Source organism: Ranitomeya imitator, chromosome 2 (assembly GCF_032444005.1).
Source record: "Ranitomeya imitator isolate aRanImi1 chromosome 2, aRanImi1.pri, whole genome shotgun sequence".
NCBI lineage: Eukaryota > Metazoa > Chordata > Amphibia > Anura > Dendrobatidae > Ranitomeya > Ranitomeya imitator.
This window is the reverse complement of record NC_091283.1, coordinates 815,555,868-815,627,956: the sequence shown is the minus strand read 5'-3', so window position 1 is coordinate 815,627,956 and position 72,089 is coordinate 815,555,868.

The window sequence follows — 72,089 nt, the reverse complement described above, 5'->3', positions numbered from 1 at the left end:
ATTCTTTATTTATTAGCTAAATACATGCACAGTAAGCTCCACATGCACTTCACTAATTATATTTCTCACTGACATCTTTCTTACTATGCACAGGTGAATATTATTATTATTATTTATTTATATAGCACCATTGATTCCATGGTGCTGCATATGAGAAGGGGTTCATACAAATTACAGATATCACTTACAGTAAGCAAACTAACAATTACAGACTGAAACAGAGGGGTGAGGATCCTGCCCTTCCGGGCTTACATTCTACAGGATGGTGGGGATGGAGACAATAGGTTGCGGGTTGCAGGAGCTCCGGTGTTGGTCAGGCGGTAGCTTCGGTAGTGGTGAGGAGGCAGCAAGGTCTGTGCAGGCTGTAGGTTTTCCTGAAGAGGTGGGTTTTCAGGTTCCGTCTGAAGGATCTGAATGTGGTTGATGTGTTGGGGCAAAGAATTCCAGAGGATGGGGGATATTCTGGAGAAGTCTTGGAGGCAGTTCAATGAGGAGCGGATAAGTGTGGAGGAGAGAAGGAGGTCTTGGGAGGACCGGAGATTATGTGAGGGAAGATATCAGGAGATTAGTTCAGAAATATATGGAGGACACAGGTTATGGATGGCTTTGTAGGTCAGTATTAGTAATTTGAACTGAATACGCTGAGGAAATGGGAGCCAGTGAAGAGATTTGCAGAGGGGGGAAACGGAGGAGTAGCGATAAGAGAGATTAATTAGTCGGGCAGCAGAGTTAAGAACGGACTGGAGAAGTGCAAGGGTGTTAGCAGGGAGGCCACAGAAAAGGATGTTGCAGTAGTCAAGGCAGGAGATGATGAGGGTATGCACAAGCATTGTAGTAGATTGACGGTTGAGGAAAGGATGGATTCTGGAGATATTTTTGAGCTGGAGGTGACAGGAGGTGGAAAGAGCTTGGATGTGCGGTTTGAAGGACAGGGCAGAGTCAAGGGTTACTCCGAGGCAGCGGACCCCCGGTACGGGGGGAATCGTGATGTCGTTAATTGCAATAGATAGGTAAGGAAGATCTATGAGATGGAGGAAAGATGATGAGTTCAGATTTGTCCACATTGAGTTTGAGGAAGTGAGAGGAGAAGAAGGAGGATATGGCTGATAGACACTCCGGGATTCTGGACAGCAGAGAGGTGACGTCTGGGCCAGAAAGGTAGATCTGAGTGTCATCAGAATAAAAGTGGTACTGGAATCCATGGGACTTTGAGTTGTCCCAAGCCAAGTGTATAGATTGAGAAGAGTAGGGATCCTAGAACAGAGCCTTAGGGGACTCCAACAGAGAGAGGATGGGATGAGGAGGTAGTGTGGGAGTGGGAGACGCTGAATGCGGTTGGAAAGATATGAGGAGATCCAGGACAGGGTGAGGTCTTTGATGCCAAAGGAGGAGAGGATCTGTAGTAGGAGGCAATGGTCAACTGTGTCAAAAGCAGAGGACAGGTCTGGAAGGAGGAGTACAAAATATTGTCTGTTAGCTTTGGCTGTAAGTAGGTCATTAATGATTTTGGTCAGGGCTGTCTCAGTTGAGTGATGGGGGCGGAAACCAGATTGTAGATTGTCAAATAGCAAGTTAGGTGAGAGGTGGGAGGAAAGTTCAGCGTGGACGTGCTGCTCCAGGATTTTGGAAGCAAATGGAAGCAGCGATATTAGGCGATAGCTGGACACAGCTGTTGGGTTGAGGGTTGGCTTTTTAAGGATAGGCATGATTGTGGCATGTTTTAAAGCAGAAGGGAAGGTTCCAGAACTTAGTGATAGGTTGAAGAGGTGGCTTAGGGAAGGGATAAGTGTGGTGGTGAGGTTGGGGAGGGGGTGGGATGGGATGGGGTCAAGCTCACATGTGGTGTGGTGTGATTTGGAGAGAAGACAATTAAATGGGGGGTTTAATTGTCTCCTCTCCAAATAACACCGCACCACATGTGCGCTTGACCCCATCCCATCCCACCCCATCCCCAACCTCACCACCACACTTATCCCATCCCTAACCCACCTCTTCAGTGATCTTGGAGAGGGAGGTTATAGGGTTTGGGCATTGGTCTGGTATACAAAGGGGTTGTGGTGGTTGAACAATGAAGACTTGCCTTGTTTGGTCGATCTTATTTTTAAAGTGTGTGGCAAAGTCCTCAGCAGAGATGAGGGAGGTTGGAGGGGGCTTTGGGGGGCGGAGGAGGGAGTTAAAGATTTTGAATAACTGGGTTGTAGGATAGGGAAGATATGAGGGTTGTGAAGTAGGCCTGTTTAGCAGAGGTGAGAGCAGATTTAAAAGCGAGTGTTGCCTGTTTGAATGCAGTGACGTCGTCTTGTGAATGTGTTTTCTTCCAATGCTGCTCTGCAACCCTGGACAGTTGCTGGAGCTTTGTAGAAAGGAGTGGCACTGTCTGTGTCGTGGAGTGAGGATATGGATGCCAGTGGTAGGATAGAGTCCGAGAGCGTATGGCAGTCTAGGTGTGCAAGGTTTCTGCGGGGGTGCGCATGTTTCTGGACATGGGTGACTGGTGAGGAGGACAGGGATGAGAAGGTGAGCAGATGGTGGTCGGATAGAGGGAGAGGGGAGGTGTTGAAGTTAGATAGAGAGCAGAGATGGGTGAAGACCAGGTCTAGTGTATGTCCGTCTGTGTGGGTGGCTGCGGAGGACCACTGAGTAAGTCCAAAAGATGAAGTAAGGGACATAAGTTTGGAGGCTGTTGACTGAGGGGTATCAGTGGGGATGTTGAAGTCACCCATGATTATGGTGGGAATGTCAATAGAGAGAAAGTGAAGAAGCCAGGTGGTCCTCTCTGTGACAGAGTGGGAACCGTGATACCCAGCAGCTGTGACCGGCGGTGACTTCAGTAAGATTACCATGAGTCAGATCCGATGTTTCCCACGCTGCCACACAGCTGACAGCATGGGAACCGAAGAATGTTTTGGGCCCCTATTCATTTGAATGGATTCAAGGTTCGGGATCAAGTTTAAATACTGTTCTGGAGCTGAATCAAACTTTTTTTTAAAGTTCGGCCAAACCTGACGGACCCGAACATCAACAGGTCCATCCATCCCTAGTGGTAAGGACTGCATGAGGGGTGGGGGGGCAAAGAGGTGAGCAGTAAGGTGGATATAAGGATTTTCTTAAATTTTTTTGATAGCCGCTTTCTGTTTGTAAAAATGGCGGCCAGTGAACAGCATTTTACTACATTCATCTTGAAGTGAGTTAGAAAAATATCCACATTTTGGCCGATGCAGTTTTTTTAAACATTCTAGTAGAATGCAATTCTACTCAAGTATATTTGCTCATCTCTAGCACAAAGCATTGAAAGGTAAGGTATGGAGTCAAACATTGCCTGCAATTAATGCCTTAGTCAACCTACTGTAGTTGCACTGGGCAAATCACCTACCTGGGTATGACGAAATGTTGACGAAATGTTGAAATGTTATCCCTGCTGCTTACAATTATGTCCTGATTTTCCTTAATTCATGAGAAGATATGATGTTGTGATACTCTGCGTAGAGATGTTTATGGTTTATGTTGTCACACAGTGATTGTAATGTGATTTGCGGCTTCGTGTGGATTTAACGATCAGGTCACAATATTGCATTCATTTTAAATTGTTAAAAACTGGAGTCCCTCTGGAGAATGAAATTCAAGTTTAGGTAAAAGTTTACCAAATATAGCAGGGAAGCTACTGTCATTAAACACAACTCCTGATCACTATCTAATATTTATGGCTTTATTTCCCTAAATGTGTCTCAGAGTATCCATCTTACTAAGTTCTAAACAGTTAGTAACCAGTTCTAAAGAGTTAAAGGGACACTGTCACCTGAATTTGGAGGGAACAATCTTCAGCCATGGAGGCGGGGTTTTTGGGTGTTTGATTCACCCTTTCCTTACTTGCTGGCTGCATGCTGGCTGCAATATTGGATTGAATTCATTCTCTGTCCTCCATAGTACACGCCTGCGCAATGCAAGATTGCCTTGCGCAGGCGTGTACTACGGAGGACAGAGAATGAACTTCAAGCCAATATTGCAGCCAGCATGCAGCCAGCGGGTAAGGAAAGGGTGAATCAAAAACCCCAAAACCCCGCCTCCATGGCTGAAGATTGTTCCCTCCAAATTCAGGTGACAGTGTCCCTTTAAATATCGAATTGAGTTCTACTACATGTGTTCTTTTAGGTGACCTTCAACAATTACACCATTAGTACATATTCTGAAGACAAATTTTTCTCCACTTGTCACTTGTCAATGTGATTTTCAGATTTAATAGAAAACTTTATATATCCGATCTTTTTTAAGTTCCCTGAATCAGAGGCCTCGATAGCCTTCTTTCGGCTGTTCTTTTAGATTTATATGTCTCTACAGTATTGCTAGCAGATGACTTCAGTCTCGGGACATTTACCTTGTATCTGTCACTTCCTCTCTTCTCTAATTGGTATCTAGCCTTTTCCCAATGCTGTTTAGCACTTCTGAAATGTTGGATTTCTTCAAACGCGTGCCAGGTTTGGCACAGACCTTATTAAACATTTTTTAGCTTTTCCTTAAATGTTTAGTAGACTTTATAAAATCTGACAGTGGAATGTGTAATTTATAAAGTGTGGACTGCACAAAGTAAACATCAAGATTAAGAATTAAAAGTAATCTCTGTGAAATAATTGCAGAAGTTTCTAACGGTGGAATTGGTTATTATCACATTATGCACAAAGTAGGTAATAATTCTAAGTGTAAGTGGAATCTATTATAGAGATGTAAAGTCAGTTTGCTGTCTTAGATCTCTATCAATACCTCCTAACCATAGCATAAGTGTTTATTCGCACTTTTTCATTTATTTTTGCATTTATTAACAAGTACAGTAAAATACCCACCCAAGGTAACCTTAGTACACATCCTCCAGGTGTTCGAGCAGGTGGAAACTCCAATAACTTTAAAATGCCCCTCAAAGTTTCCCATGAGGTTAACGGGCCTTGCAGCTGCTGGGAGACTCAGTGGCTGTGAACTCTGGTAAACTAAGGTTACCTGACTTCACAGCCACTGGGTCTCACAGTAGCTCAAGTTCCAGACTGATAAATGCCAGCATGCTAGACTTCACAGTCGTTCATGCTATGAACTCAGATGACCTTGCTGTACTTGTTATGTTGTGTATTTTTTGTGTGTATATTACATACTGTATGATTCCTTTCAAGATATGGGCAAATTTAAAATAATATGTGAATTTTGCAAAAATCAGCACTCTGGAGAATACAAATTGTTTGCAATACACTTTGCGCAAATTTAGAAAAACAGTGTCCAGCTGTGGTTGCTATCTTGCTGTACAGTAGAGGGAAAGGAAAAGGTTAAAAAAATTTAATAAAACACCTTACCACTTACCTCTCTGAATGCCTCAAATGCTCCCTGCTCACTGTCTGCTCCTCCGCACCTCCATCAAGTTACATCTGTGGCCCGATTTTCAATCTAGGCTGGGGCTACCTGCTGCAAGGAGACCTGGAGTTCACTGCACATACTCTGGTGCCCACTCGCAGCTGAAAGGCCTGGCCTAAAGTGAACACCAGTGTAGACATATGATGCAGCGGGAAAGTAAAGGACTTGACAGTGGTCAGGGACCAAAGCGACAGTGGTGAAGAGAATATGCTTTTTATTTTTAATTTTAACCTTCCTCCAGCCAATAACCAGTCCATCCTTCCCTGAGGCTACCTACCAGCTGTACAGTCCTCCAGTCCTCTGTCGCACCACACCTGTGGCTCAACGTTCACCCTAGGCCATGGCTTCAGGGGATGAGCAGGCCCCAGAGTGCACTACAGATGTTCTGGGGCATAATCATAGCTGGAAGCCCCAACGAAGAGTGAACACTGGCCGGAGATGCGACCTAATGGAGGTGTGGAGGACCAAACAGCAGGCACCTAACAGCCGGAGTGGTAGGCGAATCCAAATGTTACCTGATCTGCTGATCTCAAATTTTTCCTATCAATCATAAGGTGTTCTGTAGGTTATCTGGTTCTTCCCTTTCTTCTAGTGCTTATGTTCTTTTCTTGGATTGGTAAATCAGCAGGCTGAGATGTTAAGGAAAGGGATATTTCCATCACTCTTGACAATTTCTTGGCAGAACGAGCAGTTGATGTGATGGCAGCTTTGATTTATCTCTTGTCTATCATATGGCAAGGCTATTGATGTGTTTTCTGGGCTGCTTTGCCCACTCAAAAGCCATTTTCTCTTGACTTTTTCTCTCATTTAAAGAATTTATACACATTCATTTTCAGGAAGCCATGAAAATCACCAGCATGTTTGTATCACAGCAGTAGGGAAAGCCAGCAATAATTACTTCCAGCGCTCAGAGACATATTCTGCAAAATAAATCTGCAGAAACAAGAAAAATAACTCAGGCATAAAACACACAGAATTAGAAAACTATACTGGTTAAATTCTACTTGACCGTCTTCTGCGGCTCTACACTTGAGAGATGTATCACCATGAAGTGTAATTAGACTGCTACAACCAATACTATCCACTGTTACTATGTATCTATCTATCTATCTATCTATCTATCTATCTATCTATCTATCTATCTATCTATCTATCTATCTATCTATCCCATATCTATCAGGGCATCTATTTATCACCTCTCACTCTATTGTATATCTTAAACTTCCTTAAACGGAACCTGTCAGCAGGATTGTGCACAGTAACCTACTGACACTATCAGGTTGATGCCGTTATACTGAGTAAAATGATACCCTGGGTGATGAAATCTGTCTTGTGGTTGTTGTTTAAGCTTTATTTGTAATTTTCACTTAATGAGATTCTCGTGCTCCGGGGCGGCCTGTTGGGGGGTCTTTATGTGGTGCTTTGCTATTCATAGTGTGCTATGCTGCAGCATGATCGCATCTATAATGTACATGAAATTGTTTTATTTAGTCATATACATTTATTCTGAAAAAAAAAACTTTCTCAAAATGACGCCGGCTGCGCCTGCGCAATTACATCTATCGGCGATCCGATAGATGGTACTGCACAGGCGGCGCCGGCACCATCTTGGTGGTGACAATTTTTTTTCCTCTAGCAAAATGGTGTCAGCCGCACCTGTGTAGTGGGAATTATCGGATCGCCAATAGATAGTAATGCGCAGGTGCCACCGGCGCCATTTTGAGATTTTTTTTTTCAGAATCAATGTATATGACTAAATAAAACAATTTAATGCATATTATACATGTGATCATGCTGCAGCACTGGCACCTGTGCCTGCCTGCTGAATGTGACTTTTTTTTCAATACATGTAATAATTAGTATGTAAAATAAGGTCATAAGCAATCAGTATGAATAGTTAAGCAGAGCACCACATAAAGACCCCCCCACAGTCCCTTCCCAAAGCACGAGAATCTCATTAACTGAAAACTGAAAATAAAGATTAAGCAACAACCACAAGACGGATTTCATCAACCAAGCTATCATTTTAATCAGTATAATGTCGCCAACCTGACACTGTGTGTAGGTTACTGTGCAAAATCCTGCTCACAGGTTCCCTTTAAAATATGAAATTGACCAGCATCTCAAAACAGAATTGTGAACAGGTGCAAACTACTATGGCTGAATATTCTAAAAACAAAATGTGGCACCCCTAGGGGTATTTGCCACAAAAATAGTTACTGACACTAAATACAAATATTAAGATAGCAAAACTGCACTACCACCTCCGGTCAGAAGGGGGAGCTCCAGAGACTCCCCTTGATCCATTCTGGTCTGAGAGAAGAAATGGCAGTTGGGCTAAGGAGCTGAAAGTGAGAGGTCATACAGCTGAATTTCTAACAGCCCTATGACGGTTTCCAGGCCCAAATCACCGGCCTGAGGAGAAAAGGGACAGAGAAAAAGGATATTGTGAGAACCGGGTAGCATTAATCACTACCCAGAACAGGCGCAAAGACGGATACCGGATCCGTGGCTGTATTCATTATATATAATACAGCAACCGGAAAAACATGAGGTGATATCAGCTTCACTAGGGCCGGACGCAGCAACAGACACAGAGTTCAGCGGTACTCCTGGAGGGGGTAAGCCGATAAAAGGACTCGGGTTGCCCATCGAACCAGGACCCGGAGGGGACAGATTGGGCCGGCAGCCAGTTCACATACAGCAGCAGGGCCACACAGAAATTGCGTACAATAAGAGGCGAAGACCCCGGCAGGGTCAAAGTAACTCAGAGTTCCCATACAGACTCCGGTGACAGGATTGGTTGTAAATCCCTTTATGTTGAAGTAAACTGGTTAAACGTTTCAGTGCCTCAGACTTTCATTTGGACAATAGCTATCTATCCAGGATCAGGATCATCACCGCTGAGAGAACCTGCTGCTGATCAAGTAAGTGCCTGTTCCCTCATGATACCCCTTACACTGTGCATTGCCTGAGGCCACAGCACCGGGTCAAGCCACCCGTGACATCCCGCTTAAGAGACAGACCCCATTGGTCCGGTGCTGGGTACCCCGGTATCCTGGGCGTCACAATTGGCGTCACGAACAGGATTCAGCCAGCCCGTATACCGGGTATTGTGTGCCGTGATTGGAGCCCAAAACTGTGAAAACTTGGATGAAAAATCTTGAAAATTGACTTTATTAAAGAAAATTCCATTTCCCATTAAAAACTATTGAAAGTGACTTTTCCCCATTGGTTATAATGGAGTAAAGATGGCCGCCATCACCTCATAACCGTTAGGCACGAGACTGTTAATTGAGCTACGCCATTACCTGAGCCCCAGTCTGACTGAAAAGCTTCAGAATCCGCCATTACAGAGCGCGCGGCGGGCGGGAGCAGCAGGGGGCGTGTCATTGTGGGCGGCACCAAGCTGAGCGCTCTGACGTCAGAGCAAGGGGAAAACCAATCCTGCTGCACAGCGGAACGAATCTACACTATCCCGACGGAAGCGGAGGACCGGAAGGGTCCGGATTAACTAAGGGGGCACAGTATGTCGCAGCACGGAGACGCCGCAGCACCCGGCGACGCTAATGCAGCTGAAAGACAGAGTGTCGATAGAGAGTCCGGTAGCGCAGCGGTGCAAGGAGTGGCGCCCATCATGCCTGTGCTGATGCCATATACCCCGGGTGGCCCGTGGCTTCCAATGTATGAAGGTGAGCCTAATACCCTTGACGATTTCAGAGAAAAGATGCTGGCCCATTTTAACATGTTCCCCGTGGGTGAAGTTCAGCGTGTTAGTCTCCTGATGATGCAGTTAAGTGGCCATGCTAAGCGAGAAGTCACAGCATGGGCAGCTGATCTAAAAGGCACTGTTGAACGCATATTTGCTGGATTAAAAGCCACATTTGAAACCACTGCCAGCAGCAAAGCTAAAGTACGATTCTTTAATTGCAAACAAAAAGTTAATGAGGGCGTGAGAGACTTTGCCTTAAACCTGCAGGAAGCCCTTAAATCACTTACACTGGCTGAACCCATTTTTAACACCGGAGCGGATAAACTGCTAAGAGATCAATTTATTGAGGGACTCTACACCCCTTCTCACCGGGGGCATGTGAGCATGCTTGTTTTTAAGAACCCTGAATTGACATTTGCCCAATTAAAGGAGAGCGCTATACGTCTCCAGCTGGCAGAGGCACCTCGGGATCAGGAGCCTGTGCAACCCATGGCAGAGGTTCCTCATCAACAGGGAGTGCCAGTGACATCAGCTATGTCCGGGGCCATTGCTAAGCCCCTGGGGCGCAGTACTAATGAGGCTCTTCAACAAAAGCTTGACTCTTTAACTGATGTTGTTGCTTCAATGGCTAAAATCATGCAGGAGATGAGAGGACCCAAGATGGAGTTGGCAAACCGTAGAGAAGATGTTCCATGGATGAGACCCCGGAGATACCCGACATGGAGAGGACGACCCCGCGACCGCTACCAACCGGATGGACAGCCCATTTGCCGCCGTTGCCAGCAGCCAGGCCACTTTGCACGAGATTGTGATTTAAACGGGAATCCCCTGGGAATGCGGGCCGCTTCGCAGGAATGAACTTTCAAGGCCCAACACCCTGGCACGACAGGTACATCGGAGGACGACCCATTATCCCTATCGTGCTGGACGGAATTCCCCTCAACGCTTTGCTGGACACAGGTTCCCAGATTTCATCTATACCGTATATCCTTTATAAGAGGTACTGGGCTGATGCAGATATTGATAAAGGGCCCTCTGATGTTGAACTAGATATATGGGCCAGTAATGGTAAGTTGGTACCGAAACTAGGATTCAGGGAGATGACCATAAAGATTGGTAAAGTAGAATTGAAGAAACAGGGTATAATTGTTGTTGATGTTGACCGGCGGAACGGTGAACCAACTGTATTGATAGGAATGAATGTGTTAGAGAACTGCTTTGCCGAAGTTATTTCTGTCTTACAGCAAATTGCTGAAACTGCCCAATCCTACCAGCAGAGAGTTCTCCGGAGGGAAATAAAAGTATTGATGTTAAGGCAACAGGTAGAAGTTGCAGGTGGAGAAATCGGCAGTGTGAGGGTAAGTGATCCGACATCTATTGTAATCCCACTAAAAACAGAAATGCTGGTATGGTGTAGAGCAGCCATTGATACTAAGGGACGAGATTATCAAGCCTTAATAGAACCAGTGTACACCGACGGCAGGCCCACTATACTCACAGCACGAGGGGTAGTCGAGGTACACCGGGGACGAATGCCGGTACGACGTTTGAACTGTGGAGAGGAAGAGGTCACTTTGCCAAGGTATGCTACAGTGGCAAAGCTATATACTGTTGACAACAATGCCATCACAACCATTGAGCCCTTAGAACCAACCTGTCAGGTGGAAGTCAACGGCTCAGATGGAGAATTGGAGGATTGGTGCCAACAGCTACACGTGGGCATAAATTCAACACCTACCCATCAAAAACAAGGGGTGTATAGGCTAGTGACGGAATATGAACAAGTCTTCAGTAAACACCCATTGGACTTCGGACGGATAGGAGGGGTAGAACACACAATCCCCACCGGTGACCATCCCCCAATAAAAGAAAGATATAGACCCATACCGCCCGCTCACTATCAATGTGCAAAAGATATGCTGAGGGAGATGAAACAGGCCGGGGTAATAAGAGACGGCTGTAGCCCCTGGGCGGCCCCTCTAGTGATTGTCAAAAAAAAGGACGGAACCATGAGAATGTGCGTAGACTACCGGAAGATTAATAACTTCACCCATAAAGACGCCTACCCCTTGCCTAGGATAGAAGAGTCCTTAACTGCTTTGAAATCTGCTAATTATTTTTCCACCTTAGACTTAACAAGCGGGTATTGGCAAGTCCCTGTGGCTGAGAGAGATAAGGAAAAGACGGCATTCACCACACCAATGGGTCTATGTGAATTTAATCGCATGCCGTTCGGACTCTGCAATGCATCCGGTACCTTCCAGCGGCTGATGGAATGCTGCCTCGGACACAAGAACTTCGAGACCGTCCTCCTGTACCTAGATGATGTGATCGTCTACTCAAAGACTTACGAACAACACTTAATAGACCTGGCAGAAGTGTTCGAAGCCTTATCCAGGTATGGCATGAAAGTCAAGCCATCCAAATGTCACCTTCTCAAGCCAAAGGTACAGTACCTGGGACACATCGTGAGTTCGGAGGGAGTAGCACCAGATCCCGAGAAAATAAGCGCCATAAGGGATTGGCCAAGACCTACCAGCGCAAAAGAAGTGAGACAATTCCTGGGATTGGTGGGTTACTATCGCAGATTTATAAAAGGATTTACCAAGTTGGCAGCACCCTTGCAAGACACCTTGGTAGGGCAGACGAAGAAACCTTCAAACCGAAACCCTCCTTTTCAGTGGAATGACGAAAGGGAAGACTCCTTTGAACAACTAAAGAAGGCACTAACCGGAGAAGAGGTTCTGGCATACCCAGATTACCATCAACCTTTCATCCTCTACACCGATGCCAGTAATGTGGGACTAGGAGCGGTGCTGTCACAAAAGCAAGAAGGTCGGGAGAAAGTCATCGCCTTTGCAAGTAGAAAGTTCCGGCCTACTGAAAGAAATCCAGAAAATTATAGCTCCTTCAAATTGGAACTACTGGCAGTAGTTTGGGCTGTGACTGAACGTTTCAAACACTATCTGGCCGCTGCAGAATTTATTGTCTATACTGACAACAATCCGTTGACCCACCTGGACACAGCCAAATTAGGTGCGTTAGAACAGCGATGGATAGCCCGGTTATCTAATTACAACTTCAAGATCAAGTATCGAGCAGGTCGCAAGAATGGAAATGCCGATGCCCTATCCCGGATGCCACACTTGAGAGATGTAGAAGAAGAAACGGGGGAGCTTGAAGAAATTGAACTACCAGCCTTCCATCATCCCAAGGCAAAACATCATCAGTCAAGTACCTATCAGAAACAACAAGAGGTGAATTTTAATCCGTTAGCACACCATAGATGGGCTGACACCCAAGACAGCAATCCGGCTGTGAAGTTGGTGAAGGAACTGCTGACTGAGCAAAGTGCATATCCCGATGAGGATGCCCCAGAAGAGACGCATCAACTCTGGAAAGAGAGAGGCAAAATGTTCCTGTATCAAGGGAAGCTCTGTAGAAGGTACACCAATCCGAAAACACATGAATTGGCTTGGCAGATTATCGTGCCTAAACAAGATATGAAGATGGTCCTCGAAGCTTACCATAATGGTGCTGGTCACTTCGGTTGGAAAAAGTTAGAAGTACTTCTAAGAGAAAGATTTTATTGGGTCGGGTTGAGAAAATCAATCGAACAGTGGTGCAGAAATTGTGGCCCGTGCAACCTCAGAAGAAACGATCAAAAGAACCAAAGAGCACCACTGCAGCCCATAATCACCAAACAACCACTTGAACTTGTAGCCATGGACCACGTGAAGTTGACAACAAGCCGGTCCGGCTATGTCTATGCCTTGACCATCGTGGACCATTATTCACGCTTCTTGGTAGTAGTACCCGTAAAAGATCTGACAGCAAAAACAGCAGCCAAAGCGTTCCAAACGTACTTTTGTAGACCCCACGGATATCCGGAACAGGTTCTCACCGACCAAGGTACAGCCTTTGAATCAGAGATCTTCAGAGAATTCTGTAATATGTATGGTTGCAAAAAGATCCGGACGACGGCCTATCATCCACAAACAAACGGCTTATGCGAGAAGATGAACCATATTGTAATAGACCTACTAAAGACTTTACCTGAGACAGAAAGGAATCAATGGCCAGAGAAATTGCCTGACTTGGTGGATCTGTATAATCATGTCCCGGTGAGCTCCACCAACTGCACCCCAGCTTACCTTATGCGTGCAAGACCCGGCCAATTACCAATTGATCTAGAAATGGGAATTCTGAAACCAGACGCAGAAGTTCAAGACTCCAATTGGGATATCATACGGCAAAAGCAGTATCGCCAAGTGCAAGAGAGTGTGGAAAGAAGCCTTCAGCAAACTAGAGAAAGACAAGAGCGAACTTTCAACCAGAATGCTCTAGCGACCCCATTAAGACCGGGTGACCAAGTGCTCAAGAGAAATCGTCGAACCAATAAACTAGACAATCAGTGGGAAGCCGTACCCTACACAGTTTTACCAACAAGAATGGATAATCCTAAAATGTGTCTCAAAGCAAAAACGGAGGCTTAACATCTGTACTAGTGTCAAGAGACAATCTTAAATTATGTCCGGAAGCATTGAAAGAGCCAGAAGTTGTCCAGCCAGAACCAGAAGTTATTCAACCCATGCAGGTCCAACCAGTAAAGGAAAAAGAAGAGGAAATGTATCACACCTGTATAGGAGACTTTCCCAAAACCCTACTAACATACCATGGTGCAGTAGTGGTTCCCATGGTGGCCTTTTACCCAACACCGAACCCAATACCAGAAGTCCCAAGACAGGAAGAGGCTGACCCCGTACTACAGGAGGTTCCAGGCCAGGAAGAACAGATTCCTGATCAGAGTAATCCCATTCATGGTGGACTTGCCAACTCCATAGTCATGGAATTATCTTTAGCAGAGCGGGCAGATACTACATCCGCAGTAGACAGTAGTACACCACATGAAGAGACACCGCTATTACGTAGATCACAGCGTAGTACCCAGGGTCAATTACCGGCCAGGTATGCAGATTACCAACTATAAAGCTCATAATGTGAATTGTATATATGTTATGCCGTATATAGTTAAACAGAAAATGTAGTATAGTCATTGTTATCAGTCTGCAACGTTTAAGCCCAGTACCTACAGAGACTTGTCTGTATGAACTTCTTGCATATTCTTGAACTTTTTATCAGCCCGGAGGCACTAAATCAAAGCTCCGGAAAGACTGCTTTTTGAACTTTGCTTTTTGCTCTTTTTGAACTTTCTTTAGACTTTATATTGATATCACAATGGAAAAATGGAACTAAATTCCTGGACACAAAGTGCAGTGCCTTTCCTAGTACCTTCAAGGATAGAACTTGTATTAATAGACGCTATTTGAAGTGACTTTTTACAGAACTCTATTTTTGTTTCCTAGAGTGGTTTTTGTAACTTTTCATTTTTAAGACTCTGTACATATTAATTGTTATTTCAAAATGTTATCTTCCCACAGTCCCGGAGTACTGTTCTTAACTAAGGGGGAATGTGGCACCCCTAGGGGTATTTGCCACAAAAATAGTTACTGACACTAAATACAAATATTAAGATAGCAAAACTGCACTACCACCTCCGGTCAGAAGGGGGAGCTCCAGAGACTCCCCTTGATCCATTCTGGTCTGAGAGAAGAAATGGCAGTTGGGCTAAGGAGCTGAAAGTGAGAGGTCATACAGCTGAATTTCTAACAGCCCTATGACGGTTTCCAGGCCCAAATCACCGGCCTGAGGAGGAAAGGGACAGAGAAAAAGGATATTGTGAGAACCGGGTAGCATTAATCACTACCCAGAACAGGCGCAAAGACGGATACCGGATCCGTGGCTGTATTCATTATATATAATACAGCAACCGGAAAAACATGAGGTGATATCAGCTTCACTAGGGCCGGACGCAGCAACGCAGAGTTCAGCGGTACTCCTGGAGGGGGTAAGCCGATAAAAGGACTCGGGTTGCCCGTCGAACCAGGACCCGGAGGGGACAGATTGGGCCGGCAGTCAGTTCACATACAGCAGCAGGGCCACACAGAAATTGCGTACATTAAGAGGCGAAGACCACGGCAGGGTCAAAGTAACTCAGAGTTCCCATACAGACTCCGGTGACAGGATTGGTTGTAAATCCCTTTATGTTGAAGTAAACTGGTTAAACGTTTCAGTGCCTCAGACTTTCATTTGGACAATAGCTATCTATCCAGGATCAGGATCATCACCGCTGAGAGAACCTGCTGCTGATCAAGTAAGTGCCTGTTCCCTCATGATACCCCTTACCCTGTGCATTGCCTGAGGCCACAGCACCGGGTCAAGCCACCCGTGACATCACGCTTAAGAGACAGACCCCATTGGTCCGGTGCTGGGTACCCCGGTCTCCTGGGCGTCACAAAAGCATACAGCAGTTGAGATGGGCGATCCCGAACGGTAGGAGACAAGACAGCCAGATGACACTGAGCAGGATGTGAGAACGTCGCTGGTTGTGATCGGTGCTAGCCTTAATGGCATCACTGCAGGTCACACGCAATCACGTTCTCACACTCAACCCAGTGTCAGCTGGCTACCCAACTGAACGGTAACATTATTGATGTCACCACTCAGCAATGCAACCAAATATATCAGAGTCGCTTCTCATTGTGGGACATAAGCATTATGGATTTTTGGCAGACAGTTGGGTACAACTTTGTTTTTTTTATCTTTATTTCTACTTTAATAAATATAAAAAAGAGTGGATTTGTTGGGTAGTGTTTTGTTCAATTAAAGGACTTTTTTTCTTTGTGTCTTTATTACTTTAAACTGTTGGGTTAGTAATGGGGGTGTATGATAGATGTCTCTACTAAACCCTGGGCTTGATGTCAGCGGACATAAACAGTCAACATTAACCCCAAAACATTTACCTGACTTACTAACACACCACTGCACGTTGGAAGAGCTGAGGCTAAAGGCCAGAATTGGGACATATAATGGATGTGCCATTGCTGGGCCAGGTGAGAGCTGATGTTATTAGTCTGGGAGAGGGTCAATATCCTTTGCCCCTTTCTAGCCTATAAATATCAGCCTTCAGCTGTCTTTTTTAGTTTTTGCTGGTTATTAAATGTCATTGATTTTGGTTGTCCCCCCATTTTAATAACCAGTAAAGGCTATCAGACAGTTGTGGACTGATATTAATAGGCTGGGAAACTCTGTGGAGATTGGTCTCTTCCCTGAATAATAACATCAGCCCCCAGCTGTCTGCTTTCCCATAGCTGGTTAGTAAAAGTAAGGGGAAAGCCAAGCCAATTTTTTCTTTTATTTATTAAGTAAATACATGTACAGTAAGCTACACAGACTGTATTAATTATCTCAGGGACATGTTCCTTACTATGCACAGGTTCCGGCTGGTGAATACTCTCATCAGCAAATGCCTGCTCTCACTGCTATCAGCAAGACCTGGTGTACACTGATTAGAGTAGTAGTCATCAGCCAACGCCTGACCGGTGGTAACCTTTTCCCCACCGGTCACATCTGCTGGCTCACATGATGTCATGTGCATGACAACGTGGGAACAGCAGTGTTGTGACCAGTGGTAATGTCAGTAAGGTTAGTGCTGATCAGAATCGGTGTTTCCTGCACTATCATACAGATGACAGCATTAGAACAGCCGGATGTTTGAGCCCTCCATTCATTGGAATCGGGTGTGGGCTTGGGATCGAGTTGGGGTACGGTTCTGGTACCAAAACCAAACTTTTTCATAAAGTTCACCCAATCGCGACACAAATATTCACAGATCTGCCCACCCCTATACAACAGCACTCTGTAAGCACTAAGATGTATGCAAACATTGAATATATAGCATTTGGATTTCATTACTGCTATATAAAACATACTTTTAAAAATACGGTACATAGCGCATAAATTGGCCAATTCATGAGTACCCACCAGCAGCGAGTTGGTGTATCTTTCTTTGATGGGACCTTACGCCTAAAGTGTATAAAATGTCTCTCTCTCAATTACTGGTGTATTCTTTTCTTTTCTTTATATTTTTATTTTATAAGGAACCATTATAAAACATTATGGCTGACTTACATGTTGCAGTCTTTATATGAAAGCGTAAAACATGAATCCGATGAAGCTAATATGTCTAGAAACAGAAGAGTCGTCAGCATCAAAGATTACAAGCTATAGATGAAAGTTACAAGCCAACTAGAAATCTATCAGCATGGTGGTCATTACATCAAATATCGAGATACACAAGGGAATACAATGTTTTCTGCCACAAGATGATCAACAGATTTCCATCTCCTCATCAACCTCTGATATTTTTTATTTTTCTAGTGAATCTGATTGAATTTTTGCTGAAAACTTTTGATCATGTTAGTTTTACATTAGCTCATTTGGCTTTTCAGTTATATACAGTTAGGGCCAGAAATATTTGGACAGTGACACAATTTTCGCGAGTTGGGCTCTGCATGCCTCCACATTGGATTTGAAATGAAACCTCTACAACAGAATTCAAGTGCAGATTGTAACGTTTAATTTGAAGGGTTGAACAAAAATATCTGATAGAAAATGTAGGAATTGTACACATTTCTTTACAAACACTCCACATTTTAGGAGGTCAAAAGTAATTGGACAAATAAACATAACCCAAACAAAATATTTTTATTTTCAATATTTTGTTGCAAATCCTTTGGAGGCAATCACTGCCTTAAGTCTGGAACCCATGGACATCACCAAACGCTGGGTTTCCTCCTTCTTAATGCTTTGCCAGGCCTTTACAGCCGCAGCCTTCAGGTCTTGCTTGTTTGTGGGTCTTTCCGTCTTAAGTCTGGATTTGAGCAAGTGAAATGCATGCTCAATTGGGTTTAGATCTGGAGATTGACTTGGCCATTGCAGAATGTTCCACTTTTTGGCACTCATGAACTCCTGGGTAGCTTTGGCTGTATGCTTGGGGTCATTGTCCATCTGTACTATGAAGCGCCGTCCAATCAACTTTGCAGCATTTGGCTGAATCTGGGCTGAAAGTATATCCCGGTGCACTTCAGAATTCATCCGGCTACTCTTGTCTGCTCTTATGTCATCAATAAACACAAGTGACCCAGTGCCATTGAAAGCCATGCATGCCCATGCCATCACGTTGCCTCCACCATGTTTTACAGAGGATGTGGTGTGCCTTGGATCATGTGCCGTTCCCTTTCTTCTCCAAACTTTTTTCTTCCCATCATTCTGGTACAGGTTGATCTTTGTCTCATCTGTCCATAGAATACTTTTCCAGAACTGAGCTGGCTTCTTGAGGTGTTTTTCTGCAAATTTAACTCTGGCCTGTCTATTTTTGGTATTGATGAATGGTTTGCATGTAGATGTGAACCCTTTGTATTTACTGTCATGGAGTCTTCTCTTTACTGTTGACTTAGAGACAGATACACCTACTTCACTGAGAGTGTTCTGGACTTCAGTTGATGTTGTGAACGGGTTCTTCTTCACCAAATTAAGTATGCGGCGATCATCCACCACTGTTGTCATCCGTGGACGCCCAGGCCTTTTTGAGTTCCCAAGCTCACCAGTCAATTCCTTTTTTCTCAGAATGTACCCAACTGTTGATTTTGCTACTCCAAGCATGTCTGCTATCTCTCTGATGGATTTTTTCTTTTTTTTCAGCCTCAGGATGTTCTGCTTCACCTCAATTGAGAGTTCCTTTGACCGCATGTTGTCTGCTCACAGCAACAGCTTCCAAATGCAAAACCACACACCTGGAATCCACCCCTGACCTTTTAACTACTTCATTGATTACAGGTTAACGAGGGAGACGCCTTCAGAGTTAATTGCAGCCCTTAGAGTCCATTGTCCAATTACTTTTGGTCCCTTGAAAAAGAGGACACTATGCATTACAGAGCTATGATTCCTAAACCCTTTCTCCGATTTGGATGTGGAAACTATCATATTGCAGCTGGGAGTGTGCACTTTCAGCCCATATTATATATATAATTGTATTTCTGAACATGTTTTTGTAAACAGCTAAAATAACAAAACTTGTGTCACTGTCCAAATATTTCTGGCCCTAACTGTATGCAGTAACTTATCCATTTTATGGTGAAATAGCAATCTTGTACCCTCACACTGGCCACTTGAGCTATATTACACTCACAGGGCCCCAATTTGTCATTTGCAGTTTTTTTAGTTGTTTTTTTAAGTCGCTTTCCTTTTTTGTCTTCTGGTATTTGTTTCAATTTTGGGGTCCAAAATTCATCAAAATGGCTCACACATTGTTAAAGACTGGCGGAACGCACCAAGTACAAGATGAAATGGAACTAGGTGCGTTCGCAGTCCAAGGTCCACCGTGCAGGTAAAAACCCTGCTGCTAGTAAAGACGGACTATATGGCGGTACTATAAGAATACACACATGGGTTAGCTTCACCCTGTGTGAAGGAAGCGACAATGTTGCGTCACAGGACCGGGGTACCGCACATAGAGCGCAAGCAAGGAGTCACTAATCTCAAACCCGAGACTGAGGATTTGAGTTCAGAAGACCCCATGCGCTCGACACCGCAACTGGGGTGTCAGAGGAACATAAATAATAATATAAAGGCACAAGAGTGCGTGCGGTGCCGCACTGACGGACGCCACTAACCACCCAGGCTTGGGTTAGGAAAGCGCAGAGCAAGCGCACGGCGCCGTACTGGCGGACACAGCAACTGGTAGCTGTAATGTGTGTTACGTGCTGTTGGATAAGTCGGGCGCTAGATAGCAAACATACACCTTCCGCGAACAGTCATCCAATAGGGAGGGTTATTTAAAGAGCGACTTTCACTCACAACACACACACATATATACAAGACAATACTAGCGCATGGCCGTGCGGTCATGCGCAGTTTATATAGTTGCAGCACAGGAAGCTGCTACAGAAGTTTTGCCCTTTCAGGACCTGCCAAGAGGACCAATGGGATGTGCTGCAGCACCTGAGCATGTGACCCTCGATCTCCAACGGGAGATCCTGTCCTGGGCATGCTCAGTGTGTGCAAATAAGGACTTAGTCCCAGGGAAGCCCGCTCACCACAGATCAGTGCAGGGTACAACAGGAGAGCCGGAAAAGGCAGTAGTAACCCTTTGCACAGAATCAGTCCCAGCGAGACGCTGGGAGCGACGCCTCCGCTGAGCAGAGCCCACTGCGGCCGAAGCAGAATGGGAGACCGCAGCAGACACGGATCGAGATTCCTCCTGTGCAGCAGAGGAAACTCGACTCCTAACACACGTATTATGAATTAAAAAATTGTCTTGAACTGTTTTGCAAGTTTTGTCACCCAATTTCACACTTTGGTACCAGAAATGATAAAAGTACTCTGAAATTTTGGCGTACTATACAATAAATCAAGGGTGTGCTGCAGTGAAATTGTACCAAATTACAGTACTAAATCAGGCTAAAACATCTGGAACTGCTAAACTCTGCCCACAAAGTGGGAAAAAAAGCAGGCAAGTACATATAAAACAGACATAAAAAAGGCATAAATAGAATAATGAAATAGGTGCAAACAAAAAAAGGCTCAAAACTAGACAAAATCAGGAACAGAGCCAATAATGAATAAGGGCCATAATTCATAATCTTCCTGGAAGAGTTTTCAGCAAGTCTCCATATTATCAGAGACAGGATAACAATGACACCTTCATACACAGCTGATAATACAAGATACATCAATAATTGATGTCACAGCTCACCTCTCCCCTCTCTTCATAATGACCTTTGCACACACTCATTAAATGTTTCAATACAAAAGGTGGGGTCAAGGTTTGGGTACTGTGTGTAATGTACATGCTTCCTAAAACTACCAGAAGTCTAAAAACAAAACCCAGTTGCCAGTGTTAAAGTGAAGATGTCAGCAGAATTTTGCAAAGTAAACTACAGACAGTGTCAGGTTGGCGCAGTTAAACTGATTACAATGATACCTGGGTTGATGAAATCTGTCTTGTGGTTGTTGTTTAATCTTTGTTTGCAGTTTTCAGTTAATGAGATTCTCGTGCTGTGGGTGGCCTGTGGGCAGGGCTATGGGCGGGGCTTTATTTGGTGCTCTGTTCTCATCTTAATCCTTGTTGGTTTCAATGACAGGTCACTGAAGCTTCAGCCACCTGCCTCCTATTTGAAATACTGCGCTAGCATAGTTTATATTGTGATCTTTGCAAAAAAAAATTAACTCCAGCAAAATGGCGGCAGTGCATGCGTAGTGGCATCTATCAGCAAGCAATGGTTTCAATCTGTTCAAGCGCCGCCCATCAGTGGGCAGAGCTTTTGCAGATTAAGAGCATCGCTGGCCAATAGATGCCATTGCGTATGCGCCTCCGGCATCATTTTGTTGGAGAAAAAAAAATTGGGCTCCGGCAAAATGAGAGTGGCACATGTGCGGTAGCATCTATCGGCAAGCAATAGATGCTACTGTGCAGGCGCCACTGCCAGCGCCATTTTGTGGGAGTTAAGCTGATTAAAATGGTAGGTCCTTTTCATATGACAGCTTTGACTCAAACACATCCAGGCTTTATCTTATAATTTAAAAAAAGTGAAAAATCTTTTAAAAAAAAGCATTATATTAAAAAGTTACAGAACTTTGCATTTTACAATGAACGGATCCTGTTTATGCAAATGTATAAAATTCCATTACGTATCATTTTGCTTCATTTCGTCTTGTCACTGACTTATGATTTGTGTAAGGACCACTGTCTTTACAGATAGGAACTTTCTAAGCACTGTGGGCACCGACCACAATCCAGTCTCCCCCCATCTGTAATATCCATCTGCCGTGGAACGTTTCCTTACATTACTGCATTAACCTCTGCGGTCATCTTGTTGCATGTTCCGGTGAAGGTAAGGGACTGCCGCTCTGTAAAAAGATGTTGACTCATTCATTAAACTACAGCTCATGTTTTACCACGTGAATAATTCATCCTGAACATCGCTTCTGATTTAATGCCCTCATTTCCCCATACTCAAAGCAATTTGCAATAAACTGATTTTACCAAAGCATTTACATAAAGTCTCCAAAATCATTAACCTATACGGTCTTCTTAAAGTGTCATATCGTTAAGCATATAATAAAATAACATAAGGTGTGTAATATTGTAACTACATGATGATATATTACATGATTTAGCATAGGTGACCATGTTAACATGTTTTTTCCTTTCCTCTTTTTTTTGTCTCAGCCCCATTCATATAAAAGTAGCAGAGTAGCAATACCAAGCACATCCTGGAATAAAACATTTTTTTCTTACCCTTGTTTGTGCATATAATAGAGTGTAAGGACCCTCCAAACGTCCATTTTTTATGTCCGTATGCAGTCTAGTTTTTAAGGACCACAAACACGGACACAAGCACAATGGTGGTACGCACATGTTGGGTCTTTTCTAGGGTTGAGCGACTTTAACTTTTTTAGGGTCGAGTCGGGTTTCGCGAAACCTGACTATCTCTAAAGTCGAGTCGAGTGAAATCGGCCGATTATGGCGAAAAGTCGGGGATCGACCGAAACACGAAACCCAATGCAAAGTCAATGGGATGATTTTTTTTTTCTCTCTCTCTCTCTCTCCCCCCCCCTCCGTCCCTGAACAGAAAAGCTGGTGTTACACATTTCAAATCGCTACAGCGCACAAGCGACAAGATGACAATAGGCGTCCACGCCCCTACGACATATGTCATCACTCTGCCCACGCTCCTTCATTGGCTGAAAAAATGGCGCCAAGCGCGTCATACGAAATGCGACTTTGGCGCGAAAGTCGCCTACCGCATGGCCGACCCCACACAGGGATCGGGTCGGGTTTCATGAAACCCGACTTTGCCAAAAGTCGGCGACTTTTGAAAATGAACGATCCGTTTCGCTCAACCCTAGTCTTTTCCACAGACCATGTGTCCATGTGAAAAACCCGCAGACATGTCCTTTTTTTTCCGGCGGCACGGAGAAAATGCTTGCCGCACACGTGAGCATTGACGACACACGGATGATATCCACGTGACACATCTCGTAATGAAATGCCCAGGCGGCCCGGAAAAAAGCAGTAAACTAAACTATTCCCAGGTGCCGTGTGCTGACTACAACTGTCATCATCCTCAACAGTGATATTTCATTATTTCTTTTTTAATAAATTTGCAAAAGTTTCTACATTTCTGTTTTTTTTAGTCAAGATGTGGTGCAGAGTGTACATTTATGAGACAAAAAAATGAACTTTTTAGAATTTACCAAATGGCTGCAATGAAACAAAGAGTGAAAAATGTAAAGGGGTCTGAATACTTTCCGTACCCACTGTAGAAAATAATACATAACACCTTCATGATTAATTACACCTAATGGAAATCTCAGGTCTATTAGTTTTCTACTCATTAGTACTCTTTGTTTTTTTTTAATCGCTTCAGGATCAATTGCCGTAAATTTGCAACAAGCGGCGCGGATCCAAAAACTCACGGCATTTTATATATTGACAAAAATGCGAAGAGAATTCATCCTCACAGGTCTCTGGTAGTAAATACTTCTATTTTCCATGAAATAGCAACTCTGAAACATCTTTTCTTAGAACATTTGTTTTGTTGGGTCTTACATATTCTTCCTGGAAAGGTATAAATACATTGACAACTGAGTATTATAATTTACCATTAGGTTTTTATATACTGTTCTAGTAAGAGAAAAAAGAAAAAATATTCACGAATAATTTCTCTGCGTTGTGCAATAGAGTTACTACAATTTATGCAAGAAACTGACATACATTATAGCATGTCTTCTACAGATTTATCCCAGCGCAGTTCTCAGATGGTGGCACACAGGCAGCACAAACTTGACAGCTCTTACTCCAGTAGGTCTCTGTTTATAAGGACCACTAGTCTTAATACATTTCTTTTAACCCTTACACCAAGGTGGTTCATTATACGTCTTAATAGTGCTTGGTTTTGAATGTCCAAAATATCCTAAACCGGACGAATTTGCCAATGAAGCGGTCAACTTGGGAAAATAAAAAAAATATATATATTACATAATATAAGCAGAAAGATAATTCTACCTTTCAGTAGACTAACTCTTTTTATGTAATTTATTAGGGCATAGGGATGTCTTAAAAGTGTTGAGGAAATATCTCTTTGGGGAAGACGCAAGGGGTCGCTGCCAAGTTTGACCAAATTAAGGTGGCAACAGGTCAGAGACAAAGCATACACAGGACTATGTCTGTGTAGAAAACCTGTCTGCTGGACCCTATGACAAGCTTGCTTTTTATGACCAATTTAGAAAAAAGGAATTGAATAAAGGTAACACCATAAAAGAGAAAAAGGTTAACATGACCTCATTTAGAGAGTTGTTTTTTTTTTGTGAAGATTATCAGCAGGCCTACATTTTGAGAAGAGCTTGTGAGCAGATCACTGCGAGGTCCTCATTTAGGAAATGGCTTAATCAGAAGATCACAAGAGAGTCTTCATTTAGACAAGGATTTGTCCAGAAGATCATCAGTAGATATTAACTTTGAAAAGAGCCTCTGTAGAAGATCACCAAAGGGTCTTCATTTAGAAAAGAGCTGGCCTAGAGGATCATCAGGAGGTCTTCATTTTGAGAAGGACTTGTTCAGAAGCTTACCAGTAGGTCATCAGTTGGAGAAAGGCTTGCCCTGAAAATCAACAGAGGGTTACCATTTAGAAAATGGCTTCTGCAGGAGTTCACCTCGCTTAGGAAATGGCTTACCCAAAAGATCATGAATGGGACATCATTTAGAAAAGGTTTAGACCATAAGATCATCATCAGGTCTTCCTTTTGAGAAAAGCATTTGCATCAGATCACTAAGGGATCCTCATTTAGAGATTTTTTTTTTCTGAAGATCACAAGAGGGCCTTCATTTAGACAAGGATTTGCCCAGAAATTCACTAGTAGTTCCTCAGTTGCAGAAAAAGCTTTCACTGAAAATCAACAGTGGCTTCCCATTTAGAAACGGACTTATGCAGAATATCACCTCACTTAGGAAAGGATTTAATCAGAAAAATCACCAGCAGATCTTGATTTAGAGAAGGGTTTTTTTTCAGAATATCATCAGTAGGAGATTCTCATTTAGAAAATGGCTTATCCATAAGATAGTCTTCATTTATAAAACAATTTGCCTAGAGGATCCTCAGGAGATCTTCATTTTGAGAAAAGTTTGCCCACAAGTTCAACAGTAAGTCCATATTTAGAGAATGCATGCCATGAAAATCAACAAGGGGTTCCCATTTAGAAAAGGGCTTACATAGAAAATCTCTTCATTTAAGAAAAGTCCTTGCCCAGAAGATTAGATGCCTTCACTTAGAAAAAGGTTTACATAGAAGGGTCAAAAAATAACCCCATTATGTTGTATTTAAATATTGCTTTATGGCTCTATCTTGACAAGAAATTTGACTTACCTTTCATAAACCTGTGATATTCAGCACAAATCCACTCCATGTGCAACATGTTTCCTGCTGATGGCAACTTTATTCAACTATAAGAAACATTTTGAACAATTTTGGCAGGAGACACAGTCACAGCCAAAGGAGAATCACTTGGGGCACTAGGAAAGTTAAAAGCTTGGCATGCATCTTAAAGGCACAAAAAAACTACAGACAAAAATCCAGGCATGAAAAAATAATGTTCTCGTTGGGGTTCCTATTGACATAAAAAGAATCACACATCAAGATTTTCTTGGCAGCAAATCCTTACAAATGAGAAAAAATTGACAGTCGACAGTAAGGGTCAATTACAAATTTGGAAAATTCATAAAGAATACATCTATTCTTCTCTTGTGATGAAATCTTCCTGCAGCGCTATGGAAAAAAGTGCCCTTCCAAGTACCTTCTATTATCACATAATTTTACACATTATAGTTTATGGTTTATGATCTTTAGTATTCTTTACACAAAAATTAAATGAGTTACACAATTAGGTGAATATCTGAGCAATAGAAAACAAATAGTAACCCAAAATAAAATAATAGAATAATAGTTTTTTTTAACTAATCTTTCAAACAATTCTCCCTAAATATATATTATAAAAGACAAAAAATGATACTATAGGGTGAAAGGGGAAAAAAAGAAAGTGTATGAGTAGAGATGAGCAGAAAATTAAAACTTGCCAAATCGCTCAGATTTTGCATAGAATTAGATTGAATGTGAATGTTTCCTATTAGGCTCTGGGGTTTGTCCAGATCCCAAATCACGATAAATTTAACATGTAAAAAACAACCCAAAAAAATCCAAAACATAATACTGTAGAGGGCTGGCATCCTCGCTATCTCCAAAGCTTGCTGCACTCCGTCCGGACCTCAGGGCCTCTTCTTTCCTGTGCAGATTTTTTCACCCTAGAGCAAGACTTCCGTCTATGAACAGGCCTCAGAGATTGTACCGAATCGTAACATCTTGGGGCATATCATGATGTTGTGATATCCAAGTCCTAGTCGTGTCAGGAAGTTCTTTTCTAGAGTGAAAACACTAGTGTGTGACTGGGAAGCGAGTTTTTGTTTTTTCACTTTTTGCCAGTCTGTTCAGTACCTCAAAATGGTCACCTTGTACAGAGTGAACTACAAAAAGAAAATTTTATGCAAAGTTTGAGTAGAATTTAATTCCCCTAACTTTAAATTGAATTTAATAAGTAACGTAGAAAATTCCCAGTCTGTGGCCGGCGCCCCCGTAAAGAGGAAACCGTGAAAATTAAAAGTAAAAGTCTACTTTAATAACGAATTGCTGGACATTACAGGACACAGGACAAAGCATTTCAACTCCCACACCTTGGAGTCTTCCTCAGGTCGTTGAAACAAAATAATAAGATAAGATATTATATTGTTTCAATGACCTGAAGAAGACTCCAAGGTGTGGGAGTCAAAGCAATTCTTTAGAGTTTTACATTTAATTTTCACAGTTTCCTCTATACAGAAGCGCCGGCCACAGACTGGGAGTTTTCTTCATTACTTATTGTTTTCACCACGGAGGTCTGAAGTCTGTAACCCTTCGTGTGCCTAGCCGGCTGAGCGGCAATCCGTTCTTCCTGCATTCCTGTTGGATCACCTTTCAATGCTTCAATTCACCTTTTACAAGGTGAGTGCAATCGCAAAAGTGTGCAATTTAATCCTATTATCCACTGCACTTAGATCGTGCGCAGCGCTGTTCCCATTTTTCCCTATCCTTAGGGCTGTTTGGATTTAAAATGAATTTAAAATTCACTGCTCTCTACTTATGAATTTTGGTAGGCGGTGAGGCTTAAAGCGAACTGGTCAGCAGGATTTTGCTAAGTAAACTACAGCCATTCTCAGGTTGAGGCTGTAATTAAAATGATACCTGGGGTGAAGAAATGTTTTTTTCTTTTGCAAAAAAATGTTGGCAAAGGACACAATGTGAATAGTGATGAGCGAACGTGCTCATATAAGGTGTTGTCTGAGCATGCTCAGGTGCTAACTGGGTGACTTCGGCGTGCGCAAATAATGTATTCGAGTCCCCACTGCTGGATGTCTCACTGCTAAACTGCAATCACTAAATGTGTTGCGGCTGTTGAACAGCAGCCACGAGACATGCAGCTGTGGGGACTCGAACATATTTTTCGAGCACTCCACAGTCAATCGGTTAGCACCCGAGCATGCTCATATAACACCTTATGCGAGCGCATTCGCTCATTACTAAATAAGAACACAGTCTTAGGCTACTTTCACACTAGCATCGGACTCGGCCTGTCGCAGTGCGTCAGGCCGAGGTTCCGACGCTAGCAGTGAAAAGGAGGCACAACGGGGGCAGCGGATGCATTTTTCCTGCGCATCCGCTGCTCCATTGTAAGGTGCGGGGAGGTGGGGGCGGAGTTCCGGCCGCGCATGCGCGGTCGGAAAAAGCGGTCCGTCGGTTGCAACGTGTGTCAATGCGTCGCTAATGCTAATCTATGGGGCAAAAACGCATCCTGCAAACAACTTTGCAGGATGAGTTTTTTCCCCTAAACGACGCATGGCGACTTATTCCAAAAAAACCAGCGTGAAAGTAGCCTCAAAAGCTATGAGTCCAAAAATTGGTTGCAAAAACTGTAGCAATTTGTTAAAGTCACAGAAAAAATAACGCTTTTGACCAATGTGAAAGTACCCTTAAAACACTAATCTTTTTTTAAAAAAAAATGTTGTGTCCACATTCATATCTCGAAGTATACAGAAAATGAGATGTCTCTCCAGCACATCAAGCTTCTGTAAATTTGCTTTTTCCTTGGAATCTTTCAACAGTAACAAACAAATTGACAAAATGGTTTTAATTAAAGTGCTCAGAGATCTTCACCAAACGGAATGAAGTGATTACACTCTTCAGCTCAGTAAGTATAGCATGCAATATTTTCATCAAAAAGTAATTGATCTAAATTAGTATTTTTTCAGGCAAATTTGTTTTTCTTTCTTGCTGGCACTGTGTAAGAGACGGAAGTCTTCCGACACGTCAGGCACAAGATGCAATCAAGACTAAACAGCTAAAGGGAAATTTAGCAAGTTTGCACGATGTAACTTTCAGAACGCGCAGTTTACAGAAGACGTGCGGAGAGCTAGAAATAACAAATCCGGAGCCGACTGTGAGTTTCTGGAGAATCCTTGTAATATAATTACTATCTGGTTGGTTGGGGGTCTCTGTAGACCTCATTTAGCATCCTGTATTGCCGAGTATATATACCTCTGCTTAATGTACAGCACCCGTTGTCGGCATGATTAAATAGCTGTTGTTTTCTATTTGTTTTACCTGTTGTGTCCTTGATTTCTTAACTACATAATTTCTATATAACTAGATGATGTTATTAAATATGAATGGTTGCATCGTGGTTTTAAACAGTATGTAATAAAAAGGTTTTATCTGCTTTTTAAAACAAATGTTTCACAATATAAACTGCTTACATTATTAAATAGATTTATTAGACCCAGTGAGGCTGGTGTACTGACTCTGAAATCTATTTTAGAATAGCTGTGTAATCCTATTTGAACGCAGTTTCCCTCCGCCTGACTGGCAGCTCCTCAGTATCTCTCCTCCTTGCTGATTAATGTTCGACGACCTAAACTGATTGACAGCTTCTCAGTGTTCCTCCACCCTACTGCTGCTGTAAGATCTCACACTGCTCAGTACCAGCTGTAGCTGTCATTCAAGATACAGAAAGAGATTGAATATGTTAAGATGAGTGAACCCGAACTGTAAAGTTCGGGGTTCGCACTGGACACGTAGTGTCAGGTGCTCATCTCCGAACACAGACTTCTCTAGTAGTGTTGAGCCACCCCCCTAGTGTTCGGTTCGTCGAATTGGGGCGTGTTTGACGAATGTTTGTCGAACGTTCGAGGAACACCGTCGAACCCCATTGAAACTAATGGCAGGCAAACACAAAAACATACAAACACATGGAAAACACATAGAAAACACCTTAAAAGGGGTCCAAAAGCTGACAAACTGCTCAGATGACACAACAAACACATGGAAAAGTCACAACTACATATAGTCATGCGAAAAGAAAAGAGGTGAAGGAGTAAAGGAGGAGGAGACACAGATATAGGCATGTCATGCCCTTCTAAAATCAAGAAAGGCTGGAGTAAAAATCTAAATTCAGCCTACCAACACCCAGACGTCGTGACAAAAAATGTAAAAAAGAAATATCTTTAGGTAGAATGGCGGCGGGTCCATTCAGAACACATTCCTTAGAAGACATAGTGGTATCCCCTTTGGGAGTCGTGCCAAAAAAGGAACCTAATACATTCAGACTAATCCACCATTTGTCATATCCAAGGAGCAGGTCAGTAAATGACAACATCGACGCGGAACCGAGTACAGTACTATATTCTGTACCTCCTTTGACGAGGCAATCAGGCGGGCCAAGAAGTTGGGAAGGGGCACCCTAATGGCCAAAACAGACATTGAGGGGGCGTTCCGGTTACTACCTGTGCCTCCGAATACTGTCCTCCCATTGGGCTGCTTCTGTGAAGGAGCATACTACATAGATCGCTGTTTGCCCATGGGGTGCTCCATATCCTACTCATTATTTGAGGCGTTTAGTTGCTTCCTTGAATGGGTCGTCATGGACGTTTCTAAGGGGGCACATATTATCCATTACCTCCATGACTTCTTATGCCTGGGCCCAAAAGATTCGCCACAGTGAGAATACACGCGGTCGTCCACCTGTGAGAAAGAGAGAGCTGGAGGGAGAGTAGACACCCCAGAGCCGAGGGGTTAGATTGAGAAAGGAAGAAGGTGGTGTAGCTTGCTTCATGGGTGGGGTACTCTGCTGAGTAGTAGACACTGCTACTAGGCCCAAAGTATTGTCTGGGCTAGATGCAGTTAAACATTAGTAATTAGATAAACAGGCGGTGTAGCTTGCTTCATGGGTGAGGTACTCTGCTGAGTAGCTTAAACTGCTACTAGGCCCAAAGTATTGCCTGGGCTAGATGCAGGTAAAAATTAGTACTTAGATAAACAGGCGGTGTAGCTTGCTTCATGGGTGGGGTACTCTGCTGAGTAGCAGACAATGCTACTAGGCCCAAAGTATTGCCTGGGCTAGATGCAGTTAAAAATTAGTAATTAGATAAACAGGTGGTGTAGCTTGCTTCACAGGTGGGCTACTCCGCTGACGTGCAGACACTGTTACTAAGCCCAAAACGATTTACTGGGTTAGATGCAGTAAAAATTTAGATACACAGGCGGTGTAGCTAGCTTCACAGGCGAGCTACTCAGATGACTACCAGAAAATACTACTAGCCCAAAAGGATTGGCTGAGCTAGATTACACCAAATGCTGTGACAAACTCTTGCACAGCACTGGCACAGACCTGCCTCGCAAAAAGTGCTATGAACTGCTGTAACCTACCCAGAAAAGGGCTGATATTACAACTAGTCCCGACTCCCTAAACCTATCTCTCTCTAACTGCAAATTCGCTCGCAATTCACACTCTTAGTCTGTATAGCGCCCACAGCAGCAGCAGTGCCGTCTAACACTAAGCTGCAGCAGTTAGGAAATGGTGGTGACGGGGAAAATGGCTGGTTCTTATAGGGCCAGGACATGTGACATACACAGCCAATGACACATGCCCTTGCTTGTGTGCATCACATGCACTTTGCTGTGTGTGTGTGCACTGCTGATAGGCTGAGAGACTGCACCACCCCACTGTAAGGCTATGTGCACACGTTGCGGATTAAGCTTAGGAATTTCTGGTGCGGATTCTGCCTCTCCTGGTAGAAAACGCACCTGTGGATTTGTCGCATTTTTAGTGCGGTTTCGCAGCGTTTTTTGTGCATTTTTGCTGTGGTTTTCTTGCGGATTTGCTGCATTTTTTACCCCTGCGGTTTTCTATAATCGAATGGGTACAAAATCGCTGCAGATTCTCAAAAAAGAAGGGACATGCTACTTCTTTTAAACTGCAGCGTTTCCGCAATGCGTGCACAGCATTTTATTTTTCTCATTGATTTACATTGTACTGTAAATCAATTGCGGATCTGCAGTATTTCTGCACTGCAAAAAACGCAGATAGCCTAAATGCGGGAAAGAAAAAAAAAATGGAGATCGGCATTATTTCAGCACAGATCAGAACAGTTATCGAACAGAAACTCGAACAGCCGAATTTGAAGCAAATTGTTCGAGTTCGTCGAACGACTCGAACACCGCCCAAAACAGCTCGAATTTGAAATTGGCGAACAGTCCGACTTGAACACCACTCATCTCTATTCTCTAGGAAGTCCGTTTTAGTGTTTGGAGTTCCAAGAGAAGAGAGAGAATCTGTGAAGGTACTCTGCTTCCTTTGGCAGCCCTCTAGCATTTATTGAGACCATTTTACAGCACCAAAGTTCGGGTTCCCATTATCTTCTATGGGATTGGGGTTTGGGTTCCAGTTTGGGTAGAGTTCTGGTACCCAAACGTTTGAAAAGTTTGGTTGAACCTCACAAACTTGAACATCCACTCAACCCTACTCATGAGCTCTCCCACTCTTTAGTGGGACTCATCAACATTATTATTATTCAACCATTCTGATATGGATTTGTACAGTAATTACAACTGGCTCATCAGGTCTAAGTGGTCTATTTAAAATGTACAGTATGCAGTTTGTATTGTGAAATCTGATGGCACATCCAATTTAATGGAATAGTCTGCCCAACTTGATTTAATTGACATCTCTATCAAGATTTCCATTTTTCTTTTTGTTGCAAGAGATCTTTAAAAATGCAATTAGTTTTAGAGGGAACTTGTTTCTGAGTTTGAGTGGATCTTGTAATTAGGCTTAGTGCATGCTGATTTTATGGCCACTGTCGAGCACATATGCTTAGCATTTGCCTAACAGTGGGCACAGTGTGGAGGTAAGTGTAGGCACCAGATCACCATAAAAGCCTATTGGAAAAAAAATAAAACATTTACTGCATGGGTTATACATACTTAATCCATCCTGCTGTTTCTGAGATTCCTGCGTGTGCCAAGTCCTCGCTACCCACATATCTTCCTGCTAGCTGTATCGATTCCCGAGGTCTTTGTACCCACCTAGACCTGGGGGGCTTAGGGGATCCACCTCACCTGGTGAGCCCAACAGGGTTTTAGAGATCTGATTCACACTCATGTGAGATGTGCTATCATGCCATCTCAAGCAAAAGGGTTTTTGATGCTTAGAAAACTTTTTTCTAAACCATTTTTTATACAAAGTATAAATTGTAATACCAAATTAGTCATTTATATAATTTCATGCTTTCCAATGGACATTCTTTTCCGGCCATACATACATGTGACTAAGTTTGCCAAATATTGGCCATAGCACTGACACATTGGAAACATGTCAATTCTTGCCATAAGGGAAAGCATGATTTTGCAATACTCTGCCAGGAGATGTGTATTATGTATGTGACTACTCAGTGGTTGGGATTAGTGATGAGCGAACGTGCTCGCCACTACTCGTTACCCGCCCGAGTATCACTATGCTCGGTGTACTTGGCGAGCACCGAGCATTTCCGGGATTATTTTGCAGTAACTGGTGTCTCCACCCAGCATTTTTGGCGGACTTTAGAGACCCAATCACGCTGCAGGGATTGTCTGCCAGGCCATGAAATGCCGCAGCCATCTTAGTTGTGGTCGTGCAGTGATTGACTTGGCCGCACAGCATCATCCCGAGTATAAGAGACCTGGCACCGCCCTGCTCGCCACATTTTGCTCCAGATTCAGCGAGAGTAGGGAGAGCTGCTACTGAGATAGGGTCAGAATCGTGGTTTTTATAGTTAGTGTAGGTCTGTAACTCTTAAATCCACAACTCCTGCGAAACCAACAGTCCTTTTTAGGGCTAATTGGTGGGTCCCGATATTGCAACGCTAGGTAGGCAGGGCACAGCATATCCACATCAGTGCAAGGCCTGCAGGAACTGTATGTGCATCCATTGCTCCCAATGCATCCCTCCCAAAGCTCCATAATTGTCTGCTGCTGCTACAGCTTCTTTACTATATACCTAGTTGCATTTTTTTTCCAAAAAAATTTACCGCCCCCTCAAAACCCCCCAAAAATATACAGTGTGTTCTGTCAGACTGAGGCCTGTGTAAAAATCATAGTTTGTCAGGCATACATAGCATAGTTGTGTGGGTTAACCTTATGCCACTTTTTTTTTTTGGTGTTTTAAATTCACCAAAAAAGGCCTCATATATCTGCGTGCTCCAAGTTTGGGCATTGTAGGCCAGAGGACCACTTTTTTTGCTGTTTGATACTTTAATTATATACAGCACTATTTAGCATACAAAAATATGAAAAGGTCACATATTTGCCAGTGTGGTATTTCCGTGACAGCCCTCATATATTTGCGTGCTCCAAGTTTGGACATTGTAGGCCGGTGTACCACTTTTTTTGTTGTCTGTTACTCTAATTATATACAGCACTATTTAGCATAAAAAAATATAAAAAGGCCACATATTTGCCAGTGTGTTATTTCTGTGACAGCCCTCATATATCTGCGTGTTCCAAGTTTGGACATTGTAGGCTGGCGGTCCACTTTTTTTGCTGTCTGTTACTGTAATTATATACAGCACTATTTAGCATAAAAAATGTAAAAATGCCACCTATTTACCAGTGTGGTATTTCCGTGACAGCCCTCATATATCTGCGTGCTCCAAGTTTGGACATTAGAAACCGGTGTAACACTTTCTTTGTTGTCTGTTACTCTAATTATATACAGCACTATTTAGCATAAAAAAATATAAAAAGACCACATATTTGCCAGTGTGGTATTTCCGTGACAGCGCGTGTTCAATATTGGGCATTGTAAGCCGGTTTTCAACAGTTTTTGCTGTCTGTGACTCTACTGTACTTATATGCAGCACTATTTTTCATAAAAAAATAAAAAAGAAAGGCCGCATTTGGAACAGTGTGGTATTTCTTGAAAATACTTCTCAAGTTGTTATGGCTGCTTCATGACTGTCTTAAATGCTTCAACTACTACTACCACCATCATCATCTTCTGCCTAGAGGCAGTCACTGCACACATAGTAAGTCTGAGGAGCAGAGTGTGAACGCTTGGGTGGTGTTGTACTCTGTCTCTGTATTATGAGGGGGTTTTCTCCCGCCAATAAAAGCAGTACTGCCATAAAGCAAGGAGCCATGTGCCCAATGACCACCAGAGAGCGAGGCACTGTGCGCTCCATGAACGTGAGTACAGGTCACGTGCGCAGTTGAGAGAGACATTTCATGCTCCGTGTTCAGCTTAGCTAAACAATAATTAAAGGGCACAGAGGACGTTGGTACAGTCAGCAAGGTACTCCCTCTGCATTTCCCCAAATTTTGCACTCCTTGTGAGAGTCCATCATACCTCAGGGCCAGGGAGATGGGAGGGTCTGAGAAAACTTTGCCAGTGTTCCACTGCCTCTGCTGGATTGGAGTTGTGTCTCTCTCACCTGTACTCCTTACTTGGCCAACGAATTGTGACTTCTTCTGCCAACGTTTTCAGATGGGAATTTTTTAAATGATTCAGCAAGAAGGGTCCTATGGTCCTCCAACATTGTAGTACACCTGTCTGCCTCTGGAATAAGAGATATAAAGTTCTCCTTGTAGCGTGGGTCTAGAAGTGCAGTATTGCCTGTCACCCAAAATTTTGAGAACGCGAGGGTGACGGGAAAGGCAGTGTAACATAAACTCAGCCATGCGTCCAAGACTGCAAACAGTTGATACTTCCGTGTCTGTTATGAATAGGTAATTCAGAACCACAATGGACCTTGAAGTTCAGAGCACACAAAGTGACCTGACAATAAGCAAAAAACATAGGACGGGCTCTGAGACGTGGGAACTCTGCTGACCGCAAACCCTAATCCTATCACACCACACTAGAGGTAGCCGTGGATTGCGCCTAACGCTCCCTATGCAACTCGGCACAGCCTGAGAAACTAGCTAGGCCTGAAGATAGAAAAATAAGCCTACCTTGCCTCAGAGAAATTCCCCAAAGGAAAAGGCAGCCCCCACATATAATGACTGTGAGTTAAGATGAAAGTACAAACACAGAGATTAAATAGATTTAGCAAAGCGAGGCCCGACTTACTGAATAGACCGAGGATAGGAAAGATAGCTTTGCGGTCAACACAAAAACCTACAAACAACCACGTAGAGGGGCAAAAAGACCCTCCGCACCGACTAACGGTACGGAGGTGCTCCCTCTGCGTCTCAGAGCTTCCAGCAAGCAAGAAAAACCATTAAAGCAAGCTGGACAGAAAATATAGCAACAAAAGTAACACAAGCAGAACTTAGCTTATGCTGAGCAGACAGGCCACAGGAACGATCCAGGAGGAAGCAAGACCAATACTAGAACATTGACTGGAGGCCAGGATCAAAGCACTAGGTGGAGTTAAATAGGGCAGCACCTAACGACTTAACCTCATCACCTGAGGAAGGAAACTCAGAAGCCGCAGTACCACTTGTGACCACAGGAGGGAGCTCGACCACAGAATTCACAACAGTACCCCCCCTTGAGGAGGGGTCACCGAACCCTCACCAGAGCCCCCAGGCCGACCAGGATGAGCCATATGAAAGGCACGAACAAGATCGGCAGCATGGACATCAGAGGCAAAGACCCAGGAATTATCTTCCTGACCATAACCCTTCCACTTAACCAGATACTGGAGTTTCCGTCTCGAAACACGAGAATCCAAAATCTTCTCCACTATATACTCCAACTCCCCCTCCACCAAAACCGGGGCAGGAGGATCAACAGATGGAACCATAGGTGCCACGTATCTCCGCAACAATGACCTATGGAATACGTTATGGATGGAAAAAGAATCTGGAAGGGTCAAACGAAAAGACACAGGATTAAGAACCTCAGAAATCCTATACGGACCAATGAAACGAGGCTTAAACTTAGGAGAGGAAACCTTCATAGGAATATAACGAGATGACAACCAAACCAAATCCCCAACACGAAGTCGGGGACCCACACAGCGTCTGCAATTAGCGAAACGTTGAGCCTTCTCCTGGGACAAGGTCAAATTGTCCACTACATGAGTCCAAATCCGCTGCAACCTGTCCACCACAGTATCCACACCAGGACAGTCCGAAGACTCAACCTGCCCTGAAGAGAAACGAGGATGGAACCCAGAATTGCAAAAAAATGGCGAAACCAAGGTAGCCGAGCTGGCCCGATTATTAAGGGCGAACTCAGCCAACGGCAAAAAGGACACCCAATCATCCTGATCAGCAGAAACAAAACATCTCAGATATGTTTCCAAGGTCTGATTGGTTCGTTCAGTTTGACCATTTGTCTGAGGATGGAAAGCCGAGGAAAAAGACAAATCAATACCCATCCTAGCACAAAATGCTCGCCAAAACCTCGAAACAAACTGGGAACCTCTGTCAGAAACGATGTTCTCTGGAATGCCATGTAAACGAACCACATGCTGGAAGAACAACGGCACCAAATCAGAGGAGGAAGGCAATTTAGACAAGGGTACCAAATGGACCATCTTAGAGAAGCGATCACAAACTACCCAAATGACCGACATTTTTTGAGAGACGGGGAGATCCGAAATAAAATCCATAGAGATATGTGTCCAAGGCCTCTTCGGGACCGGCAAAGCAAAAGCAACCCACTGGCACGAGAACAGCAGGGCTTAGCCCGAGCACAAATCCCACAGGACTGCACAAAAGAACGCACATCCCGCGACAGAGACGGCCACCAAAAGGATCTAGCCACCAAATCTCTGGTACCAAAGATTCCAGGATGACCAGCCAACACCGAACAATGAACCTCAGAGATAACTTTATTCGTCCACCTATCAGGGACAAACAGTTTCTCCGCTGGGCAACGATCAGGTTTATTAGCCTGAAATTTTTGCAGCACCCGCCGCAAATCAGGGGAGATGGCAGACACAATTACTCCCTCTTTGAGAATACCCGCCGGCTCAGGCAACCCCGGAGAGTCGGGCACAAAACTCCTAGACAGGGCATCCGCCTTCACATTTTTAGAGCCCGGAAGCTACGAAACCACAAAGTCAAAACGGGAGAAAAACAGCGACCAACGAGCCTGTCTAGGATTCAACCGTTTGGCAGACTCGAGATAAGTCAAGTTCTTGTGATCAGTCAAGACCACCACGCGATGCTTAGCTCCTTCAAGCCAATGATGCCACTCCTCGAATGCCCACTTCATGGCCAGCAACTCTCGATTGCCAACATCATAATTTCGCTCAGCAGGCGAAAACTTCCTGGAAAAGAAGGCGCATGGCTTCATCACCGAGCAATCAGAACCTCTTTGTGACAAAACAGCCCCTGCTCCAATTTCAGAAGCATCAACCTCGACCTGGAACGGAAGCGAAACATCTGGTTGACACAACACAGGGGCAGAAGAAAAACGACGCTTAAACTCTTGAAAAGCTTCCACAGCAGCAGAAGACCAATTGACCACATCAGCACCCTTCTTGGTCAAATCGGTCAATGGTTTAGCAATACTAGAGAAATTACAGATGAAGCGACGATAAAAATTAGCAAAGCCAAGGAACTTTTGCAGACTCTTCAGAGATGTCGGCTGAGTCCAATCATAAATGGCCTGGACCTTAACAGGGTCCATCTCGATAGTAGAAGGGGAAAAAATGAACCCCAAAAATGAAACCTTCTGAACACCAAAGAGACACTTTGATCCCTTCACAAACAAAGAATTAGCACGCAGGACCTGGAACACCATTCTGACCTGCTTCACATGAGACTCCCAATCATCCGAGAAGACCAAAATATCATCCAAGTATACAATCAGGAATTTATCCAAGTACTCTTGGAAGATGTCATGCATAAAGGACTGAAATACTGATGGAGCATTGGCAAGTCCGAATGGCATAACTAGGTACTCAAAATGGCCCTCGGGCGTATTAAATGCAGTTTTCCATTCATCGCCCCGTTTAATACGCACAAGATTATATGCACCACGAAGATCTATCTTGGTGAACCAACGAGCCCCCTTAATACAAGCAAACAAATCAGATAGCAACGGCAAGGGGTACTGAAATTTGACCGTGATTTTATTTAGAAGGCGGTAATCAATACAAGGTCTCAGCGAACCATCCTTCTTGGCCACAAAAAAGAACCCTGCTCCCAATGGCGATGACGACGGGCGAATATGACCCTTCTCCAAAGATTCTTTTACATAACTCCGCAAAGCGGCGTGCTCAGGTACAGATAAATTAAACAGTCAACCCATAGGAAACTTACTACCAGGAATCAACTCGATAGCACAATCACAATCCCTATGCGGAGGTAGGGCATTGGACTTGGGCTCATCGAATACATCCCGGTAATCAGACAAGAACTCTGGGACCTCAGAAGGGGTGGATGATGAGATAGACAGAAATGGAACATCACCATGTACCCCCTGACAACCCCAGCTGGACACAGACATTGATTTCCAATCTAATACTGGGTTATGGACTTGTAGCCATGGCAACCCCAACACGACCACATCATGCAGATTATGCAACACCAGAAAGCGAATGGTGTGCAGGAGCCATGCACATGGTCAGCTGGGTCCAATACTGAGGCTTATTCTTGGCCAAAGGCGTAGCATCAATTCTTCTCAATGGAATAAGACACTGCAAGGGCTCCAAAACAAACCCACAGCGTCTAGCAAACTCCAAGTCCATCAAATTTAGGGCAGCGCCTGAATCCACAAATGCCATGACAGAATAGGAAGACAAAGAGCAGATTAAAGTAACGGACAAAAGAAATTTCGACTGTACCGTACCAATGGTGGCAGACTTAGTGAACCGCTTAGTGCGCTTAGGACAATCGGAGATAGCATGAGTGGAATCACCACAGTAGAAACACAGCCCATTCTGACGTCTGTGTTCTTGCCTTTCAGCTCTGGTCAAAGTCCTATCGCACTGCATAGGCTCAGGTTTATGCTCAGATAATACCGCCAAATGGTGCACAGATTTACGCTCACACAAGCGTCGACCGATCTGAATGGCCAAAGACATAGACTCATTCAGACCAGCAGGCATAGGAAATCCCACCATGACATCCTTAAGGGCTTCAGAGAGACCCTTTCTGAAAATAGCTGCCAGCGCAGATTCATTCCATTGAGTGAGCACGGACCACTTTCTAAACTTCTGACAATAAATCTCTATCTCATCCTGACCCTGACACAGAGCCAGCAAATTTTTCTCTGCCTGATCCACTGAATTAGGTTCATCGTACAGTAATCCGAGCGCCAGAAAAAACTCATCAATATTACATAATGCAGGATCTCCTGGCGCAAGGGAAAATGCCCAGTCACGTAATAAAGGGCCGCCACGTAATAAAGAAATAATGATCTTAACTTGTTGAACTGGGTCACCAGAGGAGCGAGGTTTCAATGCCAGAAACAGTTTGCAATTATTTTTGAAACTCAGAAATTTAGCTCTATCTCCAGAAAACAAATCAGGAATAGGAATTTTAGGTTCTAACATAGGATTCTGAACCACAAATCTTTAATGTTCTGTACACTTATAGTGAGATTATCCATCAAAGAGGACAGACCCTGAATGTCCATGTCCACACCTGTGTCCTGAACCACCCAAATGTCTAGGGGAAAAAAAAGGCAAAACACAGTGCAAAGAAAAAAAAATGGTCTCAGAACTTCTTTTTTCCCTCTATTGAGAAGCATTAGTACTCTTGGCCTCCAGTACTGTTATGAATAGGTAATTCAGAACCACAATGGACCTTGAAGTTCAGAGCACACAAAGTGACCTGACAATAAGCAAAAAACATAGGACGGGCTCTGAGACGTGGGAACTCTGCTGACCGCAAACCCTAATCCTATCACACCACACTAGAGGTAGCCGTGGATTGCGCCTAACGCTCCCTATGCAACTCGGCACAGCCTGAGAAACTAGCTACGCCTGAAGATAGAAAAATAAGCCTACCTTGCCTCAGAGAAATTCCCCAAAGGAAAAGGCAGCCCCCACATATAATGACTGTGAGTTAAGATGAAAGTACAAACACAGAGATGAAATAGATTTAGCAAAGCGAGGCCCGACTTACTGAATAGACCGAGGATAGGAAAGATAGCTTTGCGGTCAACACAAAAACCTACAAACAACCACGCAGAGGGGCAAAAAGACCCTCCGCACCGACTAACGGTACGGAGGTGCTCCCTCTGCGTCTCAGAGCTTCCAGCAAGCAAGAAAAACCATTAAAGCAAGCTGGACAGAAAATATAGCAACAAAAGTAACACAAGCAGAACTTAGCTTATGCTGAGCAGACAGGCCACAGGAACGATCCAGGAGGAAGCAAGACCAATACTAGAACATTGACTGGAGGCCAGGATCAAAGCACTAGGTGGAGTTAAATAGAGCAGCACCTAACGACTTAACCTCATCACCTGAGGAAGGAAACTCAGAAGCCGCAGTACCACTTGTGACCACAGGAGGGAGCTCGACCACAGAATTCACAACACGTGTCCTCACCAAGAGGACAACTGACCATGCTCTGCCCCTCCTCCTTGTCCTCAGGCCTCCACGACTTTCGACAAACCTCAGTAATATAATTGTAAATATATCATTGGAAATACATTTCCCTGTAGTTTTTACATCCCCCACTTCATTATAGATTGTAAATTGTTACTTAGGACTATTGTGTTTAAAACTGTAAATATGTTGACGCTATATAAATAACTATAGATATTAATATTAGAACACAGAGAAGCAGGATGGAGATGTTAATTATGGTGTCATTGCCGCTCACCATCTTGGTGAACTCCTCAAAGTTTTGGAGTATGGTACATATGTCTGACATCCATTTCCACTCCTGAGATCTTATGTGTGAATTCAGAACTGAATACCGACGGCCTTTTTGATGTTGGTAGTCAACAACTGCCCTCTTCTGCTCACAAATACTTTCCAAAATATGCAGTGTAGAGTTCCAATGCATGGGGAGGACATCACACACCAGTCGATGAGACAGAAGCTGCAAGTGCTGCAGAATCACGAAAAGGGCGGATGAAGCTCTAGCTGACTTTCTAAAATGTGTATGCAGAGCCACGTATTTTTCCTAGCAGATCTGGCACCTCTGTGTCGCTTTTTAGAAAATGTTCAACAATGAGATTAAACACATGGACCTGGCATGGCACGTGTGTGAGCTCGCCTCGACACAGAGCAGCCAACATGTTCCAGCCATTGTCACACATGACCATGGCTGGCTGTAGGTTCACCGGTGTCAGCCACAGATCTGCCTGCTCTTTCAGAGCTGTCCACAAATCTTCATCATTGTGCGGCTTGTCACTTAAGCATATTAGCTTCAGCACAGCCTGTTGCCACTTGGCTGAGGCAGTGCTGCAGTGCTTCCAGCTTGTGACTGATCTGCTACTTGCGTATTTCCGCTTGAGTTCCAAGGAATGGGGTATGGACAACTAAACAGTGCGCTGGGACAAGGATGTGGACGTGCTTGTTGATGGTGCTAGTTGAGTTTGTGTGCAACTGCAGATGCAGGGCATGAAGCATCTTTGCATGCAGCATGGACAGGGGATTTTCTTGCACGTACAACATCAGAAGAAGCAGTGGTATCACCCACAGACATAGTTCATTAAGCCTTGTGTTCAACTAACAAAGTGCTTTGCTGCCATGTGCCTGATCATGCTTGTGGTGCTTAGGATGGGAGTTTTGCTTCCCCTGCTGATGCGGGCATGGCCGGTGGTGCAAATGGCCTTTTTGGAGTTATCGGCACAGTCTTTAAAAAACAACCAGGCTGTTATGGGGACATTCAGTGTCTCCCTCTCCCGCACCACCTCCTTACCTCAAACCTTTCGGTGTTCCCCAAGGCTCAGTTCTAGGATCCCTACTCTTCTCCATCTACACCTTCGGCCTTGCCCAGCTGATGTAATGGCACGGTTTGCAATATCATCAGTCAGTACGCCGATGACACGCACATCTACCTATCTGTACCTGACATCACCTCCTCACCAACCAAAATCACACGTCTTCCCGCTAATTCATCCTCCTTTTCTGCTCGCTTTCAAAAAGTGGACGTGGACAAAACAGAATACATCATCTTTCAACCATCTCAGGCTAAATAGACATGAGAGCTGTGTATGCATCATTCGGTACCACTTTAGTAGGAGGGAAAGTTTGCCCAAGAGAAAATGATTTTCCAGACATTCACGGCCTTTTTTGCACATTTTTTGCAGCTGTGATCTTCATCTTTTGGTGTGGATGTGGTAAATTTAAAAGCGGTCATCAATACCATCATCGTCCATGTCTCGTAAAGAGAAAATCTGGTGTTTCCCAGGGTCATGGGTATCTACATTTTGTGGTATTCTTTTAACAGTGTTCGTTACACTAGAAGAAAAAATTGTGATGACACTATTTTATTTATTTAAAAAAGGACCCCCCATTGGGGAATTATTTGTCAGCGGATGCTGCGTCTTTCTCCAAGCATGTGTGCACATTCAGGTCCCCTGGCTTGTTTACCATTGTTTTTTTGTTCCCCTTTAGATGCCCCATACTCCCCCATACCAAGACGTGCCTCACTAAAATCCACAGGATTCCCACGAATCCCTGACACTCCTGTATAGTTTGTAATTGATAAAAGCCAGATTGGGCCAAAAAGTTTTGCCTTGCCTACATTAAAAGTAAAAAAAATTCATCCTTAAGTTGAGTGCCTAGTTTATTTTGTATTACTTTATGGTGTGGGATCTTACTACGGCACCTTCCTTAGTAGTGCACATGGTTCTCTATTATTACATCCAGTATGTGGGTCCCAAGGCGTAATGGGGTGCATATGACTGACTATGAAGCAGGGCTGGCTTTGCTGCCAATGTGTGAAACAAAGGAGTACGGAGTACAAAATGCATATTGTGAAGTGGATTTTCAGGGACCCATCCAGTATGTGGGTTCAAAGGCTTATTCGGGTGCATATGAATTGGTAGCAGGGCAGGCCTTGAATTCAATGCAACACTTTTTCAGGAGTCCCCCTTGGACATCTTATGAAAGGGGTATTGTGGTGCATCGCAATAATGGCCCTTTAAGAAGATTAATGCCGCCTGATGCACCAGTAAAAATAGACTCTGTGACTTTAAGAGTCCCTCCTTCATAAATTAAACAAGATGAGTCTGCTTATGTAATCCAAATCGAATGAACAGCGCTCCAGCCGGGTGTAGTAATATTGTAGCCATTGTAAAGCGACGTTTCGACCACAAATCGGTCTTTTTCAAGCTTGAAAAAGACCGATTTGTGGTCAAAACGTCGCTTTACCATGGCTGAATAAAACTTTTTCTACAATATTACTACATCCAGCTGGAGCGCTGTTCATTCGATTTGGATTACCTAGAATATCCAGGAGGGTTCTCTGGACATCTGCTTATGTGTCACACCCCACATGGCCAGCTAGAGTTGTTAAATGTTACAATGACATTTCCCAGTGAACGCATTTGTAGTGGTTGAAAGCAATGTTAAAGTTGAAAAACACTTCAAAAACGCTGCGTCTGAACTAAGTCTAAGTGGGGGAGGAAATTTTCGATCTGGGGTGAAATATTTGGCTTTACTGGCAAGTCATTAACCTGCAAAGGAAATACCTTGACATATTTCCCAGCAAAATCCGGTTTGGTTTAGTTTTAGGGTGTTTTTTGTGGCATCGGGAAAAATGTCATGAATCTCGGAAAAAAAAGTTTACAGCTGTGAACTTGGAGGCAGGAATGCTTCCAGGGGCGATCCCCATGATATCCCTGTGTCATTTGAGCAGTGTTTCCATCATTTTCAGACGTTTTTAGACCTTAAAAGGACCCCCGGGGGGATTGCGGTAAAAATACTCGGGTCTCCCATAGACTTACATTGGGCTTGTTGTTCTGGCCAAGTACCCAAGTATTCCAATCTGCTCGACCCGAGCAACAAGCACCTGAGCATTTTAGTGCTCGCTCATCACTAGTTGGGATGTCATAAGTTTGGTGGTAAAGTCTTTGTATGACATCATTATTGTTTATACTTATATTCCAAAGTGTTGCTTAGTTAATGTATGGTACAATATTGTATTGTAATATTCATTAGGCACTATATGTTGTATAGTATATTTTAAGAGCGTATATCGGAAGGAACCTTTTCCCTTTTCCAAAGATACCACATAGAATACATTTTAGGCCAATTTTGCCTGCTGAGTAATTTTTGGTACTGCTGTAGAATCATAGAATCCTAGAATGTTAGAGTTGGAAAGGACCACCAGGGTCATTGTGTCCAACCCCTGCTCAATGCAGGATCCACTAAACCATCTCAGCCACATGTCTGTCCAGCCTCAGTTTGATGACTTCCATTGAAGGAGAACTCACCACCTCTCGTGGCCGCCTGTTCCACTCATTGATCACCCTCACTGTCAAAAAGTTTTTCTAATATCTAATCTGTATCTTCTCTCTTTCAGTTTCATTCTGTTGCTTCTCGTGTTTCCATGTGCAAATGAGAATAAGGATGATCCCTCTACACTGTGACAGCCCTTCAGATATTTGTAGACAGATATTTGAAAATTTGTGCTTGAAATATACCAACCATATTAAGATAGCTCATGCCGCTTCCTTACAAAGTCTCACAGAATTAGAATTCAGAATCTAATATTTGCATCATGTTCTCTTATGTAAATGTAACAGAGTTTTGAATATAGATTGGACAGCGCCGATCGATCTGCTGTGAATTAAATACGTGCAAGTAAGAAATGTGTTGCAGCCGTTCCTAAATCTAAGAAACACAATGTTCAGTGTTATGTGGGCATACTTTTATTGATGAAGGCAATGTTTACCTGGTGATTTTACTGCAACACAGACGTACAAATCTGAATCGGAACCATGAATGAAGAATCACTTCTCCTAATCATCTGGAGAAATCACAATGTAATGCAAGACGTAATACATTAGATAAAATATAGGCAATAATAAAATATTTACATTGAAAGTTCAGCACATTTGTAAGCACATAAGAGGGATTTGTTTGAGCGATGTGTGCTCAAATTGCAGCCATAAAAAGTCACGAGTTTTGATGCATACTTTACTTTATAACAATATGCGTCTTTCTAACCTTTAATTAGTCATACAGGGTTCATTGGACCCCAAGAGAGTTTGTTTTCATCATATTTCCGCAAGTATGGAAGGTAGGTAACCCATACATTTTGGGAGTTTTAGAGCTCGGGCGCCCCTTTCTCCGCAGTGCTTCACAACACGCAGCGTCGACTGCACGTGCCACGACGAGGTGTAAGTATTAAGTAGTGTAAGTATTTTAGCGCAATTAACTGAAGACTAAATGTATTGTTTATCTAACCATTGCTTGCCACTTTCTAAGAGGCACAAAACCTATTGCTTACATATCTGAGGAGGAGGGCAAATATATTTTTAATCCTGTAAAGATAGAAAATGGAAACAGTTTACAGGTTACAACATTTTTGGCTTCACTATCATTGACATGATGACTTGAGATTTTCTTCTCACCTACTTGGACCTCCAGTGACCTTGTCCTGATCCTATCATCTCATCCCCTCACAATTAACTTGCCACATAGTCGATTTATTCCACTATAAGGGAAATTATAGTTTATGTGGTTTCCAAATGGAAGGACTAAACAAAGGACTTTCTATCAAGGCATGTTCACACTAAACAATGGCTAAAGCATGCCAAAACTTCCCCTTCTATAGTAAACCGCTAAAATAGAAGTTAATGCCATAGAAGTTAATGCCGATTTTCACAGACTGTGAGAATGGAGGTGGAGAATTTTTTTTCCTCTTCTCGCACTCAGACCACACTCTGATCAAACTCTGATCAGAATAATTGGTTCGATTTTCTCATACACAAAAAATCAGACTTATGAATGAGGGCTTAGGTTTAGGGAAACATAGCCCTTTTATACTTAAGACACATATGAATTTGCAAGGATTGTTTTTTTTTAAACAATTGAGAAGGTCCCAACAAATTATTTGGGAAATATGTTGGAGACAATTGATCATGCGTTACCACTAGTGATGAGCGAGTATACTTGTTACTCGGGTTTTCCGAGCATGCTCGGGTAGTCTCCGAGTAATTTGGACGTACTCAGTGATTTAGTTTGTGTCTCCGCAGCTGCATGATTTGCGGCTGCTAGGCAGCCTGAATACATGTGGGGATTTTCTGTTTGTTAGGAAATCCCCACATGTATTCAGGCTGTCTAGCAGCTACAAATCATGCAGCTGCAGCAACACAAACTAAATCTCCGAGCATGCCCAAAATACTCGCAGACCACCCAAGCATGCTCAGAAAACCCGAGTAGCGAACATACTCGCTCATCACTAGTTACTACCTCTTCATTTCCTGCAACATTCGATGGGGTCCTGTTCTTCAGATAGGTTTTCATTTCATAGCCGGTAGTTGCATTCATCATACATTTACGGCACGTCCTATGGATACTCCCTTTTAACTTTCCTCTTATGAGTATCTGACATCTTTCTTCAGAAAACCACTACCCGAAGACGAATTTTCGATGCGATTTTGGGTGGCTGTCTCAAATATGTTTCACTGTATAAAATTTTTATTATATTATGCTTGTCTTTATTTTTATCATTGGGTTTACACTTTTGTCTTTCTTTTTTTTTTGTGTTCTTATCTATTTCTTTATCCTATTTGGACTGCTGGTATATGAAGGATTAGCCTGTGCTGTTATAAATCTTCTTTCGCTCATTGGTCATTTTAAATACAGAAATAGAAGTTAACGCTCTATATAACATTGTGCTTTCACATGCCATTAAGGCACTTTCTAGACATATTTGTGTATTTACTTTCCAGCTCTTAGGTCTTTATGATGTGATAGATGATTAAGACTCTATATAAATATTATGAAGAGTCTCACGTTTGAAACCCGACTGAGTTTTGGTTTTATATGAAATGTAATATAATGGCTCTGGTTATCATTTTATAAAATATTTAGGCCCCTGCAGGGTAAGTGTATGCACAAGTTGGTGATATTTTCGGTGAGTAGATTAACGCACTTTATCTTTGTGATCTATAAACTTTTATGATCTGGCAATTTTTCATAAGAGTCATGTTCACCCAGCATTATCATATATTTAGTGTAATGTTTCAGGGAAGTAGGTGATCAGGACAAATATTTCCTACATTTTCTAGGAATCTTAGAAACATCCAAATATAGTTAAAATAAGGGTAGAAAAAAATACATAAATCCAATCAGTTCAGACTAGTCGAATCTGCAAGAATACCAATAAAGCAAAAGCTAACTTTTCATATCTTAAGGGGAAAAAAAATCATTTCCAAATTCAAAACAAAATATGGTTGAAAAAGTCGTTGGATAAACAGCCCATTGCTGGTGATTTATTACCCATAAGTTGTAATATTATTATCACTCTCATGAAAATGCAAAGAATATTTTAGTTCTGAAGTTATTTAAAAGGACCTTCCGTGTTCATAAAATCCCTCTTATCGGGAAAGCCCTGCTTAATCGTGCTCCTCTGGTCCAGTGCTGAATCTGCTCCCCTCTGCTCCTGTTATTGTCTACAGAGCTGACGTTACATTCGACAGCGCTGCAGCCGATCAGTGAGTTTAGCTGCTCGGAGTTGCTAGTGCCATCAACTCGGGCAGAGTTGCTGAGCTCATTTATTGGCCGCCTCGCTGTCTATGTCAGTTCTTTAGACAATCAAAGTCACTGGTAGCAGCGGGGGAGACTCAATGCTGGACCTTGGAGGTTGGGTAAAGCTGAAATAGTTTTTTAAAACAAATTGCAACTGGGGGATTGAGGTTTTATCAAGTGTCTGTTGTACCTAATACCTAGACTGCACTTCATTTATTTGTTCCCTTTTGGCAAATCGGTGTGCGGACCTATAACTCTAATTAAAAAGCTATGTAGTACAAGTTCAACCAAGGGATGAGAATGAAGAAAGAGAAAGGGGTATAGAATCAACCATATTGCAATTTTTCCAGTTAATCGACTGGATCAATATTCAGAACAAAAATTTTATATATGAGCGTAAATATTTGTAATTTTATTTTCCTAGAAAAAGCATCTAAGCCCATTTTGAAACTTCAATATGCTACGCTATGTAAGAAAACCATGAGCTCTCTGCTTTCTTGTTACACCTCTAATATTATTCAAGTGACTGGCTTCAGATGGGGTTGTCTTGTGCCGTACCCTTGGGTCCCATTATTGTGTCAGTGCCTTGGCACAGCGGAGGATCCTCTGGTACTACTTAAAATTACAGACCTGCCAAATTTCTTTTTTTCTTATAGACATCATTTTTTTTTATCCTTCTATGTGAGTGTGTTCCATCTGACCTTAGACCTGTGCACAGTGCACTAAAGCAAAAGAAAAAATGAAAGCCTACAAGCCTGACGTAAGATGTGGGTGCTTTGAAAAGAGCGCATCAAAAGGTCTGGAGATCCAAAACTTCATACGAAATTCTGTCTGAAAAAAAATAAAAATATTGCTGGCACAGTTTTCCAAGACTGTCACAACACACATTGGAATAGCGAGGAGGAGGATGGAGTTTGGCCCATGTGGCATTATTAGGATTACATTGGTGATCCTTTTTTCCTGCTGCTAATGCTATTTTAACAAGGGTGCTCTGGGTGGTTTAAAATACTATTTAAATTGGTCTGTTCACTAAATCTCATGAAAATGCAACAAAAATCATTAAAAGAAATGTTAATTTTAATCGAAAATGACCAATTGATTTAAAACGTAGCATCATTTGAATTTATATATCATAAATCAATAGTAGATAACTCAATAATAGATAAGCTATGAATACGCTTATAACTAGACAGAAGGAAGGAGGAATTAGAGAAAGAGCTCCTCCCTCCTCCTTCCCCTTCCATCTACATAGAATCTCATCAGTAGTAAAGGTCATCTCTTATCTTAGTAATGGGAGAATCTGTCCTCACCGAATACAGATTTTATCTCAGAATTGAAAATTTTGATAATGACTGATCAATTTTGGTGAACAAAGGCACATATTTCTCCGATAAGATATGTTACAAAGTTGCTTATTTTCATGTGTACTATTAATTTATGCAATAAAAATTAAAATAACGGTTACACTTTAAGTCAAATGGAAGTTCTTATTGGCAAGAAAAACAAAATATGCAATATAGTCTCTGTGTAATCTTATTTTACTCTGGACCAAGCACACTGCGAGCCATATACAGTCCGCGGATACTCTGGGCAGCTAGCTGAATGCTCCGTATAAAGGAATTCATCTAAAAGCATAGTTTTAGTCTCTCTGTCACTCCAAAGTTTGAGGAACTCCAAAGTTTGAGGATGTGAGTTTTTTCCTTCAAAATAGTATAATGCGTCTCATATATATGGGAAATATATTCACTATGTGATTACATAATGAGGAGGAGCTGTGTCCTAGATAATAAGAGGGGTGCAACACATCTTCCTTGGACAAACTATAGACCTAGGATAGAACAGTAATGTGAATCTTTGCTCAAGATAATGGATGGCCTAGCTGTGGCTTGGGATACTATTACCTCTGTAGTTTTTCCAATGACACCAAAGTACATAAAAGACGACAGCTTGACTTCCAGAGCTCTTGAACTCCACTGGAGATTTCAAAAATGTATAATTGATGTTGGTTCCACATAGAGGCGGACACAGACACATGTGACCCCTGTTTAAGAACAGTATATGAAGTCCTTTGTAGTCCAATAGTTCATTATAATAAATTATAATAATAACACATAATAAATAATAATATAATAATAAAACATAATAAAGCTGCTTCCTGTTTTGGAACTAGAAAGGAACCCCGTTACTTCTTGGGCCGCACTGCAAGTACACCGGTGGTGTCAATGGTATATCCATTCCTGGTCCCACTAATGGGACCTGCACCAGATCTCTTACCCTTCCTGGTAAAGCAACTCCTGCTTGTTTCGTAAAGGTGAATACTTTCGTAAAGGTTCACTGCTACGGGAGTTAGGTCACCAAAGGTACTCAGCTACTTCCTTGGCTTCTGTAGAAGTGAACAGAGAATTGTTTACATGCACGACCAGCTCTTCATTCAACCTCTGCCTAGAGTTAGCGATTGGATTCTCGATGGTGAGACATTGGGGTCATTTTGAAAACAGTTGCTGGTCCCAGAGGTGAGAAGAGCAAATATCTTCATTTATGGCATATCCATGATTAGTCGTTTTTTAAGCTTTGCCTTGTATGTTTCACATTACCTATCATGGCGACTTTGGTCCATTTGTAACTGCAGGTACTAATCATAGCTTAGATGTCTCCATTCAGATTACATCTCGCTCTTGTTTCCAACGAGTTTTCATATGAGTATTGGCTATGACTTACTTTTTCTTCTGTTTGACACTATTAACAACAAACTATCTCCTGCCTAAGCTACTATATGTTTGCAGATAATAAATAAGACCTACTTATTTTCCCATTTATTCCCTTAAAGCACCACGGCAAGGTTTTTTGCTTTTTTTATCGATGGAGAGGTGCTTCAAATCTTAGTCCCCTGCCCCCGTCTTATACTCCCCTTCTTCGTCTTCATCTATTATAATGCTCTTGTGGCACCCCTAGGGGTATTTGTCACAAAAACAGTTACTGACACTGAATACAAATACTAAAATAGCAAGACTGCACTACCACCTCCGGCCAGAAGGGGGAGCTCCAGAGACTCCCCTTGATCCATTCTGGTCTGAGAGAAAAACTGGCAGTTGGGCTAAGGAGCTGAAAGTGAGAGGTCATACATGGGATTTTCTTGTGTAAATACTGATGAAAAAAAGTCATTTAGCATATTGGCTTTTTCCTCATCCTCATCCACCATCTCACCCAGACTATTTTTAAGGGGGCCAACACTATCATTTTTTAGTTTCTTACTATTTATGTAGTTAAAGAATATTTTAGGATTATTTTTACTCTCTCTGGCAATGAGTCTCTCTGTCTCAATCTTTGCTGCCTTGATTTGCTTTTTACAGAATTTATTTAATTTTCTGTATTTATTTAATGCCTCCTCACTACCTACTTCCTTTAATTCTCTAAATGCTTTCTTTTTGTCACTTATTGCGCCCCTTACAGCTCTATTTAGCCATATTGGTTTCCTCCTATTTCTAGTATGTTTATTCCCATACGGTATATACTGTGCACAGGTCCTATCCAGGATGCTAATAAACGTCTCCCATTTTCTTTGTGTATTTTTGTGTCTCAGGATATCCTCCCAGTTAATTGCACCAAGATCCTCTCTCATCCGTTGGAAATTTGCCCTCCTGAAGTTTAGTGTCCTTGTAACCCCTCTACTACACATCTTTTTAAAGGATACATGAAAACTTATTATTTTGTGATCGCTATTTCCCAAGTGACCCCCAACCCTTATATTTGATATACGGTCTACGGGAGCAGCAGGGGGCGTGTCATTGTGGGCGGCACCAAGCTGAGCGCTCTGACGTCAGAGCAAGGGGAAAACCAATCCTGTTGCACAGCAGAACGAATCTACACTATCCCGACGGAAGCGGAGGACCGGAAGGGTCCGGATTAACTAAGGGGGCACAGTATGTCGCAGCACGGAGACGCCGCAGCACCCGGCGACGCTAATGCAGCTAAAAGACAGAGTGTCGATAGAGAGTCCGGTAGCGCAGCGGTGCAAGGAGTGGCACCCATCATGCCGGTGCTGATGCCATATACCCCGGGTGGCCCGTGGCTTCCAATGTATGAAGGTGAGCCTAATACCCTTGACGATTTCAGAGAAAAGATGCTGGCCCATTTTAACATGTTCAACGTGGGTGAAGTTCAGCGTGTTAGTCTCCTGATGATGCAGTTAAGTGGCCATGCTAAGCGAGAAGTCACAGCATGGGCAGCTGATCTAAAAGGCACTGTTGAACGCATATTTGCTGGATTAAAAGCTACATTTGAAACCACTGCCAGCAGCAAAGCTAAAGTACGATTCTTTAATTGCAAACAAAAAGCTAATGAGGGCGTGAGAGACTTTGCCTTAAACCTGCAGGAAGCCCTTAAATCACTTACACTGGCTGAACCCATTTTTAACACCGGAGCGGATAAACTGCTAAGAGATCAATTTATTGAGGGACTCTACACCCCTTGTCACCGGGGGCATGTGAGCATGCTTGTTTTCAAGAACCCTGAATTGACATTTGCCCAATTAAAGGAGAGCGCTATACGTCTCCAACTGGCAGAGGCACCTCGGGATCAGGAGCCTGCGCAACCCATGGCAGAGGCTCCTCAACAACAGGGAGTGCCAGTGACATCAGCTATGTCCAGAGCCATTGCTAAGCCCCTGGGGCCCAGTACTAATGAGGCTCTTCAACAAAAGCTTGACTCTTTAACTGATATTGTTGCTTCAATGGCTAAAACCATGCAGGAGATGAGAGGACCAAGATGGAGTTGGCAAACCATAGAGAAGATGTTCCATGGATGAGACCCCGGAGATACCCGACATGGAGAGGACGACCCCGCGACCGCTACCAACCGGATGGACAGCCCATTTGCCGCCGTTGCCAGCAGCCAGGCCACTTTGCACGAGATTGTGATTTAAACGGGAATCCCCTGGGAATGCGGGCCGCTTCGCAGGAATGAACTTTCAAGGCCCAACACCCTGGCACGACAGGTACATCGGAGGACGACCCATTATCCCTATCGTGCTGGACGGAATTCCCCTCAACGCTTTGCTGGACACAGGTTCCCAGATTTCATCTATACCGTATATCCTTTATAAGAGGTACTGGGCTGATGCAGATATTGATAAAGGGCCCTCTGATGTTGAACTAGATATATGGGCCAGTAATGGTAAGTTGGTACCGAAACTAGGATTCAGAGAGATGACCATAAAGATTGGTAAAGTAGAATTGCAGAAACAGGGTATAATTGTTGTTGATATTGACCGGCGGAACTGTGAACCAACTGTATTGATAGGAATGAATGTGTTAGAGAACTGCTTTTCCGAAGTTATTTCTGTCTTACAGCAAATTGCTGAAACTGCCCAATCCTGCCAACAGAGAGTTCTCCGGAGGGAAATAAAAGTATTGATGTTAAGGCAACAGGTAGAAGTTGCAGGTGGAGAAATCGGCAGTGTGAGGGTAAGTGATCCAACGTCTATTGTAATCCCACCAAAAACAGAAATGCTGGTATGGTGTAGAGCAGCCATTGGTACTAAGGGACGAGATTATCAAGCCTTAATAGAACCAGTGTACACCGACAGCAGGCCCACTATACTCACAGCATGAGGGGTAGTCGAGGTACGCCGGGGACGAGTGCCGGTACGACTTTTGAACTGTGGAGAGGAAGAGGTCACTTTGCCAAGGTATGCTACAGTGGCAAAGCTATATACTGTTGACAACAATGCCATCACAACCATTGAGCCCTTAGAACCAACCTGTCAGGTGGAAGTCAACGGCTCAGATGGAGAATTGGAGGATTGGTGCCAACAGCTACACGTGGGCATAAATTCAACACCTACCCATCAAAAACAAGGGGTGTATAGGCTAGTGACGGAATATGAACAAGTCTTCAGTAAACACCCATTGGACTTCGGACGGATAGAAGGGGTAGAACACACAATCCCCACCGGTGACCATTCCCCAATAAAAGAAAGATATAGACCCATACCGCCCGCTCACTATCAATGTGCAAAAGATATGCTGAGGGATATGAAACAGGCCGGGGTAATAAGAGACAGCTGTAGCCCCTGGGCAGCCCCTCTAGTTATTGTCAAAAAAAAAGACAGAACCATGAGAATGTGCGTAGACTACCGGCAGATTAATAAATCACCCATAAAGACGCCTACCCCTTGCCTAGGATAGAAGAGTCCTTGACCGCTTTGAAATCTGCTAATTATTTTTCCACCTTAGACTTAACAAGTGGGTATTGGCAAGTCCCTGTGGCTGAGAGAGATAAGGAAAAGACGGCATTCACCACACCAATGGGTCTAAGTGAATTTAATCGCATGCCGTTCGGACTCTGCAATGCATCCGGTACCTTCCAGAGGCTGATGGAATGCTGCCTCGGACACAAGAACTTTGAGACCGTCCTCCTGTACCTAGATGATGTGATCGTCTACTCAAAGACTTACGAACAACACTTAAAAGACCTGGCAGAAGTGTTTGAAGCCTTATCCAGGTATGGCATGAAAATCAAGCCATCCAAATGTCACCTTCTCAAGCCAAAGGTACAGTACCTGGGACACATCGTGAGTTCGGAGGGAGTAGCACCGGATCCCGAGAAAATAACCGCCATAAGGGATTGGCCGAGACCTACCAGTGCAAAAGAAGTGAGGCAATTCCTGGGTTTGGTGGGTTACTATCGCAGATTTATAAAAAGATTTACCAAGTTGGCAGCACCCTTGCAAGACGCCTTGGTAGGGCAGACGAAGAAACCTTCAAACCGAAACCCTCCTTTCCAGTGGAACGACGAAAGGGAAGACTCCTTTGAACAACTAAAGAAGGCACTAACCGGTGAAGAGGTTCTGGCATACCCAGATTACCATCAACCTTTCATCCTCTACACCGATGCCAGTAATGTGGGACTAGGAGCGGTGCTGTCACAAAAGCAAGAAGGTCGGGAGAAAGTCATCGCCTTTGCAAGTAGAAAGCTCCGGCCTACTGAAAGAAATCCAGAAAATTATAGCTCCTTCAAATTGGAACTACTGGCAGTAGTTTGGGCTGTGACTGAACGTTTCAAACACTATCTGGCCGCTGCAGAATTTATTGTCTATACTGACAACAATCCGTTGACCCACCTGGACACAGCCAAATTAGGTGCGTTAGAACAGCGATGGATAGCCCGGTTATCTAATTACAACTTCAAGATCAAGTATCGAGCAGGTCGCAAGAATGGAAATGCCGATGCCCTATCCCGGATGCCACACTTGAGAGATGTAGAAGAAGAAACGGGGGAGCTTGAAGAAATTGAACTACCAGCCTTCCATCATCCCAAGGCAAAACATCATCAGTCAAGTACCTATCAGAAACAACAAGAGGTGAATTTTAATCCGTTAGCACACCATAGATGGGCTGACACCCAAGACATCAATCCGGCTGTGAAGTTGGTGAAGGAACTGTTAACTGAGCAAATTGCATATCCCGATGAGGATGCCCCAGAAGAGACGCATCAACTCTGGAAAGAGAGAGGCAAAATATTCCTGTATCAAGGGAAGCTCTGTAGAAGGTACACCAATCCGAAAACACATGAATTGGTTTGGCAGATTATCGTGCCTAAACAAGATGTCAAGATGGTCCTCGAAGCTTACCATAATGGTGCTGGTCACTTCGGTTGGAAAAAGTTGGAAGTACTTCTAAGAGAAAGATTTTATTGGGTCGGGATGAGAAAATCAATCGAACAGTGGTGCAGAAATTGTGGCCCGTGCAACCTCAGAAGAAACGATCAAAAGAACCAAAGAGCACCACTGCAGCCCATAATCACCAAACAACCACTTGAACTTGTAGCCATGGACCACGTGAAGTTGACACCAAGCCGGTCCGGCTATGTCTATGCCTTGACCATCGTAGACCATTATTCACGCTTCTTGGTAGTAGTACCCGTAAAAGATCTGACAGCAAAAACAGCAGCCAAAGCGTTCCAAACGTACTTTTGTAGACCCCATGGATATCCAGAACAGGTTCTCACCGACCAAGGTACAGCCTTTGAATCAGAGATCTTCAGAGAATTCTGTAATATGTATGGTTGCAAAAAGATCCGGACGACGGCCTATCATCCACAAACAAACGGCTTATGCGAGAAGATGAACCATATTGTAATAGACCTACTAAAGACTTTACCTGAGACAGAAAGGAATCAATGGCCAGAGAAATTGCCTGACTTGGTGGATCTGTATAATCATGTCCCGGTGAGCTCCACCAACTGCACCCCAGCTTACCTTATGCGTGCAAGACCCGGCCAATTACCAATCGATCTAGAAATGGGAATTCTGAAACCAGACGCAGAAGTTCAAGACTCCAATTGGGATATCATACGGCAAAAGCAGTATCGCCAAGTGCAAGAGAGTGTGGAAAGAAGCCTTCAGCAAACTAGAGAAAGACAAGAGCGAACTTTCAACCAGAATGCTCTAGCGACCCCATTAAGACCGGGTGACCAAGTGCTCAAGAGAAATCGTCGAACCAATAAACTAGACAATCAGTGGGAAGCCGTACCCTACACAGTTTTACCAACAAGAATGGATAATCCTAAAATGTGTCTTATTAGCAAAAATGGAGGCTTAACATCTGTACTAGTGTCAAGAGACAATCTTAAATTATGTCCGGAAGCATTGAAAGAGCCAGAAGTTGTCCAGCCAGAACCAGAAGTTATTCAACCCATACAGGTTCAACCAGTAAAGGAAAAAGAAGAGGAAATGTATCACACCTGTATAGGAGACTTTCCCAAAACCCTACTAACATACCATGGTGCAGTAGTGGTTCCCATGGTGGCCTTTTACCCAACACCGAACCCAATACCAGAAGTCCCAAGACAGGAAGAGGCTGACCCCGTACTACGGGAGGTTCCAGGCCAGGAAGAACAGATTCCTGATCAGAGTAATCCCATTCACGGTGGACTTGCCAACTCCATAGTCGTGGAATTATCTTTAGCAGAGCGGGCAGATACTACATCCGCAGCAGACAGTAGTACACCACATGAAGAGACACCGCTATTACGTAAATCACAGCGTAGTACCCAGGGTCAATTACCAGCCAGGTATGCAGATTACCAATTATAAAACTATAGTCATTGTTATCATTCCGTTTAAGCCCAGTACCTACAGAGACTTGTCTGTATGAACTTATTGCATATTCTTGAAATTTTTATCAGCCCGGAGGCACTAAATCAAAGCTCCGGAAAGACTGCTTTTTGAACTTTGCTTTTAGCTCTTTTTGAACTTTCTTTAGACTTTATATTGACAACTCCGTTGGAAAAATGGAACTGAATTCTTGGACACAAAGTGCAGTGCCTTTCCTAGTACCTTCAAGGATAGAACTGTATTAATGGACGCTATTTGAAGTGACTTTTTACAGAACTCTATTTTTGTTTCCTTGAGTGGTTTTTGTAACTTTTCATTTTTAAGACTCTGTACATATTAATTGTTATTTCAAAATGTTATCGTCCCACAGTCCCGGAGTACTGTTCTTAACTAAGGGGGAATGTGGCACCCCTAGGGGTATTTGCCACAAAAACAGTTACTGACACTGAATACAAATACTAAAATAGCAAGACTGCACTACCACCTCCGGCCAGAAGGGGGAGCTCCAGAGACTCCCCTTGATCCATTCTGGTCTGAGAGAAAAACTGGCAGTTGGGCTAAGGAGCTGAAAGTGAGAGGTCATACAGCTGAATTTCTAACAGCCCTATGATGGTTTCCAGGCCCAAATCACCGGCCTGAGGAGAAAAGGGACAGAGAAAAAGGATATTGTGAGAACCGGGTAGCATTAATCACTACCCAGAACAGCCGCAAAGACGGATACCGGATCCGTGGCTGTATTCATTATATATAATACAGCAACCGGAAAAACGTGAGGTGATATCAGCTTCACTAGGGCCGGACGCAGCAACAGACACAAAGTTCAGCGGTACTCCTGGAGGGGGTAAGCCGATAAAAGGACTCGGGTTGCCCGTCGAACCAGGACCCGGAGGGGACAGATTGGGCCGGCAGCCAGTTCACATACAGCAGCAGGGCCACACAGAAATTGCGTACAATAAGAGGCGAAGACCCCGGCAGGGTCAAAGTAACTCAGAGTTCCCATACAGACTCCGGTGACAGGATTGGTTGTAAATCCTTTTATGTTAAAGTAAACTGGTTAAACGTTTCAACGCCTCAGTCTTTCATTTGGACAATAGCCATCTATCCAGGATCGGGATCGTCACCGCTGGGAGAACCTGCTGTTGATCAAGTAAGTGCCTGTCCCCTCACGATACCCCTTACACTGTGCATTGCCTGAGACCACAGCACCGGGTCAAGCCACCCGTGACATCCCGCTTAAGAGACAGACCCCATTGGTCCGGTGCTGGGTATCCCGGTCTCTTGGGCGTCACACTCTCTTCAGCCTCCCAGAGATTGTGACCTGCCGTGTGCTCCAGTATTCGCTGTAGCAAGCAGGAGGTCACAACTCCATGCAAGTCTATGAGACGCTCGTACTGGCTCGCTTAGACCTGCATTGAGAGCTTGCCGCATAGCTTATGACGTCTGTCAAGTCAGAAACTGTGGTCGCTGGACCGGAGCAGCACCAAAAATGTTGGAGACGCTGGAGGGTCAGTGTAAGAGTAGGGACAGAGACCTTAGGTTCAAAGCACCACTCCAGCACTGAAAAAAAAACCACTTGAGTGGTGCTTTAAAGGTTTGCGGTTATTATATAAAATTTCTGGGAAACATATAGACATACATAAGAAGCTGTGATTAATGGGTGGACGCTCTCACCAGTTACTAAAATGAAGGGGTAAAAGTGTTCTGCTGTACATTTTGCCTCATTGTTTCCTTAGACGGCTGTGTATAGGCAGTTGAAAATACATAAATAAAATGTAGACGTCCATAACACCTCTGTATAATCTCCAGTAGAAAACAAAGAGGAGACAGCGGTGAACAGGGAACTTGAAAGCTTTGTTTTATCCATTTTACTCACTCACAAGAAATCATTCATCTAAACTTCTGACAAATCAGTATAACTTCTCAGAAGTTTACAAAAAGTCTGGCTACTTTGTATTGCCTGGGGTATTGATAAATAGAACTTGGGAATGATCAATGAAAAGACACAGCCACACTTTTTTCTGACATCTACAGTGAAGGAAATAAGTATTTGATCCCTTGCTGATTTTGTAAGTTTTCCGACTGACAAAGACATGAACAGTCTAATTTTAAGGGTATGTTAATTTTCACATTGAGAGTTAGAATTTCAAAATTAAAATCCAGAAAATCACATTGTATAAATTATATAAATTTATTTGCATATTTCAGTGAGAAATAATTATTTGATCCTCTGCCAATCATTAAGAGCTCTGGTTCCTACAGACCAGTTACACACTCCTAATCAAGTCACTACCTTTATTAAAGATAGCTGTCTTACATAGTCACCTTTATAAAAGACTCCTGTCCACAGAATCAATTACTCAGTCAGTCTATAACCTCTACAACATGGGCAAGATCAAAGAGCTTTATAAGGATGTCAGGGACAAGATCATAGACCTGCACAAAGTTGGAATGGGCTACAAAACCATAAGTAAGACGCTGGGTGAGAAGGAGACAACTGTTGGTCAATAGTAAGAAAATGGAAGAAATACAAAATGACTGTCAGTTGACATCGACCTGGGGCACCATACAAAATCTCATATCATGGAGTGTCCTTGATCATGAGGAAGGTGAGAGATCAGCCTAAAACTACATGGGGGGAACATGTTAATGATCTCAAGGCAGCTGGGATCACAGTCACCAAGAAAACCATTGGTAACACATTACGCCATAAAGATTTAATATCCTTCAGTGCCCACAAGGTCCCCCTGCTTAAGAAGGCACATGTGCAGGTCCATCTGAAGTTTGCCAATGAAGGGCACAGGACTACTTCATCGCATCAATGGGAGAATGGATGGAGCCATGTACCATAAAATACTGAGTGACAACCACCTTCTCTCCACCAGGACATTAAAAATGGGTCGTGGCTGGGTCTTACAGCAAGACAATAACCCAAAACATACAGCCAAGGCAACAAAGGAGTGGCTCAGAAAGAAGCACATTAAGGTCATGGAGTGGCCTAGCCAGTCTTCAGACCTTAATCTCATAGAAAACTTATGGAGGGAGTTGAAGCTCCAAGTTGCCAAGCGACAGCCTCAAAATCTTAATGATATAGAGATGATCTGCAAAGAGGAGTGGACCAAAATTCCCCCTGACATGTGCGCAAACCTCATCATCAACTACAAAAAAGTCTGACTGCTGTGCTTGCCAACAAGGGTTTTGCCACCAAGTGTTAAGTCTTGTTTGCCAGAGGGATCAAATACTTATTTCTCATTGCAAAATGCAAATACATTTATATAATTTATACAATGTGATTGCCTGGATATTATTTTTGATATTCTATCTCTCAATGTTAAAATTAACCTACCATTAAAATTATAGCCTGTTCATGTCTTTGTCAGTGGCTAAACTTACAAAATCAGCAAGAGATCAACTACTTATTTCCTTCACTGTATGTTAGACACATTATTCTTCTCGTTTTATGTCTGAAGTCAAGATTTTATTACTGCAATTATAGTTCATAGAAATGAGCGAATATTTTTCAAATATCCTCATTTGCCAAAATGCAGATTTTGTTTTTGTAATTTGATTCTATGCATATTCAGCAAAATGGCAGTCGTTGCCCAACATTATGTGGACTATAAAAGGCCATCAAAATGTTAATAAATTTAAAAAAAATCCTTACCAGCACCGCTATGGCTCCTCCACATCACTTGCCCAGTCCTTGTCACATTTTCAGATTGCCACCGCAAGCGCATGAAAGGAGAAGGCGTTATTGTCTCACAGCATACACGTTCACCATGCGTGCTTGCGCACAATGCAGCTGGGTTTGATCAAATTGTAAAGCCACGACATAGGTGAGAGGACCACCGACGGCGATCTGAAGATGCAGCAAGGACCAGAACGACTGACGGTGAGGTTCCGGGGAGGTGAGTGGTGAGGTGAGTATAGGATCTTCTACATGTTTTAAATATCACATTAACCAGTGACTCAAATGTTGTTCACATTTATAAGATACTGAGATATTTTCCTTATGGAACCACAGATGATTAACAGCAAAATTTTCCTGGAGAATGCTACCAGCAAATAATAACGTAAGTACTACAAAAAGCAAGACTAGTGCTAAAACTAAATTCATCTGTATGCCAGCTGCATTATGCATGCAAATAAAGATATTTTTGTGGCTAAATCTAGTGGGACTAAGTGAATTTACATTGACATTTGTCTGGAATATCATTAGAAAGGCAAAATTTCAGCTCTGGGTCAGCACCATGGATGTTTTAGTTGGAATGTTTTTTTTTAACAAAGTATCTTAAATAATAGGATAATTATCAGGCTGAACATATCTATAATTTATATGCCTTGGCACTACCGCTTGAGACCACCCACTAATCCCAGAAACTCAGTCCAGTTTAGGTTCGTTATCTTTGACGTTTTGCAAGCTCAACGTTTCTTGTGACCCACCGTCCTGTCCAAGGACCCCTTTAAGGTGGAAGGCTAATCTGTCTCATCTTTGGTAAGTTCCAGGTTGCGCTATTCCCTTGTCCCTTAGTCTCCTTTACTGTAGTTCACCCAAAATTGACAGCACTGCCCACATACATTTCTTATTACTATTTGAACTTGTCCCTATCTGGCTAGGCACAGGAAACAGTCACCTGCCCTAACATTAATCCCTTCCCACTATGGGCTAGACCGAAAGATTAACACTCTTGCCCTATCATCACTATCAACTATAGTAACTATCTATCCTACCAATCTTATTTCCTAACCTATGTCTTACCCTATACATTACTAACATTACCTGTAACAGTACACACTATGCCTATTATACGTAAAATACTTAACACATTCTATACATTACACAGGAACATATTACATTTCAACAATGAACTTATTTCTTCAAGGGGGACATATGGTCAGCGTGTCTATTTCTTTATGCAATATAGGGTCTTAACCAGTATCAGATGGAGAAAGAGACAGCAGGGATGTGCTCAACTGGTAAGGTTGTGCTTCCACAACACTATAAAGTCTCAATTACGAATTGTGGTGTCCATTGATAAATGGAGATATGGATCTTTGCTGTGCTGCCGAAAGCACCAATGGATTCCTCGGTGCATATGATGAAAGTATCCAGGAGGATAAATATTTGACTTCAGTTATTATGTCTTTTTATTGCTCAACGCATTTCAAAGTACAGTCTTTTCATCCTGTTGAAGAGGTCTGCGTACTTTGAAACACATTGACCAAAAAAATGCAGTCAAATATTTCACCTCCTAGATACTTTCATCATATGCACGGAGGAATTCATAGATGCCTCTAGCAGCACAGTAACATTCCAGATCTCTATTTATCATTCATCCAGAAGAGCATTTGTGAGGTCAGACCCTGATATTAGCGAGCGGCGGTGTTGTTCAGAAGACTGTTGCTTGGTAATTTGTCTGCATTTGTGTGCATATCCTCATCCTCTATTTTTTTCTTTCCTTTACTTCCCAGCTTTCCACTTTGTTGTTTATGAGTGCATATTTGAATGATTGGTATTTTCATTTATCCCTGTACGTCTTCCCTTGTTAGTCTAGTTTTTGCATTCTAATACACTACAACTCCCCACTTCCCTGGGTGGGGAGGGTACAGATAAGGGTCTGAGGCCTAAAAAACCAATTTCATTGCATTTATTCTCCTCCACCCAACTTTACAGTTGTTACAATGCAGTCAGGTGGGTAACATTCTCCTGGTATTCTTCAAACCCAGATAGAGAAATAATGAAATGTGAATCATCACTCTGTAGACCACATTTTCACTACTACAGAGTAAGTGGCGGTAGCTTCACATCGCTTCATCCTGCATTTGACTTTGTGCCGTGTGATGTAAGGTTTTCCTGCATCTACTGTACTTGGCCATGTAAACCAATGTCATAAAGCTTCTAATGCATAATAATATAATAATGGCAGAGGAGGTTTGGAATCTGCAGTTATGGAGTCAGCCCTCTGCTTGTTAGCACTCGGTTACTCCACTCTGTAACTTTACGTGGTCTCCACTTCAAGGCTGATTTGTTGTGGTTCCGAAATGCTCCCACTTTTCAATAATACCACTCACAGTTGATAGAAGAAAATTTCGGAGGGATGAAATTTAATGAACTGGCTACAAGCTCTAAAGAATGAAGCATTCTTTCACAAAATTTGCTATAGGCGGATATCACAGTGAAAGGCTGGATGTTATATAGCTGTGGCCAATGTTGAATCTTAATAAAAGATTTACAAAAGGTTGGATAAAACAGGCCGCAGTACTTTATTAAAGATAATGGATGACAACCAACAAATAATCAATAAACTATTACATAACTTCAATAATAATACGAACATTGACGGCAGGCGCGGTGTTTGTCCAAGGAGATTCGGTTGGTAACGGGGGTCCATTTTCTGGCGGAAGAGGTCGGTCTCCTTCCGTTGAGCCCCTAGTCCATGAACATATGCGGCCAGAGCAAACAAGGCTGCAGCACGATCAGGGCCCCCATGGGCAGGAAGGTATATGCTGGTAAGGTGAGCTGCAAATGTCTGTCCAGTACCCGGTTCTCTCTTTGCAGCACGTGCACTGTACTCACGGTCATGAAGAGCACGCACCTCGATCTCTGTCAGCTACTGGGCGGAATGCACTTCTCTCACTGCAACCCCCGCTGGCCACGGCAGGAGTTCCCTGACGTGGGCCGGTGCAATCCCGGTGCTCAAGGGACGGAGCACTTCTCTCTCTGTGCTGTGCGCTGCCTGCTCCCGCCAAGACCGACTGCTTCCACACTCGCTGTGGCTGTTGCCACTTAGCGACACCCCCTATTTCCGAGTGCAAAGGTCTGTCCAGTCTCTTATTCCTTCTCCCAGACAACAGAGGAGACAGCCCCGACAGTTCCGGACCCGGCATAGGACAGGCACCCACGGCCTGGTTCTCCTCCTTACACATCCACATTACACCTGTAAACATAATATTTCGAATAGCTTCCTGGTCCACATTAATATAATTAGTGTAGGTGTCAACCACACTTTGACCAACCAAATACATAGTACATATCTTCCTCTAGATCCCTACAGATTTCAGACACTAATTCATAATTTCTCATGAAGACAACTTCTATCATGTGTCCTATAATGACAAAGTAGATGAAGGGAGATCCATTTGCAACTCAATCTGTTACAAAAAGCATAGATACCTAAAAAAAGAGCTCAGCTTCTTATGGGAAACTCAACAGAACAGCAGTCCCACCAGCATTATCTGCTATTTGGTAGTAATTTTTAGAGTCACACTTTTTTAATGCAGAGGAAGATGCAGTATTGATTTTCGAGAAATGTCATACGAATAGTTCACATAAAAGTTTTCAGATTAAGTGGCTTCTTTTCGACAGATGTGTTCTGTGATTTTCCCAGACAACCATCTCTGTTAACAAACAGCACAGGGAAGAAATATTAGGCTGATGGAATTCAATATAGTTTGTGTAAGTAAAATGTATGGCATAAACGAAGCATTACACAGCAATCAGAGCTACTGCTTTCCCCTCAGAGGTAACAGCATGTTCAAGAGCGGAATCGATGGTTCAGCTCCCTTGGTCATATTTTTAATCTGTGATATTGACAACAAGGGTGTTTATACATTTAATTATCTGTTTGTTTCCAAGCTGCAGACTGAATATGATTACTAGTATGCATGAGGAGCCCAGAGCTTCCAGAAATGAAAAATGGGATATTGACTTGTACACAGTTCTATGGCTGACAAAGTTTCATGAGTAAAATAAAAAGTGTATACAGATCCCTTCAAATCATAACATTAGTACAATGTCCTAGAGTTATTCTCTTGGGGGCAATGTTCTTACCCTCCAACTTCTGAAAATCCAAAATGGAGATAAGGTATAATCACTCCCAATGACACAAAAGGATGCAATGTAGCGTGACAACATTTTCATGACCTTCTTTAACTTAAAAATGGGGTGCCAGATACCTCCTAAGATGAAGCCCCCATAAAAGGGTAATCCAAGACCACACATTTATGGCATATCCACATGATATGCCAAAAATGTCTTGTAGATGCAGGCCCCATCTTTTGGGGCCCACATCTTTCTCAAGAACAGGGCCTGTCTATCACCCCAATGAATGGAAAGGTTGACACTGATGTATGACTCTCTTGATTTATTTCCATAGGTGTTCCAAAGTAGCCGAACACTAGAGATGAGCGAATCTGTTTGCTTTAAGTTTTACAAAACAATTGCATTCAGAAGGAATCGCTATTTTAGCAATTTGTTTCGTGCAAACTTGGCAGAATATTAAACGGCCATTATTTTGATCAATTACAAAGTACCAGGAAAAAAATACTCATCTCACCACTCAGTTCTCCGACTGGCACAGACCCCCATCCACTCTTCTATCAATCTGGTCCGCCGCACGTCCTCTATGGCTCTACATATATCTTCACTCACCACCAGGGCTTAATCCTCAGATATCATGACATTCTTCATGACATCATGATATTCACATGTGTGTTGTCTAAGGCATTGTCAGCGCCTGGGGTGACAAGGGTGGTGACTACAAGACTTCATCATGTGCCTTGTGGCATCTGAAGCTTGCTTTGTACTTAGAGAGCTAAATAGGAGCCAAAGGAGGATGCATGGAGAACCAGATGGGGGCTTGAATGGCGGGGCAGATGAGCGGAGATGTATTTTCTCCCCTCGTTTATTATATTCTGGAGTTCAGAGAGACTCCAATGCATAATAGCGACAATTCAAATCACATTTTCTGATCAAACTCGAGTGAACTGCTAAACTCAAATTTCAACAGACTTGTTCATCACTACTGTAAAGCCATGTTCACACATCCAGTATTTTACATCAGTATTTGTAAGCCAAAACCAGGAGTGGGTGAAAAATACAGAAGTGATGACATGTTTCTATTATACTTTTCCTTTAAATTTTCTTATACTGATGTAAAATACTGGCCAAATACTGCCGGCACCCCTGTTTGGTTCCCTATCCCCCTCCATGTCCGGATGCTAACATACTCACCGCCCCGACCATGCGGCGAGCTTCCAATCTAGTACTTCTCCCTCCCTGCTTCCTGTGCACACTACACAGGCTTCCCAGCAGCACACCTAAGCAAAACCTGTAGCTTCCCCACAACTCCTGTGTGTGAAACTGTATGTTGCCAGGTCCCCTGTCCTAATCCATTGTAGTTAGTTTGATATCCTGATAGTGTTACTGTAGTTCTGGATAGTGTGCACGCTACACTGAAGATGTCCTGGTGGACATTGAACCCAAAGCTCCGGCGGCACCTGAATCCCGAAGCCGCACTTGTCTGAAAAGGCTCTAAATTCAGTCTTGTCTGTGACTCCGAATCTAGTCCGTGGTGATGTAACTGCCCCTTTGGGGTCAGCAGTTGCAGTACCGGGAACTGCCTTGGAGTCATGCCTGGGAGCCACCTGCAGATCAAACCTGACTCCACCATTAAGAGCTCCAGTGAAAACGGCTTATCTACGCCCCTCCTAGTAAGCCCAGCCCCGTGGCACAGTGGGTCCACGAACCACGTGCTCCACCTGCAGGAGTGACAACTACCAAGTATACTTGCCAAGATATTCAATAGATATGCAATAGGTATCTGAGAGGGGAATCCATCTTCATGTTTCAGAGGTACCCTAATTACATTATGTATACACCGAGATACCTAAAAAAAGGATCTATCAAAGATGCCTGAAACTGCCATGCCGCCTATATACTGTGATAATAAATTGGGTAAATAGACCATCAGGATTCCAATCTTTTGGTTGAGATGCTTGTTACACAAAGAATTTTATGTCAACACAGTGAATTAGATTTATGTTCCCTTGTGGTGTTTATGATGGAGTATTGAACTTTCTCTACGATAAACTCACAGATTACAACTGATCACTGCTGAATACCAACAAGACATTGAGTGATCATCTTACCATCAAGGAATCTGACAAACAAAAAAGGATTTCCTATAGCAGATAAACCTTTTGAAGCAACTCTGTCAGCAGAATTTTCCCATTTAATCTGAGTGCAGCATATTATAGGGCACAATATCCTGATTCTAGAGATGTGTCACTTTACTAGGCTATGAGATGCAGTTTCAATACAATCAGTGTTTTATCAGCAAGAGATTATCCCTTATAGGACTAGGTCTCATGTGCCAGCCAGTCCAGCTAATCTGTATAACCACGCCCCCACCACTGATTGGCATCTTGCACAATCTGCACAGGAAGCTGCCAATCAGCGGTGTGGGCGGGGTTATGCACCGTTCAATATTCTGAGCACTGCCACATCTACAACAGATAAATCAGAGATTCTATCAAAACTGCACCAAGCAGCCCAGTAAGTGATACATCACTGTAATCGGGGTCTCTGCCCCTACATCATACAGCTCTCACATTGCATGACAAAAATCGGTGACAAGTTCCCTTTCAGCCATGATTTTATGTTGTTAAATGCATCTTTATATAATAAAATCTAAACATAAACATAGCATTTAAAGAAGTATTTTGATTTCAAGATCCAATTGTCATTCAATTACACACAGAAAGACAACAAAATATTCTGTTATTTGTTTTTAAATATACCTTTTTCTCATTTTTTGACAAGGGCCAAGGTCCATTTTTTAGGTTTCCTTCCAATTGTGATGATGTTCTGTTCATTTCTATTTGTGGCACCCCTAGGGGTATTTGCCACAAAAACAGTTACTGACACTGGATACAAATACTAAAATAGCAAGACTGCACTACCACCTCCGGCCAGAAGGGGGAGCTCCAGAGACTCCCCTTGATCTATTCTGGTCTGAGAGAAGAACTGGCAGTTGGGCTAAGGAGCTGAAAGTGAGAGGTCATACAGCTGAATTTCTAACAGCCCTATGACGGTTTCCAGGCCCAAATCACCGGCCTGAGGAGAAGAGGGATAGTGAAAAAGGACATTGTGAGAACCGGGTAGCATTAATCACTACCCAGAACAGGCGCAAAGACGGATACCGGATCCGCGGCTGTATTCATTATATATAATACAGCAACCGGAAAAACGTGAGGTGATATCAGCTTCACTAGGGCCGGACGCAGCAACAGACACAGAGTTCAGCGGTACTCCTGGAGGGGGTAAGCCGATAAAAGGACACGGGTTGCCCGTCGAACCAGGGTCCGGAGGGGACAGATTGGGCCGGCAGCCAGTTCACATACAGCAGCAGGGCCACACAGAAACTGCGTACAATAAGAGGCGAAGACCCCGGCAGGGTCAAAGTAACTCAGAGTTCCCATACAGACTCCGGTGACAGGACTGGTTGTAAATCCCTTTATGTTGAAGTAAACTGGTTAAACGTTTCAGTGCCTCGGTCTTTCATTTGGACAATAGCCATCTATCCAGGATCAGGATCATCACCGCTGGGAGAACCTGCTGCTGATCAAGTAAGTGCCTGTTCCCTCATGATACCCCTTACACTGTGCATTGCCTGAGGCCACAGCACCGGATCAAGCCACCCGTGACATCCCCCTCAAGAGACAGACCCCATTGGTCCGGTGCTGGGTATCCCAGTCTCCTGGGTGTCACAATTGGCGTCACGAACAGGATGCAGCCAGCCCGTATACCGGGTATTGTGTGCCGTGATTGGAGCCTAAAAACTGCGAAAACTTGGATGAAAAATCTTGAAAATTGACTTTATTAACCCCTCTGTGACCTTAGACGTACTATCCCGTCGAGGTGCCCTGGGCTTATCTGACCCTGGACGGGATAGTACGTCATAGCCGATCGGCCGCGCTCACGAGGGGAGCGCGGCCGATCGCGGCCGGGTGTCAGCTGCTTATCGCAGCTGACATCCGGCACTATGTGCCAGGAGCGGTCACGGACCGCCCCCCGGCACATTAACCCCCTGGCACACCGCGATCAAAGATGATCGCGATGTGCCGGCGGTGCAGGGAAGCACCGCGCAGGGAGGGGGCTCCCTGCGGGCTTCCCTGAGACCCCCGGAGCAACGCGATGTGATCGCGTCGCTGCGAGGGTCTCACCTCCCTCCCTGCTCCCTCCAGCCCCGGATCCAAGATGGCCGCGGATCCGGGTCCTGCAGGGAGGGAGGTGGCTTCACAGAGCCTGCTCAGAGCAGGCACTGTGAAGCCTGCAGCGCTGCATGTCAGATCAGTGATCTGACAGAGTGCTGTGCAAACTGTCAGATCACTGATCTGTGATGTCCCCCCCCTGGGACAAAGTAAAAAAGTTAAAAAAAAATTTTCCAAATGTGTAAAAAAAATTAAAAAAAATATTCCAAAATAATGAAAAAAAAAAAAAATATTATTCCCATAAATACATTTCTTCATCTAAATAAAAAAAAAAAACAATAAAAGTACACATATTTAGTATCGCCGCGTCCGTAACGGACCCGACCTATAAAACTGGCCCACTAGTTAACCCCTTCAGTAAACACCGTAAGAAAAAAAAAAAAAAACGAGGCAAAAAACAACGCTTGATAATCATACCGCCGAACAAAAAGTAGAATAACACGCGATCAAAAAGACAGATATAACTAACCATGGTACCGCTGAAAACGTCATCTTGTCCCGCAAAAAACGAGCCGCCATACAGCATCATCAGCAAAAAAATAAAAAAGTTATAGTCCTGAGAATAAAGCGATGCAAAAATAATTATTTTTTCTATAAAATAGTTTTTATCGTATAAAAGCGCCAAAACATAAAAAAATGATATAAATGAGGTGTCGCTGTAATCGTACTGACCCGAAGAATAAAACTGCTTCATCAATTTTACCAAACGCGGAACGGTATAAACGCCTCCCCCAAAAGAAATTCATGAATAGCTGGTTTTTGGTCATTCTGCCTCACAAAAATCGGAATAAAAAGCGATCAAAAAATGTCACGTGCCCGAAAATGTTACCAATAAAAACATCAACTCGTCCCGCAAAAACCAAGACCTCACATGACTCTGTGGACCAGAATATAGAAAAATTATAGCTCTCAAAATGTGGTAACGCAAAAAATATTTTTTGCAATAAAAAGCGTCTTTCAGTGTGTGACGGCTGCCAATCATAAAAATCCGCTAAAAAACCCGCTATAAAAGTAAATCAAACCCCCCTTCATCACCCCCTTAGTTAGGGAAAAATTAAAAAAATGTATTTATTTCCATTTTCCCATTAGGGCTAGGGTTAGAGTTAGGGCTAGGGTTAGGGCTAGGGTTAGGGCTAGGGTTAGGGCTAGGGTTAGGGCTAGGGCTAGGGCTAGGGTTAGGGCTAGGGTTAGGGCTAGGGCTAGGGTTAGGGCTAGGGTTAGGGCTAAGGTTAGGGCTAGGGTTAGGGCTAGGGTTAGGGTTAGGGTTAGGGTTAGGGCTAGGGTTAGGGCTAGGGTTAGGGTTAGGGCTAGGGTTAGGGCTAGGGCTAGGGTTAGGGTTAGGGCTAGGGTTAGGGCTAGGGCTACAGTTTGGGTTGGGGCTAAAGTTACAGTTAGGGTTTAGATTACATTTACGGTTGGGAATAGGGTTGGGATTAGGGTTAGGGGTGTGTCAGGGTTAGAGGTGTGGTTAGGGTTACTGTTGGGATTAGGGTTAGGGATGTGTTTGGATTAGGGTTTCAGTTATAATTGGGGGTTTCCACTGTTTAGGCACATCAGGGGCTCTCCAAACGCGACATGGCGTCTGATCTCAATTCCAGCCAATTCTGCGTTGAAAAAGTAAAACAGTGCTTCTTCCCTTCCGAGCTCTCCCGTGTGCCCAAGCAGGGGTTTACCCCAACATATGGGGTATCAGCGTACTCAGGACAAATAGGACAACAACTTTTGGGGTCCAATTTCTCCTGCTACCCTTGGGAAAATACAAAACTCGGGGCTAAAACATATTTTTTGTGGGAAAAAAAAGATTTTTTATTTTCACGGCTCTGCGTTATAAACTGTAGTGAAACACTTGGGGGTTCAAAGTTCTCACAACACATCTAGATTAGTTCCCTGGGGGGTCTAGTTTCCAATATGGGGTCACTTGTGGGGGGTTTCTACTGTTTAGGTACATTAGGGGTTCTGCAAATGCAATGTGACGTCTGCAGACCATTCCATCTAAGTCTGCATTCCAAATGGCGCTCCTTCCCTTCCGAGCTCTGCCATGCGCTCAAACGTTGGTTTCCCCCAACATACGGGGTATCAGCGTACTCAGGACAAATTGGACAACAACTTTTGGGGTCGAATTTCTCCTCTTACCCTCGGGAAAATACAAAACTGGGGGCTAAAAAATAATTTTGGGGGGAAAGATTTTTTTTTTTAATTTTCACGGCTCTGCGTTACAAACTGTAGTGAAACACTTGGGGGTTCAAAGCTATCACAACACATCTAGATGAGTTCCTTAGGGGGTCTAGTTTCCAAAATGGTGTCACTTGTGGGAGGTTTCTACTGTTTAGGTACATTAGGGGCTCTGCAAATGCAATGTGACACCTGCAGACCATTCCATCTAAGTCCTCATTCCAAATGGAGCTCCTTCCCTTCCGAGCCCTCCCATGCGCCCAAACAGTGGTTCCCCCCCACATATGGGGTATCAGCGCACTCAGGACAAATTGGACAACAAATTGTGGGGTCGAATTTCTCCTTTTACCCTCGGAAAAATACAAAACTGGGGGCTAAAAAATAATTTTTGTGGGAAAAAATTTTTGTTTTATTTTTACGGCTCTCCATTATAAACTTCTGTGAAGCCCTTGGTGGGTCAAAGCGCTCAGCACACATCTAGATAAGTTCCTAAGGGGGTCTACTTTCCAAAATGGTGTCACTTGTGGGGGGTTTCTACTGTTTAGGTACATTAGGGGCTCTGCAAACGCAATGTGACACCTGCAGACCATTCCATCTAAGTCTGCATTCAAATGGCACTCCTTCCCTTCTGAGCCCTCCCATGTGCCCAAACAGTGGTTCCCCCCACATATGGTGTATCATCGCACTCAGGACAAATTGGGCAACAAATTTTGGGGTCCAATTTCTCC